At 41.9% G+C, this 60,171-nt stretch overlaps 4 protein-coding genes across 5 annotated transcripts; 2 read left to right on the top strand and 2 right to left on the bottom strand.

Moving 5' to 3' along the window:
• Window positions 1-9,844: 9,844 nt before the first annotated feature.
• Window positions 9,845-18,866, top strand: LOC121618166 (thrombospondin-1-like). 2 transcript variants are annotated; one of them, XM_041953500.1, is made up of 22 exons: window positions 9,845-10,000; window positions 10,102-10,185; window positions 10,500-11,059; window positions 11,184-11,262; window positions 11,401-11,490; window positions 11,599-11,708; window positions 12,045-12,170; window positions 12,606-12,702; window positions 12,822-12,995; window positions 13,083-13,259; window positions 13,354-13,527; window positions 13,616-13,896; window positions 13,982-14,200; window positions 14,309-14,416; window positions 14,840-14,999; window positions 15,106-15,224; window positions 15,607-15,841; window positions 15,998-16,225; window positions 16,314-16,585; window positions 16,681-16,778; window positions 16,882-17,021; window positions 17,118-18,866. In XM_041953500.1, exons 2-22 carry the CDS (start codon window positions 10,122-10,124, stop codon window positions 17,123-17,125), a joined length of 3,519 nt encoding a protein of 1,172 aa, XP_041809434.1. In that variant the 5' UTR covers window positions 9,845-10,000; window positions 10,102-10,121; the 3' UTR covers window positions 17,126-18,866. The 2 variants fall into 2 exon arrangements, with proteins under 2 accessions (XP_041809434.1, XP_041809433.1); XM_041953499.1 differs by having other exon boundaries at window positions 10,102-10,194.
• Window positions 18,867-20,989: 2,123 nt separating this feature from the next.
• fsip1 (fibrous sheath interacting protein 1) lies at window positions 20,990-48,251 on the bottom strand. Its single transcript, XM_041954057.1, has 10 exons — window positions 48,090-48,251; window positions 47,958-48,015; window positions 47,684-47,853; window positions 47,473-47,554; window positions 46,938-47,024; window positions 46,102-46,241; window positions 45,776-45,895; window positions 42,590-42,751; window positions 29,587-29,739; window positions 20,990-21,097 (listed from the first exon to the last, which is right to left on the bottom strand). The coding sequence occupies exons 1-10, from the start codon at window positions 48,249-48,251 to the stop codon at window positions 20,990-20,992; spliced, it is 1,242 nt and encodes a 413-aa protein (XP_041809991.1).
• A 240-nt stretch (window positions 48,252-48,491) lies between these two features.
• Window positions 48,492-56,534, top strand: LOC121618549 (sushi domain-containing protein 4-like). Its single transcript, XM_041954051.1, has 10 exons — window positions 48,492-48,677; window positions 49,310-49,451; window positions 50,949-51,140; window positions 51,379-51,570; window positions 51,736-51,927; window positions 52,223-52,414; window positions 53,444-53,638; window positions 53,726-53,858; window positions 54,708-55,096; window positions 55,179-56,534. The coding sequence occupies exons 2-10, from the start codon at window positions 49,334-49,336 to the stop codon at window positions 55,202-55,204; spliced, it is 1,629 nt and encodes a 542-aa protein (XP_041809985.1). The 5' UTR covers window positions 48,492-48,677; window positions 49,310-49,333; the 3' UTR covers window positions 55,205-56,534.
• Window positions 56,535-56,935: 401 nt separating this feature from the next.
• LOC121618553 (sodium/bile acid cotransporter-like) lies at window positions 56,936-59,240 on the bottom strand. The gene is made up of 5 exons (XM_041954056.1): window positions 58,840-59,240; window positions 58,472-58,676; window positions 57,945-58,123; window positions 57,194-57,393; window positions 56,936-57,048 (listed from the first exon to the last, which is right to left on the bottom strand). Exons 1-5 carry the CDS (start codon window positions 59,238-59,240, stop codon window positions 56,936-56,938), a joined length of 1,098 nt encoding a protein of 365 aa, XP_041809990.1.
• Window positions 59,241-60,171: the final 931 nt, after the last annotated feature.

Here is a 60,171-nt window from a genome sequence, read left to right as displayed (position 1 = left end):
CTGCATGCGCTGGCGTGTCCCAGATTACGAATGACTGGAAGTGATGCACACTCCCTCTGAGACCTGCAAAAACTGCTGGACTTTGGAACTAATCAGTTTTCACAACATGCTTGTTGCCCAGATTGCAGCAAAGTACACGAGTCATCTCTGTGGCTCGATGTAACAACTAGAACCTACAGCTCACAGACACAATGTACTTTTATGGAAATGAAGTTGAGATCAGAGCAATCCAATGAGATGCTTCACCGGGGAAAGTATTACGATGTCATGCTGCAGGTAGCGTCTGTTGTTTGGGCTGGAAATCTCAGACAACATATCCCCTGTTAAATGGATTTATTGTATCCCACGATCTCAAATAAAAGCCATGATATATATTTTGGCACTGAAGAAAACCTGTCAAACACCCTTAAAGAAATGCAATTTTATATCCTTTACACACATGTGAAACTTTTTAAAAAGTGAACACAAGATGTACGACATGCCACACCTCATTTTTCATTTTCACCTGACTGATTACCCAGTAGTCATGCTCAGCTCTATATTTATTGCACTGCTGTATTTTAAACACAGTGTGTTGGTTCACTGATTTTGAACCACAAGAAAAATAATCAGACGTGGTCCGCTTTAGTGCCCTCCTGAGCAACCAAGACAACACGAGGCTGAGCTCGTGCCCCAGGCTGCTGCTGGACAGGACTCATGCTCGGATGAGCTCTCGTACGTGAGCTGTTTAACAGTTACCTGGCATTAAGGCAAATCACCCTCACATTGACTTGGGCTTTGGTAACAACGCTGTCATGTGGATTGTAATAATGTGAGAGGTGTGAGGGCCATCATTTATTTCATCCATTTGGCTCAGCAGTCAATGAGATGTTTGAGTCGTGCCTGCAAAGTATTTCTCTCTCAGTCAGTGCTGTTAGGTAAAACAGTCTAAACCACACACCAAACTAAAATGACTAAAATGATAGCTTTCAAAGAGCGGTGATAACTCATCTTAATGTATATGTTGTGGCTGTGGGCGGGAACGTTCTGCTCTCAACAACCCCCTGCAGCTGCGGCGGCAGGAAGAACACTGAGGGAAGTGCAGTGATAGATTTTCAAGATGTAGGGGCTACAAACAGTAGTCAGCACTCCCTGTAAGTACTCTCCAAGCTGTTGGAGGCCCTCGCAGGCAAAATGCTTACAGATTAAATTGGGGAAAAAAGAAAAGACAATATGTGTGTTTGGGTACATTCCTAGGCAGCATTCCCAGACACCGACAGTGGCTTCAGTGAGGCTCAGAGGCTGAACTGGCTTTGCCAAGTTTGTTCAAAATGCAGAGACAATTGAAAGATTGTCCAAATAGGTGATTGGAAAGAGTGAATGATAAACAGATAAGAGAAGGTGAGAACATTTTGATCAAGGAATCATGTCACGCACAGCTCCAGTGAAGGTGCTGAGAGTAATCCTTGTGTGCATCATGGCAGAAGAGACCTTTTCAGTCAAGGTTGGTGTCTTTGATACTTTTCCCGTGAGACTTGGCAGAGGTCGTGCCACTGACTGGAAGAAGCAGCAATAAAAACGTCTTTATCAAACACAAAGAAGATAATAAAAGAATCTGTTGCCATTAATTAGCTCCTTCACTGTGACCCTGACAGTCTCTGTTGATTAGTTTCCAGGAGAAGAGCAGGGGAATGGCTTTAGATGGCACGCTCCCCAGAACACGGTGGACACTCACTCCACACGGCCGACTGTTTTGAATCAGCGGTAAATACTGCATGGTACATTTACTGACCTTAAAAGTGAAGCCAAATAGGAAAAAAAAAACTCTAAGTAAATACCACAGCATTGCAAGAGTGCATGTAATCAATCTTCACATGCAAATGTCTGGACAGGGATTACACGAAAATAAACAGAGAAAGTTGCATCATGTCTATATGTGATGGTAAAAAAAATTAAAAATAGTGCACCCAAATTCATATATTTTCAAAATGTTTTCAAGTTGCACATATTTCTTATCAGGCCATGCAGCAACTTGATCATGTGCCGTCTGAGCTGGGAATTCCAGGACCACTCGTGCAGAAGTGTATAACCTATAGCTTAAGGCAAATCTGTGCAATAAAGCTACTGGAAAACATTAAAACCCCACCTGGTTCTACTCAGCAAAAACATCTGAAAGAATGTAAGGAATTCCAAAGATAGGGCAGCTTTTGCCCGATCATAAAAAAGGTTTTAATCAGTGGCTAGTATACACAAGCGGTGTTTATCTGCAGCGTAACTCATGCAGAGCACCCCAGAAAGTGGCAGCCATGGGTTTTATTTATTTGGGTCAAAAGTGAAAATATATGCTGCAAAGTTTGTTTCTTTTTTCTTATCGCAAAAGTAGGTCAGTCACATGCCAGTGATCATGAAAGGAACATGAATGACACATTTACCTCCAAAGGTCCCCCAGTGCACTGAGGGGTCAAGGAGATTCACTTCCCAAACCTGCTTCTTATCTCAGATCTTCTCACCTAAATAGCAAAGAATGTTCATCTGATACATGGTGTTTTCCAAGCATGTTCTCAACTTAATTTTCACTGCCTGTCATGTCTGAGTACAAATGAGTAAGTCCTAACACCTGGGCTGAAAAGTGTCACTAGAGCCCAGGAATGTAGCATGTACAGCTACCATAAAGCTTTACACATCAGTCTGACTCATATATTGTATTATATTATATTATATTATATTATATTATATTATATTATATTATATTATATTATATTATATTATATTATATCATATTATATTATAACTATTCCAACTCTATATTCAAGCTGTCATGGTTACAATGAGTGACATCTTCCAACCAAAGACTTGTTATGGCTGCACCCTTGCAATGGAAACATCTAGATGTTGTCCATACTTTAATATACAGTGTTCCTTAATATTCTACCATATTTTGTATTTTCACTAGGATTTAAATTAAAGTTCTGGGTGTTTGAACACAGTTTGTCTGCACTGCATGACTTTGCTTACTTGCCATTGGCTGTATATATTCTTTTTTGTACAATACTTTTTATTACTACTGTTTGCTAGTTTTTGCTATTTTATTACTACATATAATTTTTTACTGCTCGCTATTGTGATATTTTATTATGTATAGTTTGTTTGTTCTTTGTAGTCCTATTTCACAAATGTTATCTATCTATCTATCTATCTATCTATCTATCTATCTATCTATCTATCTATCTATCTAAAAAGCACTGGACGTGTTTAAACACTACACTGCAGCAGCACTAAGCAGCATGGCTCCCTGCGGGCTTGTGTCCAACTCCATTAAGTTATTTTGACAGAATTAGACCATGTGCATCATCACAGACATGTGATGTCATGGGAAAGATGCAAAGTGGCATACTGTACCGACTGAGCGCTGTGTTTGAAATGATGTCTTAGTATGTGAAGAGGTGGCAGCATGGGGAAGTTCGGCCTTACCTGGCTGCCATTACTGAGGGTTGTTTCACTGTGGGTTTAATATCCTTCAGGGTCAACGTGGCAAGAGCACGCTTCCTAAAATCGGTGTGGAATTTTAATAAAAGGCCAAGAAAAGCAGGGTCGCATACTGAACTGTAAGTGTGTGCGTGGGAGGATGAAATAGTGCCATTAACTTTTCGTTAGCTCTGTACAGCCCAATGTACAATATCATCAGTGAACTTTTCTCTTTATAAGGCTGCTATTTTCCAGAGGAATTGTGGGAGAGACAGGCTCCGATGGTGCTCTGTTAGAAGGGTTTGCCTGAGATCTCCTCTCACTACCATCACCACAGTGGCAACAAACCCATTTCCATGTAGCAGGAGTGTTGAAATTACAGAACAAGTCTGCATGAACTGAAGTTCTCATGTGGTCCTTCCAAAAGAAGCACAAAAATGCAAGACACCACAATTTTCAGTAAAAGCTTTTGCAATATAACCGGATGTCCTCCAAAGAGCTGATGAATCTCAGCAGCCAAACTGCACATGCTGTCCTGAGCTCAGGAAAGTCACGTGATGACTTATGTGCATATTTCCATTTTTGCATCAGAATGTTTAATGTTTCACAGTAAATTTAATGTTACATCACCCGCTGGCCGTGGCTGATTGTTCATGTCTCTCCCTGATGATATAAGAAGCGAGGCACTGACATTTTTCAGAGATAAAACCTGGAGCTGCTAGTTGTTCTTGTGGATTTTGTGTTTCCATCCAAGATTTCTCATGTCTGTACATTATGCATGAATGTACAGCCAGGAGCGTGTTAGCTTAGTTTAGCATAAAGACTGGAAGCAGAGGCAAACAAAGACAAGACAAAGAGTTAGCCTCTTGGCTAAAAAAGACATTTATGGCAATGTTTGTCAGTGTGTTGCCCCTGTTTAATAAACCAACAACAAAAAAATTAAATATGTAATGTATGTAATGTAGATTTGTTTTAGACAGGCTAGCTTCTGTTTCTAGAGAAACAGCTATGATAAACCGGCACTATGGTAGATAATGTCAGCAATTATCTTGTGAAATTTTGTAACTGGCTAGCTAGTCTAATTTAGCAGTTAGCTAGAGAATACAGTGGAGCATTTTGCCACTTCTTGGGAGCTGGTGGAGACCAAAACAGAGGTTGAAGGACCGTGCATGTTGTACTTGCTAAATGATGCTACTGCTAATGTTGCTCCGTGTCTGTTGGATGTGTAAATGGGCAATGTTTGCTATGACATTAGCCATAACAACTTTATAAGGTGATAAACATCATCCTGACTAAGTCTTCTGAAAGAGGGTGCTGCAAGTTTTCACTCTTTCTGACATTCCTCTGTTTTTTTAAAGCTCTAATTTTAGCTGTCTGACTCAGTGTTGTCTTAGGACGGACCTTGATTAAGTGAGACGAGTACTTGTCGAACCATTTCAATACACTGTCCAAAAAAAGTCATTATCCACTTGTGTGGTCATCCGAGACCCCAGCGTGACGAGCCTCAGTTCTTACACAAACAAAATGCTCTCTCGTGCCTCTTTCAAAAAGACCTTTAACATTCCTGCGTACAGTTTTCTCCTTCGACTCGAGTGGCGTGTGGTCTCTCAGCTCGTTAGTCAAAGGTGCGCATTTCGCGGGAGAAAAGTCACAGGAAAGCGGCACGCATTTACCGCCATCACTCACCAGACCTAAAGCCCTCTGTGCTTGTACAACTGGCATGCGAAGAGCACCACGGTTGACTCGGTGTCAGTCTGTAAACAGTGAAGACAAGCTTTCAGAGCGTCCATCCAACATAATCAGACTCTGACATCACTTGCCGGAATCAAGCAGACTCACTGTAACCAATTAATCATTTTCTTCCATGCATACATCCAAGGAGGAGCAACCGCCGTCACAAGAAGAGCTAATGCTTCTGTGGGCGGGGTTTAACACAACAGATTGCCTGACACTGAAATCTACTTAATTTTTGAATATGCAGCTAAACCTCTAAACAGTGCAAAACGAATATGTTTACATACAGAAGATATTTAAAGATTGCACTTTACCACAGACGGAGCAGGTCTTTATAATGCTGTTTCACAGAACATCATTTTCACCGAGCTATGCCAGCCCCAAAGCCACCGGTAATATCCATATTTCCCCCTTTTATCCCTCCGAGGCCAAGCATGGATTACGATCAATGATTTACAATGGCCAAAGGGTCCAAGTCATTTTAGTGTTCTGGCATGTGCCGAAGACAAAACAGCTGAAAGAGTAAAAAAAATGAGTTTAGTTTTGGCAACGCGCCGCAGTCAGCTCCTTTCATAAGTGATATTGTTTGATTCCCATTCAGCCACTCCACATAAGGTGCTTAGTAACTGTCACTTAAATATGTTGTAGACAAACTTCTATATAAACCTGAGCAGACAGGATTTAAGGAATGTTGTGAGAACTTTAACATAAATCAACAGTTGTTCCCAAAAATAAAAGATGACCAGTGGTGACCTTTCTGGTGACCATACTCTCTGATAGTTTATCAGTGACTCATGTTGGTCTGTGTGTAGCCATATAGGCCTCTTACTCACTCTTTCCATTTTCATTCTCAAGCCGTTGTAATTTTTTTTCCCCCCGAAAACATTACTTAAACTCCCCACGGGCGTGTTTTGTGACAGATTAACTGCAGAATGATGCTTTCAAGCAAGGCCCACTTGCCAAATAGAAGTTGTTAATACACGCTAGTCTTTCACACACACCTTTCTTTGGAAAAAAACATTTATCTGCTGTTAAAAACTACAGCTGCAGGGGACAATGGAGCCTCTCCAAGTTAAAGGTGGCACAGGCTTCAAATGTTTGATGACTTAGTCAGTGTGTGTGTAAATTTCAGGAGAGAGTCTTAACCTGTCTGTGCGATAACACCGATTTGCTGCGTCATACCTTACCCAACATTTAATCCTAATAAAACTGCCCTCTCTCGGATGTTGTTCAGGTTCTGTGCTGTTTCCATGCTGTCATAAACACAAAACTGATCCAGCTTTAAGGATGGAAAAAACCTACATTGGCTTGATTTGCTCAAGGAATTTTTTTTTCAACAGACACTAAATAGCTCAGATTCATCTTTAGCATAAAGAAAACATAAAAATCCTGAGTATAATCCTCATTTTCTATAATTTCAGTGTAATACCTTTTTAAAATGGGATTTGCACTTGTCACCAAGATAATGCACCTCACAACTGTAATATGCTCGATAATTATATAAAAAAGCTGCAATTCTTACCACTAACAGTGATGGAACTTAGTTTTATTTCACTCCTTAAGCACTTAATTGCTTAATCACTGGGTCTCCTCCATCTGTCACACACACACACACACACACACAAAAGTGGCATAAACGTGTTGATAACCTTACCAGAATGCCCATGGCCTACACACAAACCTCTTCTGGTAGTGATAACCATGTTTTGGTGTATGCCTTTGGTGGATTGTCTCTCATGTAGCTTGTCCCGACAGCTGAAGCCTGAGGCAAAGTAAAGTAGTAATTTTAAATACAACGCAGTGATACCATTCAGTGTCATCTGATCCTCTCACCTGCCTGCTCAGACGCATGCCATTAGTCATCACTTTGACCGTCTGTGCTGCCGTAGAGTTCTTCCCTCATTGATATTCTGACTACCTGCGTCGTCACCTACCAGCTCCTCTAATTGACTATTTATAATAGATTTTAGAATAGAAATAGAATAGAAAAAAATAGAATTTATTATTATAATCATTTACTAATATATTTGTTGTTTCCACTCTTTCTGTTAATTAAGCTGCTAGCTGTGGCTTAATATTTCCCGTACAGATATGAGGGCTCTATCACTTTGATCATGTCATTTTAGACAATAAAGTGAATATGTGTATTTCCCAAAAAGTCAAATCATTAATTTAAGCACAGCCTATGTCAATTACATGTACCTAAATCCGTTTTCTGCAGGTAGTTTGTCTGCTTGGCCACGGTCGCCGTTGCTACGCACGCTAACCATCGGCTATTAAAAATCACCTGATACTCTAATAATATCATGTTACACCATGCGGCAAATCACAATTTGTATGGATATTACAAATCATTCGCTTAATGTTAAACTATTCTGGAGCTTGGCTTATCCAGTAAGGCACAGAAACAGACTAAACTATGCGAGCAATTATATTCTGTTAGTACCAGGTGTTTCATCCAGTGCTCACGGAGAAAACAGCAGAGAAATTCTGCAATTAAACACAAATGAACTCTCCCACCCACTGACGACTGAACATAAGCTCCCCCAGTTGGAAATACTCACTAATACACTCAGTGTAAACACTCGCTATCTATCTATGAGCTGTCTCCATCGTTCTGTCCTTTGGCACACTTCATCAGAGTTTGGCAAGTCTCTTTGCCTCCAACACCGCCTTGTCAGTTACAGCTCCAGCACTGTGCACTCACAGTCACGCCCACGGGGGTGTCCAGTCACACCTGCCTAAGATATCTCCAAAAATCTTTCCCACGAGACCAGACTCCTATCCCATCTTCACCCCATTTCACAGCCTAAAAGCCCTTTTCCGTTGACCAGCGAAGCACCATCACTGCCCTGTCACTTCCTGTAGGCTTATGTTTCACCAAGGTGAATATAGTAAAATCCTGTATGTCACAAAGGTCATACAAAATCAGAGGTCCTGTGGTATGCATACACTGGCTGAAGAACAGGTATCCAGATGTTGTATGTCATCTCAATCAGAGGTCCAAATATCTGAACTATTTTTAGACAGTCCCTCTGGTTCAGGGTGTAAGTCATCACAGCATGTAGGCGTCTCTGTGCGTCCCGGTTTTTCCAGAGGTCTTTCATCTCTGTCACACACGCCCTCTGTTTCCTCAGCTTTCCTCTGTATACGCAAATCTGTGCGCTGGTGTGATTCAAAGTGTTCGAAAACACTGATTTTCAATGAAAACAGCCAAATGCTTCTTTGGTCAGAGGTGAAGTGAAACAAATCTGTCATGAGGACTCCATCTTTACTTGGTGGTGGTCTGGGAAAGAAGAGAGAGAGAGAGAGGTCAAAGGTTAAATGCTCGGCCATAAACTTTAATATTTTCGGTGTGGTGATGTCATCATTTGGAATCTGTGCAGTTCATAATTTCAAAATGCTGTTAAATACAATTTTAATGATCATGGCAGGGTATGGACGGTGGTGGGAAACAACTACATTAACTCAAGTTTTCTTTCATACAAAAAGTAATACAATTTTTTGAAACAGAGCTTTTTTCCCCCTTCTACCCCATTCATCATCCCACAACCCCTCAGATTTATCCTTAGCTTTATATAAAGTAGTTAAAATATCTTCACTTTGACCTGCTTCAGCAGTAGAATGCTGCTTACACACTGATGCATCAATCAAATATTGTAAAATCAAATAATATATCAATTTTTCTGCAAGCACTTGGTCTTTAGTTATTTGAAGTACATTTTACAGAGAATACCTCTGTATTTTTCCTAAATGGGACGGTAAAGGCCATTCATTTTTCAGATCTTTGGCTTTTCTTAAACTAACATTAACAGATTTGGATGTGATGGATGTGAAATGCAAGTAATTTCTCTCCATTTTCCACAATAGTTTATTTTTAGTTTCAAACAAAACATTCTTTGTCACTCATTATTTGGTTTCACACAAGCTAATTGCCTTTAACATTTTATTACTTTTAATACTGAGGTCACAAATGTATTGTATCCATTCAGTACTTTTGCTCAAATAATATACTCTTCAAGCTTAAAAACATGCTGCTTTTTAGATACGTTAAGAAACAGAGACAATCATGCATCGCACCTCTCTGTCCTCCGGACCGCTTCACACTTCCATTCACTACTCAATGAGTCCCCTGGTGGCCAGACTCGGAACTGCAAAATGAGAAGCATACCACAAACCAGCGAGTCTGCCATAAATACGGGCTGGAAATAATACATGAGTGTAGCTTATGGGATATCATTTAATATTTAATATGACTTTTAAACCTACTCATAACTGGTTTTGTATTACCAGTCTACTCAATGGCCAACTTATTTTGGATCACGTTCATCATAAATCTGTATATCTTTAGAAAATGACAGTTTCATAAAATTAAGGCCATTTGACGAATAATTAAACTTTTTTTTTTCCTGACCGGAAACGTCCAGGTCTTGGCTCGGGTGCGTGTATGAAATATTTGTCCGGTGATGGAAACTGAGCTCAGGAATGCATTTTTCCCCCTCTGTGTGTGCGTCGCGGATATTACTCTGACTGGCTGTGAGGTAAGACAACAAGTCCGTCCCTCTCTCACCCCATTGGTTCAGACGGCACCTCAGGAATGTCCTTGAACTGTTTAAATAGCACTTGTGTTGGTGGGATAAGTCAGTAGAATAAGTCCAAGCACCGGAATAAATCCCGGAGAGGAGCTCATAGAGACTTTGCGACCATCTTCCCCAAAACTAACGAGCATCTAAAGGAAGAGAAACGGGATAAATAATCTTAGAAAGCAAGGACTTTTTTTCTTCTTTTTTATCTATTTACAGACGGACTTTTCATTTTAAAGGTTTGTAGACTGTTCTTGTTGTTTACCATCATTTATTAATGACATTATGCAGCCTAGACGTGTCCCCTTAACGGCTTGTCTGTCATTCTTGGTTGAAATAGGGATCACTTGAGATTTCGAGATGATGCTGTGTGGCATCTTTTTGCTCCTGTTGCTTTGGAGTTGTGAAGGCGCAAGACTGGCAGGTAAGAATGGTAAATATTTGTTAACACTCTTTTAGCTGTAAAACTGTTCCATATTTAAAGTCATATTTTCTATATAGACTTTAACTTTAACTGTGCCATTCAAGTTACTGTCTGCTCATTTATCTGTGTAATACAATGCAATACAGTTCTTGGAATATGTTCCTGCTGCAGGCTATTTTTTGCAGTCTTAGTGAATATATTGTAGTTCATTACTTTTGGGGTTTCTTTGTCTTTGTTGTTTTTATGCTTTTTCATGCACACTGTCATTATGAGGAAAAAAAACTGAACAATGCTCTTCTTTTCTTTGACCGCAGAGAGTCGGGATGATAACAGTGTGTATGACTTATTTGACCTTGCACGGGTAAACAAGAGAAACAATGGAGTGAGTCTGGTCAAAGGTGCAGATCCCTACAGCCCTGCATACAAGGTCCTGAATGCAGACCTGATCCCCCCAGTCCCCGACAGCTCCCTCAGGGACCTCCTCGACTCCATCCAGGCTGAGAGGGGCTTCCTCCTTCTGGTCAACCTGAAGCAGTTCAAGAAAACCAGGGGCAGCATTTTGACCATTGAGAAGACTGACGGCTCTGGACCTGTTTTCGAGATCGTTTCCAACGGGAAGGCGAACAGTCTGGATGTGGTCATCTACACCATGAACCAGCAGCAGATCGTGTCCATCGAGGATGCAGATTTGGCCACCGGACACTGGAAGAACATCACGCTGTTCATTCAGGATGACCGAGTGCAGCTTTTCGTCGGCTGTGAGGAGATCAATGTGTCAGAGATGGATTTGCCCATCCAGAAAGTGCTGTACCAGGAGGTGGCTGACATTGCCAGGCTCAGGATTGGAAAGGGTGCTGTGAGAGACCGATTCATGGTAAGCTCCATAGTAATTTAACTAAGATGTATCCCAATCACTGCCTGATGATGAAAAATGTTATTTAGTGCACCATATTTTCATAATACTAACTGTCTCTTAACTGGAATTTATTGTCCTTCAGGGAGTGCTGCAAAATGTGCGATTTGTCTTTGGGACCACGCTTGATGCCATATTGAGAAATAAAGGATGTCAGAGTGGAGGTAAGCCTAAAAAACAGATCAAATACATAAATTAGCCTGAACTTAGTGGATCTTGTGTTTGAAAGCACAAACTGACTACCACGCTGCACTCCAGTGAACAGAAATTCAATTGTCTTTCTCCTCTCACCCCCCCTGCAGCTACCTTAACTGATGTCATGACCTTGGACAACCCAGTCAATGGCTCCAGCCCTGCCATTAGGACTGATTACACCGGCCACAAAGCCAAAGGTGAGACCTCTCCTCCCCAAAGAGGCAAATATGTGTTTCTGTTCCACTGACTTGTTGTAAACTTTGAGAAGTGAACTAATTTACTGGATTCTTCTCTCCCGTGTTCAGATCTGCAGTCTGTCTGTGGCTTCTCTTGCGAGGAGATCGCCAGCATGTTTAAGGAGCTCAAGGGACTCGGTGTGGTTGTTAAACAGCTGTCAAATGAGCTCCGCAAAGTGGTAAGCTCCAAAGGCCATCAGGGTCTGCTCTTTGTCATCAGTCACTCTCTCTTTTCCTCTCCTCTCCGTCTTTCCCCCTGCTTCCAGTTAATGCATTCCCAGTGCGTAGCCACTTGTCGCTGTAATGGCGGTCCCTGGCCAAGTTCTTAATGAGACCCATGTGAATACACAAATATGTTTGGCTGTCTGTTGCATTTGCACTGCTTCGCTAGATTCAAGCAATGTCTTAATCACGGTGTCGGTCAGTGATTCATTTGTATTGGAACTTTGGCAAAGTGAAAGTTTTCCATCCTCCGTCCTGAGTAACCCCCTTCTCTCTGTCTCTCTTTTCCCCAGTCTGAGGACAGCACTCTGCTGAAAAATCAAATGAACATCCACAGCGGAATCTGCATCCACAACGGCATCGTGTACAAAGACAAAGAGGAATGGACCGTGGATGGCTGCACCGAGTGCACCTGCCAGGTAAGTGTCATCACACCTGCTGGAATGCAACCTTTGAACAAGTCAGGAATCAGCTGAGGACAGGCATCGCTGTGTTTCCTGTATCCCTGCTGTAATGAAGTGATAATAGTGTTTATGTTAGCGCCTCCCTTCACAATCACAGCGCTTCTGTCTGAAAGCCATCAACACTTCTCCTCAACTATCAACAGAGCAGCTTGGGGCCTTCCCCCCCCCTGGAGCAACATCTAGCAAAGGTTGTTCATGTGTTCTGTAGGCATTAGTCGGAGAGTGTTACTGAGGATTATGTTTTCTATCAACACAGCAGGAGTGTCATGTCCCTGATAAAGATCTCTCCATTGTGAAACATAGCAATTAGGCTTGGAACAGTACCAGTAGGCAGTCAACCAGTCAGCTCACTCATTATTCTTGTACTAATTCGACTGTTCCTCTATCCAGAACTCTGCTACTGTGTGTCGCAAAATCTCCTGCCCTCTGATCCCGTGTGCTAATGCCACCGTGCCCGACGGAGAGTGCTGCCCTCGCTGTGGAACACGTAAGCTTCTTTTTAAATCTGCTCCACCTTTCATAACTCTCATCTGATTTTGTTATTTCTTTCTTCATATCTCTGACCCAAGGTAATGTTCCCCATTCTGTGTGTCTCCCCCCCTACAGTGGTCAACTATGTAGAGGACGGTTGGTCCCCCTGGTCTGAATGGACACATTGTTCGGTGACTTGTGGTCGAGGCATCCAGCAGCGTGGACGCTCCTGTGACCGCATCAACAGCAACTGTGAGGGCACCTCTGTCCAGACCCGTGACTGCTACCCCCAGGAATGTGACAAACGCTGTAAGTCACTCAGCATGTTTAGCACAGCTATTGTGATAATAAAAATTTGAGAGCGTGGTGAATTAATTGTGTATGTGTTGCTCACAGTCAAACAGGACGGTGGTTGGAGCCACTGGTCTCCCTGGTCTTCGTGTTCTGTGACCTGTGGTGAGGGAGTCATCACCCGCATACGCCTCTGCAACTCCCCCACACCCCAGATGGGTGGTATGGACTGCCAGGGAGAAGGACGTCAAACCGAAATCTGCCAAAAGTCACCCTGTCCTAGTGAGTTGAATCTCAGCAGCAAAGTATATACAGTGTGTTGGAGTGTTTGTCTTCAGGGCAACATGCTGAATGTTGTTTTTATGATACTTTTCAGTCAATGGAGGTTGGGGACCTTGGTCACCATGGGACATCTGCACAGTAACCTGTGGTGGAGGATTCCAGAGCCGCAAACGTCTCTGCTCTGACCCTGTCCCCAAATATGGAGGAATGGACTGTGTTGGCGATGGCACCATGTCTCAAGAGTGCAACAAACAGGACTGCCCTATTGGTAAGCATTTAAAATTAAACAAATACTAAATAAACAAGTCATTTCTCACAACAGATTACGCTTTTAAAGTACCAATTCTTTTTTGCAGATGGCTGTCTCTCCAGTCCATGCTTCCCTGGCACAAAGTGCACTAGCTTCCCTGATGGCTCCTTCAGGTGTGGCAAGTGTCCACTCGGCTACACTGGGAACGGCATCACCTGCAAAGACATTGATGAGTGTAAAGTGGTCCCTGATGCTTGCCATACACATAACGGAGTCCATCGCTGTGAGAACACTGAACCTGGTTACAACTGTTTGCCCTGCCCTGCACGTTTCTCTGGTCCTCAGCCCTTTGGAAGAGGAGTGGAACAGGCTACTGCTAAAAAACAGGTTTGAGTTATTACTTGCTCGCTGGGTTTGTGGCTTGTAGTCTAGCTCCTTGCATTTTCTTTAATTCTCTGTAATTTTTCTTTAGGTTTGCAAACCCCGTAACCCTTGCCAGGATGGTAGCCACGACTGCCATAAAAATGCAAACTGCATATACTTGGGCGTCTTCTCCGAGTCCATGTTCCGCTGTGAGTGCAAGCCAGGATATGCAGGAAATGGCCGTATTTGCGGAGAGGACAGTGATCTGGATGGATGGCCCAACACTGACCTGCTCTGTGTGGAGAACGCCACCTATCACTGCAAAAAGGTACACAGACCCCACATGAACAGAAATTCAAAAGGTCATAATCCTAACCCATCTGCACTCTATTATTGTGATGATTGTCTCCTTAACCGCTCCTTTGTTCCTTTATAGGATAACTGCCCCAGCCTTCCCAACTCTGGCCAGGAAGATCATGACAAAGATGGTCTGGGTGATGAATGTGACCATGATGATGACAATGATGGGATCCCCGATGATAGGGTGAGTCATCACAGCAGCTTATTTTAGCCCCAAGCTGTGCTGTCCTCAGAGACCAGACGTAGCAATCAGCAGTAGCCGTCCTTCCTTTGGGCAGTAGGAATGTATAGTCTCAATGTTTGTGTGCTTTCACCAGAGAGTCAAAGTGGAAAGCAAGCAGCATAGGAATAGTGATATATATTTTCAGTATAAAGCCAGAGTTGAGGGTGAAGTGGCTTGTTGCCCATAATTCTTAGTGTGGATTTGGAAAGTTGGGCAAGAAAAATGCTGTGGTAAAAATTACCAGCTTGCTTGCAGTGGAATATCACATTCCAGCAAAAGTGAGAGAAAAAAGAAGCAGAGTTCTGTTCCTATAAATATAGCTTCTTTGACTAATGACACATTTTGAAATGTAATTGAGCTTCTGATGTTTCTCCATGAATTTAGGACAACTGCCCAAGAGTGTACAACCCTGCCCAGTATGATGCAGACAGAGATGATGTTGGCGACAGCTGTGACAACTGTGTGTTCGAGGCTAACACTGACCAAACCGACACCGACAACAATGGGGAGGGTGATGCCTGTGCTGTTGACATCGATGGTGATGGTAAGTGATTTCTCCAGATTCCATCCAAGTTATCTTTAATGCCCTTGCTTAGCCTTAGCATCTGTGCAGTCCTGAAGGCTAAGATAAGTCTGTTTGAACTCAATAGGCATTCTGAATGAGAACGACAATTGCCCATATGTTTACAACGTGGACCAGAGAGATACTGACAGGGACGGAGTGGGAGACCATTGTGACAACTGCCCTCTGGAGCACAATCCTGATCAGGTAACATCAGATCTTTCCATTACAAGCCATCCTGGTCACATAGCTTAATCTGTCATGTAACTATGTAGAGTTTCCCACAAATTGCACCTACTTTAATGAAAGAGAGGAATGTGACAGCTTTGAGAAATCATCCCTCCTTTGGAACAAATATGAATGGGCAATTTTGCTGAGGTACAAGGACACTGAACACTTGTCTGAAGGGACATTGCCTGCATGCCTGAAAACAAGGGGCTACATTTAATTCACATCCTGAGCACCACCTCTCATATTGAGGCTGGTGAAAAACAGCGAAGGGAATTATTTGAAGTGAGGACAAGAGTCTTATAGTGTGAGAGTCGGTCTTTGGGAAATCTCATCATAAAGGAATTCTGTTCTCCTACAGATTGACTCTGACTCAGATCGTGTAGGAGACAAGTGCGATAACAACCAGGACATTGACGAGGACGGTCACCAGAACAACTTGGACAACTGCCCCTACATACCCAACGCCAACCAGGCAGATCACGACAAGGATGGCAAGGGTGACGCCTGCGACCATGATGATGACAACGACGGCATTCCTGATGACAAAGACAACTGCAGGCTGGCTTTTAACCCTGATCAGCTGGACTCTGATGGTGAGTTGGCCTCTCAGCATTGTATCGTATGTGGTCTTCTGAAACATCGGTGCCTTATACCAGACAAATACAGAGAGAGCTTCAGTCAATTGGATATCCTTTTTTAGTTTTGTAGTTTCCATCTTTGTGATTTCCATGTCCATATTGTTCTCTCAGGGGATGGCCGTGGTGATGTGTGCAAAGATGATTTTGACCAAGACAATGTCCTGGACATCTATGATGTGTGCCCGGAGAACTTTGCCATCAGTGAAACAGACTTCCGCAGATTTCAAATGGTTCCTCTGGACCCCAAGGGCACCTCCCAGATTGACCCCAACTGGGTGGTCCGGCATCAGGGCAAGGAGTTGGTGCAAACTGTCAACTGTGATCCTGGAATTGCTGTTGGTACGTAATAAACAGACAAACATCTCGCTGCAAGTACTTGGACACAAAGTAGTAGCGACGATTCTAACCCATCTCTTATCTTCATCAGGTTACGATGAGTTCAGCGCAGTGGATTTCAGTGGAACGTTCTTCATCAACACGGACAGAGATGATGACTACGCTGGCTTTGTATTTGGCTACCAGTCCAGCTCACGCTTCTACACAGTGATGTGGAAACAGATCACACAGACCTACTGGTCACACACACCCACAAGAGCTCAAGGCTACTCCGGCCTGTCAATCAAAGTGGTCAACTCTACCACCGGGCCTGGTGAGCACCTGAGGAATGCCCTGTGGCACACCGGAGACACCCCAGGACAGGTGAGAGTAGCTTCATTGACTCAGTGCTTGAGATGGAATTTAATACAATGTTTGGCACTTTCCTCATTTTAACCATTGCAAATTATCCTTTTCAGGTGCGCACTCTGTGGCACGACCCCAAGAACATTGGCTGGAAGGACTTCACTGCCTACAGATGGCATCTGACCCACAGACCCAAGACTGGACTTATTAGGTGAGTTAAAAACCTCAGAAGCATGCCATTTCATTCGATTACATATCTGCATAATTAATATTAAAATGCCAATGAGCTCATGAAATTACATTTTCTTTTATAGAGTGGTCATGTATGAAGGCAAGAGAATCATGGCTGATTCTGGAAACATCTATGACAAGACGTATGCTGGTGGGCGACTAGGCTTGTATGTCTTCTCTCAGGAGATGGTTTACTTCTCAGACCTCAAATACGAATGCAGAGGTACGCACATAAGTGATGGCTTGATATTTTAAAAAGCATAGTTTCATCACCTCAGACTTTATTTGTAACATGTTTTCTTTCTGTACTTTCCTTCAGATTCATAATTGGACCACGGAGCCTTCCAGACAGAATCAGTCTGCAGTACGACTATATGATACGAGACCTGGATCGATATCTCTTTAACTCTTTCTTTTGAGAAATGCATATTGGAGGAATGACGAGCAAGTGAGCAAGTGTGAGGTAAACTGACCTCAGGACTTTAAGCCAAATGAAAGTTCAATGATGATTCTGCACCACTGCACCAAACTCAAATTGTGAGCGCAGCTCTGCTTGGAAGAAATTGGCCCTCTCACTTTGTTGCTCTGATCTGCATTGAAGGGGCGGGGGGGAGGCACATTTTATTGCTTTGCACACCTGAACTGTTGTTGGTTGGCGGTATTCCTCTGTGGATGAGGGACCAAAGGGACGTGTGTTCCATATTTTTAATTATTATTTTAATTATTTTTTAGCATAATGTACATCTGCTGTGGACTCAAAGATCGTTGTGTCGGTATGAAGAAAGCAGTGGGAGAACTTACTTAGGCCAGGGTAAATATACCCCTTGAAGGAACTGTTGAGGGACCATGGACAGTATGGACTGACTGTTACTATCAAAGAGAGTGAATGTTGTTTGTATGTTTGCGCATGTGTGCCACCCACCAAGCATAGTTATGAAGACAACCGCGTCAATTTTTTACATTGATTTCTCACCCCACTTTTATGCAGATCCGTATATACGAGGTCTTGTATTTAGCCCAGGCTTAGGGCTGGCCCAAAACATTTGTCTTCTCAGGAAAGAGCACTAGAAGAAACAAGGAGTGCACAAAATTCAGGACAGCACAGGGCCCCAAAGCAAGCGCACTGAACACTGCTTTGGAACAGTAATTATTAGCAAATGTTACCGCTAATATCTCTAATCTTTACTGACAGTGTCAAGGGACGTAAACAGCAAGGGCCAGTCTATTTCCTGTCATGAGTAAACCATTGTAGGTATAGCTGTTTGTATTCACTTATTCATCATAGAGGTTTTAATTCTTTCTCATCTCTGCATCTTGCCATCTTAAAATGTCGTCTGCAACCTATATCAATTCACCTAAATCGATATCTGCTAATGGCAAGATCTAGCATTACATTTGACCAAAACAGTCAAAAAATAAGAAATAGGCATCACTTTTAGTATCTTTAAACATTCTGCTTCTGCACAGTGTGCATGACTGGTGTGCCTGAGCTTGTGTGTACATTTCTGACAAGGGAAAATCAAAGGAAACCCTTTATGTACAAATATTACCTCATTAATTCTTTTTGTATTGAGGCCAGCAATACACGAGAATCACCTGTCTTAGCAACAGAGTATAAATTGGTTGGCTTTTTTTCTTTTTTTTTTTTTTTGGCAAGACTTCAGTATCATTTATATGCTGTATATAAGATATTTTTGTAGCAAAAGAAGCCCAAACAGGAACGTAAAGGATTAAAGAAATGTTGTCTTGACTATGTTGTGCTATATGTATTTCCTGTGCATTTTTGATAAATTATTATGTTTGTTCTATGTTGAGGTTATTTCATTGTGTAGATATATGCTATTTAAATAATTTATCTAGAAGCGTAGCCTCATATGGAAGCGTTTCTGTCTGTATAAACTTATTTGCACACTGACATGAGGATGTCTTTGATATTTTGATATTTTGTATGTGTCTTTTTTAATTATTAGTGAAGCTTTTCTATAAACTTTGTACTATAGTTTTTACCCAAAGTGCTGTTTATACTCCTACCTGGTATTTTGTAATGTCGAGTGAACAATAAACACTTAAGGAAAAAAGTACTTGGTCGGTTGGTGTCTTTTTTGGCAAACAGTTACCTAGACAGCTGAACAGCTCAAGACCTAATCTTCTTTCTCAATGAGTTCTGGAAGTCATATCTCCTTAAATTGAGATCTTCTTCCAAGAAAAGCAAAGGGAGTCGAGCCATGCTGTGTCAAGTGACTGGAATCTATTAGTTGAGTCTAGTGAAGCCTTGGAGAAAGGGAGTATCCTTTGCAGTCAACATCAGGAAAACTCAGCATGAAGTATAACCCACTTAAATAGCACATCCGTACAGATCTGATTACACATTACACAGGCATCTCTTTACACCTTCAAATGACAACACTCTCTGTGAGAGGCAGACATAGTAAGGAATTTTGCACTCGATTAGGGAAGTGAACTGAAGTTATGGCTGCGGCCCACTCTTGCCAGAGAATGTGCATTGAAATGCCGCAGTTTTCATAAAAATGTCTCAATAAAACTTGTCAAAGTAGATGAAGTATCCATACACTCGGCCTGCAGCTCACTGACTGCGATGCAGTAAGACCCTGCACCAGTATATCACCAGCGAACAGTTCGGACTGCTAATTGAGATCTTTCACAGGGCCGCAAAGAGCTGTAATCTAAGGCACCAGTGAGGGTCGTGCCAGAAATCCCAGACAGTCTCAGTGTGCTGCAGGTCTCTTTACATTAGAGGTGACCTCATTCTTACCATACTGAGCTCACTGTGTTTCCATTACCCCACATAAGCAATATACTGAATCTTCCTGACTGAAAATATATTGTGTCAACTACAGATGGTAATCGTAAAATGGACAGAAATGCTCATATGGTGCATATGTATCTATGTAACCATTAGAAATGAATGGAATTAGTAAAAAAAAAGAAAAGAAAAAAGAGCAGTCTAGTCTAGTGTGGTCAGTCCGAGAAGTGATGCATGTGCTGAGGTGTCTGTTAAGATTCCCTGACAGATGGTGCTGCAGGTTTCACTGATAGCAGGGCTCTCGTTGGGATTTGACCTTGGAGGCTCACCTGGCCGATGTGCTTTCAGACCAGAGGAATGTGAGATAATTCCTGCCGTTTAGACAGGGTCAGAGTGTGTGGCTGAGGTGAAGAGTGAGACAAACAGGCCCGTAGGTGTCCAGCAGCAGGAGAGAGGAATAGGCAGGACCTCTGGGCTGAGGTCAGCCAGGTGCAGACGAGTTAACTCACCCTGCGCAAGCAGCAGCAAATGGGAAACGTGTCAGCAGCTCAACAAATCTCCCAAACAAACCAAAAAGCCCAATTCTCAAAGCTGGCCATCTTTTGTAAGGGGAGGACCAGCTCTTTAAATGAAAACTAAGCTGGAAAGAGGTCACACAGGGTCCAATTTCAGAAGATCCAACTAATCTGAACCACTCTGAAGCAGATCACCTATAGAGGCAGGAATGACAGGAATGCTGGGAGCTGAAGTGGATCTGACCGTCACTCCTGTGGAGCACACATCATCCCTCTGTCCTCATTAACAGCCACACTGGATGCTTGGCCACACATTAATAACAGAGACAGACTATATTTCATAGGAGAGGCCTTAAAGTTCAAACAACGTAGTGTTGAAACTTCACCCCACAGAGCCACTGCTATCTGCCGAGCGTTTATATGTGCAGTAGAACATTCTGCGGCCACCGTACCCGGTTATTAGGTTTAATGACAGCAATTTTCTGTTCTCATCTATGATACTTAGGTTAATACAAAGGGTGGCCCTGCTGCTCTGTTTCCTCATGCAGAGCAATAAACACAAATAAAAACAATGAGACACAATCCAGCTGCATATTGAAAACCTGGAGACCATAGAATAAAAGCAGCTCCAAAAGTTAGAACTACCAGGGATCAGTTTATGTTACTGTATATAAGACAGGTTAGTTATTTCCACATAAATCGGAAGGCTGTACAATGCCCAAAATCCACCGAGGGAATTCTGTTCATAATGTCTTTAGTGGTAATGAATTATTGTGGTATTAAATATGTTAAGATCCAGTCATTTTTCTCTTACAGCCTCCTTACAGCCTGATAGTGACATCCCAGTAAGGATGCACCGTTTGATTGCAGGGCCTCAGATGGATCAGGCCCAGCTGAGTCTGTCTTGGGGTCTCATGGTGTTGTGTCGAGCGTCTCAAGATCCTGAGTGCAGCTCGCTGTCAGCTCACAGTCATCCAGTAGACCAAGCAACTGCTCCTCAGTGAGGTCTGGTGACTCATTCTGTGGGAAGACACAAACATAAAATGATTTAAAACATATCTAGGACTTTAGACTGTGGGGTTAAATACATATAAAAAAACAAAGTCAGGGAGATGTGCAGATGTGCGTGCACACAGAAACCAACTCATTTGCAACCAATCAGACACGTAGCTCCAGTGGACCTCTGGCAGTATCAAAGGTCACATGTCTTTATTACTGCATAAGTGACGACGGCATATTTTTTTCAGCTTTCGGATATCTTCCTAATATGCTCCCTAAATTTGCTCCCTTTACGAGCATCCTTTACTGGTCTTAAAACCCGGTTCTTGACAAATCCAGACAGTGTGTTGTATTAATGCATGACCTTTGATAACAGTGGCAGTTCTTAATAATATACTTGACTGCTGCGATCATCCCCTGGCAAACTGTTGGAAGCTGCCCGGGAAAAAAACCTTTCAGTTGGATATGGCTGTTGTTTTTCTCCTGATAAGTTTGACTCTTCACAGGCAGCCCTCTGGGAGTGCATGTAAGTTCAAGGAGAGAAGCCAGCCTTCTTAAAGTAGGTTATGAGGACAAGGGTTCAGAATTCAAATAAATGCCAATATCTATCCATGGGAGTGATGTGCTATCTGGAGACTGTGATTTCTGGTTTCAAATGATTTGGCTATCATGTGAACTTTTAATTCCTTCAACGTAATAAGGTGAGACGTGATTCATTTACCTCTGCATGAGCGCTCAGACACCTGTTGTGTTGGTGTGGGAATTCTGTACTTTGTTTAGACAGCTGCTACTCAATAGTCAATTTGTATCTTTAATATCAACCCCATTACCGTTCATGACATGAGCATTGTGCCAATAACGTGTCCAGGACAGCCAGATCTTAAATCTCCGGGCCGAGTCGTAGTCATTGTCATCATTCTCTCAGCATGTGTATTCATGTTTCTAGCTGCCATCCCACACTGAACAGAATGTCCCTGGCCTGATGCAAGTCAAGCAAGATGCTTGCTGATTTTTGGCCATTTGGGGCAAAGTGAAGAAGCTGTAAACACAACACTGCCATATTAGCATGTTATAAAGTTAATGTAGCCGTCCAGCAGACGTGGAGCCACATTATCATTCATTTGACGTCATGTTTGAGGCCACCTGGCGAATGTGGGTCAGATATTCATTCTCCTTTTAGTTCTGTCTTGGTCTTCACTCACTCCTGAGGGAAATATCTGGCTCTTTAGCTGATAAATGCTCCACTATGTTCACTAGCTAGTCGCTGGCTTTGTGTGTTGGCTGTTTGGGGCCAGGCTAAGCCAGTTAGCTTAGCTTTGTACAAGGATGGAAGCCGGGGGGGAAACAGCTAGCTGGGTTTGTCTTGTTTTTGCACAGATTAAACAAACAAGAGATGAAGTGTTAATTGGTGAGCTTTAGAGGTGCTGGCAGGTGGATTCTACATTTGGACAGAGCCAGGCTAGCTGTTTCCCTATGTTTCCAGTCTTCTTGCAAAGCTAAGCTAACTAGCTGCTGGCTGTAGCTTCGTATTTAGGGTACAGACCTGAGAGTGGTATTGATCTTCGCATCATATTGTCGGCAAGAGAGTAAACTTGTATTTAACAAAATAATTAGTTTAATATGAACATTATTCATTCGTGCCGCTATGAGATCCAAAGATACAAAACCCAGTGCAGGATCAAAATAAATCTTTTTTTCTATACTGCAGCCACATGCAAAGCTAATAAGAGCCTGTAAAATTTGGGTGTCGGAAAAAATCCAGCCTGCACCACAGTGTGACCCATCCCAGGCACTCTGTCCTGAGACAGAGAGAATAAAATGCCCATGCAGTTGTTTTCACCTTTTGCCCACATCCCGCTGATACACCCAAGACAAAATCACATTCCTGTGTCTCATCTATCCACACAAGCTGAAGCTTATACTGTTCATCGATCATCTGTATTCCTACTCTGACCAGACCGCCCTCTCTCTCCCCTTGCCAGGACCGGGTTCCTGACATACATCTCTACCAGACAGTCTTGTCCATGTTCAAAGTCCAGACTGTAATAACCCCCCCTTTGGTCATGGTGGGTTGACCCACATTACTCAATTACCAAGGCGCTGCATCTCCTACCACTGGACAGGAGATGAGACCAAAGGCACCATGGACACATTCCAGCCGTGATGCCCCCTGCAGCACTGCATGTTTTTGCCCTTTGACATGCATGTAGCAGGACATGGCCCTTGGCCTGTGGACCATGTGTATGCTCTGTGTTTATTTTTCTGCATGCATCTAATTCTATGGATAAGCTAGTGATGCTCTCAGTAGGTATTATGGATATAATTAGCCCTTCTTCTATGTTAGTACAGTGAGTTTTAAGAGGTATAATCGACACCCCACTTACAGTGAAAAAGAAAAAAAAGATTTGCTTGGAATGGCAACTGTAACATAAATTTGCACAAACACAAGTGAGCCGTTACTGCAACTTGAGATGTATGGCACAAAAAAATTCACTGGTCAATTACAGGCACGTCAGTGTTTGACTGCTCATGAATGGGGCAATAAAAAAGTGCCCCACTGGCTGGAGCATTAATGACCAGATTTGCCTTTAACCAGCACCAGCCGTCTTGGACATGGCAACTACAAGTTAGACTTTCCTACAGAGAGGAAAGAAAAAGTCAGAAAGAGTATTTTTTTTACAGCTGTGACCAAATTCTGCGACTCTTTAAAAGCGGTTGACCTCAGGTGCCCTTAACACTAGGGAGGCCGAGGGTGTCTGTGGGTGACTGATATGTGCTTTCCTGTCCGTCTACTCTCTCCAGAGCCAGTTAAACAAAAGCGTTACAGCCACTTCAGTGCTCTACAGTCCAGGGCTTCCCAGCAGACACCACATTTATTTCAGTTTCAACTGCAGAGGAAAGAGCTGCGAATACACGAAAGCTGTCCAAAGAAAATACACAATATGCTTTACTGAGTTGGTTCTGGAGAGTACCCTTCTTCAAGTGGGTTATCACTGAAACAGGAACAACAAGCTTGAGCCTGGTGGGAAGTTTGTAAACACAGCCTTACTATCAGACTGATTGCACAAAGAAACGGATGGAGTAGATAAAACTTTTGTCAGAACTGGACAAACTTCTGTTTTTAAGCTGCCATGAGTGGCTTTTGCGCAATCGTCCATTGAACACACTGCAAGAGAAGATCTAAACCTATAAATTACCATGTTTTCAATGACCGCTTCTCAGTCAAAGGAAGTGTGCAGCTGGACGAGCTGTTACACTTAAGGCTGCTTTTGGAGTTATTCCCAGATATAAGTTCTCGGGCATAAACATGTGAAATACAAGCTGGAGACTGACACTATCACCTACGTTATACTAACGCTGACTTACTGAGCACCACTAAGAAATCCCAATGGAAGAATGAAATGAACAAAAAAGCATACAGTATTAATCAGGATAGTTCTTTTGTGGGACTTTTGGCTGCAGTTTCAAAGTTTCTCTCTCACTGACTGCCTGCTTTACTGCAGCTCAGAGAGTTACTGTTGATTGATCTGAGTCGGAACAACAACACCTCTACAAGGAAACGGCTTTGAGGTGGCTGCTCGGGAACCCAACGCATTATTAGATAATTACCTATTATTCCAGGAATCAGCGATGCCACAAATGATAAGAGGAGCTTTTGCCCTGAGGACGTCAGTTCCCTGATTTTCTTAACAAAGTGCAAGATTTGCATTGTTGCACGGCTGACTCATCACTAACCTCAGTGAGTCTTGGGAAAGACAAAGTTAGAGTCAAATGACTCCTCAAGCCTTATAGGTCTTGTGGTTAATGTCAGAGCGCCAGCATTACTGCTCCAGACATCTCATACTGCTCCCAGCGCTCTTGCTCTCCCACCTGCTATCCAGACCCAGCAGGCTTATTGTATCTGTCTCAGTCTGGCCTGGAGCCACATAAAGCCATGTGCAGAGAAAGCAAGTGTAAGGGAAAACAACCGTCACTCCCCTGTTTAGCAACTCTTTGCAGTGCACTCACTTACATTTGTCACTTTTGATGGTGGGTGCAGTGTGTTGTTTGCCCTGCAGGCAGTTGAGTTCAGTTCCTCTCCCAACAAACAATGGCAGGGTGGGTGAACCCCCAACCTTTGGTAAAAGATCCAGCTTCTTGGTGACTGTCCTGTATCAGTTTCCCACCTGGAGACGAATCTAACAAAGCCAGAAGTGTTCAGCCCTCCAGATATCTGCCCTGTAATGGACCACCACCTCTGTGCAGCTCACTGTTGGCTCCTGTACACACAGGACGCAGCACCAGTTTACCACAAGCGTGGGCTGCTCAGCTTTCAAGGTCACTGACTTCACTCACATACCTCAGCTTTATCAGCCTTAGACTCAGGGGCCAGTTCTCCGTGAATATCGGGAGGAATTCTATTCATTATACTCTATGTGCTCCCATTCAGATGTCCAGACCAGCTCACTACAATCTGCTATAGTACACTATGACATCACTGTCTATTGCATCAAGGTTAGAAGTTTGCCAAATGTCAGATAATGTGGATAATATAGATAATTTGTACCGGGGACTCTCTGAGGAACCTCATTAGAGTCCGTTTATAGAAGGGCTTCCTGGCTGAATCCCAATATCCTAATTTTACCCCGTCATTTCACACGTGAATAAAATATCATGCTCCTGAACACATCCTGATGTTCTGCACATGACTCACACTTTGCTCTGGTTGTTGTGACTGAGGCATGAAATGAAGCCTGGCGAGAAACAAAGTCGTCTATTTTTAGGTGATTTACAGCTTTAGCTCAGGTGATATAACATGACTACAACGTCTACTGTCTAGCTTGCTAACTTAAGTCAACTTGTTTAGGTTAGCAAGCTAGGCTAATAAATTCAAATTTCCAAGAGGAAGCTAGTTGGCCTAGCTTGCTAACATCAATTTTTGGGTGGAAAATTAATAGCAGATTCTGTAAAGGGGCAGATGTCTTCATTTGCTAACAGCTAATACTTTTTGAAGAAAGTGAGAATTAAAATTTCCATTCAGCTTTAATTATTTGAGCTTGATCTAAACTTTTTAAGAACAGTTTTTGGTTCCGCAGTAAAGACATCAGCACATATACAGTTGTTTACAATGACCAATGGACTCAAATACTTTTATAACAAAACCCATCTATGGCCATGAGTGCACACATGTCCTATTCTCTGCCACTCATTAGAAGCAGTGACACAGGAAAGGCAGACACTATTGTGGAGACTTTTTAGTCAAACTGTCTCTATTTCAGGAGATCATAAAGTGGCAAACAAGAGCAGACAGTGTGACAGCCAGTAGCCACCATGATGCTGGAACCGAGCGGAGAAGAGGGTGAGACGAGCTGAGAGTGAGAGAATGCCTTTTCTCCATGGCTCCTCTTTCCTGGCAAACCTGACTGTGGAAAAAGAGTTGTGAAACTGCAGAGCTGGCACACCAATGTGGCTCAACAATGCCTGAACAGTGACCCAAACAGACTCGAGCCAACCTCGCTGACTCACGAGCGGTTACCCTGTTTGCATGGCGTGGACTGTAGGTGTGTGCTCACATAACACTCTGTCGCCGTCAGGTGATGTGATCTCTCAAAATCTGGTCGGATCAAATCAATTTGTCACGTGTGGACAGTCCAGCACACATGAAAGTGGTGTTTGTCTGGCATAACAGACAAAAATGAAAGCATATCCCTGTGATTAGTTCTCATGAGATCAAGGATTTCCCCACTGGATCCTGTGTTACTGTAAATGGTGGGATTGCCCTTCCTTTTGCAGTTGATCTAGGAATGCAGCCAAACAAGGTTGCAGGAAAACTAGCACCAGATCAGCAGTTGAGAATCCCAGATTTAGCTCTACGAGTTGAAAGCAACCCTGTTGAACTTGTGTTACTGCCACTTTCTGGAAATGTTTATTGTTTTTTACTGTAGTTGTGCACATCATTAACAGAGAACAATGACAGTCATACAAGTAATACCTTTCTTTATAGAGGAAAGGCCGAGGCTTTGCTGCACAGGCAACTGTTATTAACGGCGGAAAAAAACAAAAACTGGAAAATCAAAGGTGAGAGGAGAGATTCTATGGCACAGAGATTAACTTCACTGGAACAGGGGATTGTTTGGATTGAGAGAGAGGAGAGGCAGAGATGACGCACAGAATTACAGGTCTCAGATCTGATTCCAACACAACACAGCCTTTGTTTGAATAAATCACTGCAAAAAGGTAAATCAGGTAGGCCTCTAGACAAGCACTTTGTTAACACACTGGAATCAATCAAACTGAGGTTGAGCAGAGAATCTGTCGCCACTGCTGCAACGTATGAGACTAACCTTTTGAACATTTTCCACCTTTACAATAGGTGCTACACTTGTGCAGCAGGCCAGACTAAACACAGAGCGCCTTATTTCTCATTTCAAATAAAAACATCTAATATCCGATCACTCCTGGTAGTTTTTCTTAGGGATACTGCACTTCAGTAAAACATTTTTATTTCAAACATATTCCTAAAACAAATATATTAGCGGTCAACCTCTTATGTTAGCTCCCTTCTCTGGAACTCTGGGTTTATTTTTGAATCACTAACTATAAGTGATCAGTCTCTACTACTTAAGAAAACTGACACACAAAGACACAGATAGCATCATCTGGGCCGCAGCATCACAGCTGATAAACACGTTTTTGGACTAGACTCTCAAAATCATTCCAAGTGCGTGATATCACTTCATATACGGCAGCATTACTGGTTTACTGCTCATGATCTGGAGCTATGCATGCTAAAGTGCTAAAGGGGGATAATGTGGCAATAATGTTTGAAATGGACAATGCTTGTATTTAAGCATAACGTACAAATACCATTAACCTAGCTTAGCTTAAAGAGTGAAAGCAAGGAAAAACAATTGACCTGGAGCTCTTTCCAAAGGTTGAAAAATAAGCCTACCAGCACTTCTAAAAGTCACTTAATCACACTGTATCTCGTTTAATCCACACACATATAGAAATGTAAAAACAGTCTTAATGCTAAGCTAAGCTAACCACCTATAGTATAGTGTTAGTATTGGTAGCATTTGGAGGAAAACTAGCTTCAAAAGGATGATGGCCTTTCCTGATTTCTATTCACAAACCAATGTGTTCTTAGTTATTATGCCCTCATAGTACACCAGAGAACCATGCACAAATCCTGCAGAGCTGTCTCACAATCCAGGTGAAAAAGGGGGGAGAGGACATTTGAGTTACGGATGTTATACAAATCAACTTTATGACTATACTGGAGCTGTGTGAAACAGTTTGAGAATGCCCTCCAAGACAAATTCCATACAAATAAATCTTTTCTCACCACAAAACAAGCCCAGTGGCACTAAGAATATACACAGTGAGTGTGCTTCTACCTTGGCAGTCGCTCGCTGGGTTCAATCATATAGTTGACAGTATATAAAATGCAGTGACACAGAGCTAAATGCAAAGAGCGTCTAGTTACAGCAGTAGTTAAGAGACTGGCGGTTTTGATGTTTTGTGATCATAATGAGAGAATGGTTTCCTCAAACGGGCGCTTGGCTTAATTAGCAAAAAATTCCAATTGTGTCTCCTTAATTAGGCCAGGAATAGGCTTGGGTCGCACGGCATGGTGCCTCGTTTGATGTCAGGGTGTGGCTGCCACTTAATGTTTTTATGACCTCACTGAGCAAGAGGGGCATCTTTTATGTTTAAATTAGGCATATATACATCATGTTGTGGTTCATCAGTGTGAGAACTGATGTGTTGGTAAAGTTTAGGAAAACACATTCGAATTTGTATTCCATCGACAGCCGCGCTGGGAAGAAGCCAACGGGTAGTCTGCCCATTTGAACGTCAAAGTCAAACCACTAAATTTACCTGAAATGTTTTTCTGTCCTTTTGCACAAAATTTAAACTCATAAATGTCAGAGGAAGCAGAAATCAGCCACCTTTGTTCTTGGAACATTCTTGTGTTGTGCCTTTAGCTACAGGGTTTGGAGAAAGAGCGACAGTTCTGGTGGTTGTAACTCTGCAGAGGCGCCTAAAACCAGACAGAGCTCAATGGTTTCTAGGGAACGCTGTGGAGCTTAGAGCTCGAATCTCAGCGAAGAATGCTGGAAAGCAATGAAACACTGTGGAGGACAAAAGGCCATCAGCGGAGTAAGCGTCCATCTTCGCCCTCAGATCAGATTCGTGCAAAAGCAGGGAAAAATATTTAAATTCTCACTGAAAACAAATGTAAATCAAAATATACATTTTATACAAAGGTGTGAGCTGTGAAGTGTGTTAGTGATACGAAGGGAGAGAAGGAAAATGAAGAGGAGAAGAGGAAAGGTGATATCATTGGCCCTTTGTGAGAATGACAGAATGAACTGTGCGTTAATAATTTCACACACGTGTCTACGGATAAAAGCGCTGAGGGGTGTTATAGCGCACAGCCCAGGCACTGTGTAGATGTACGCACTTGTGTGAATTTTAGCATGTGTTTTGTTGTGTGTGAACGGACGTAGCTGCTTTGAACTCACAGTCATCTCTTGGCCTCGGCCCAGGATCTCCAGCTGCTGTTCGATCTCTCGGAGCCGCCTCTCCTGCCCTCTCCTCTCCTTGACATCCTGAAGGACCCTCTCTCCTGGCTGCGGGTCCCCATCGCACTTCCAGCCAACCTCTGAGCCACGGCCCTGATACGCAAAAGACACGACTGGTTCTCACAGGGAGCAAACAAGTCATCTCACATGTGGACGTCCTCGGGTGCTCCCCTGGAGCTGCACTCAAAGCTTATGGCTGTCACTCAGAAACTTTTAAATAGGGATCAAACCCACATAACAGTTTAGCACAATTCTTTTATGTGAAAGTTTTTCCATTCATCCAAGTCTCTTGAGTTGCAATACGAGTATCACTGTTAAAATGTCATCATGGCGGTGTGTCCTACAGATGTAGAGATGAGCGCAAATGGTTCTTTCCTGCTTTTTACACACAGCCCTAAGCTCCAGTTCACATGGGGTCCAGCATAAATCACACATTTATGGCATCCACGTGCACCGGCTTGACACAATGAATTGCAAGCTGCATCCAAAGCAAACTTTGAAAATGGGTCAGGAGGAAATAGTCGTGCCTGGAGGACCAACCCACGCACGGCTGATTAGTGAGAAGGTTGTCTTCCTGACCACAGGATGGATCTTTTCCGTAGAGAGAACGATCCAAAGCAAAGCCATCAGATCCAAATGACACATTTCGGTGTCAGGTATATCACAGACGGCAAAGATACTAAAATGCTATGCGCCAATGAAAGAATAGCTGCAGCAGACACCAATCTCAAAGGGTGGGTCAAACTGTTAATATCCGTCCCCACCCCACCCACAAGTTATTTCTTTATGAGTAAGGATGGAAAAACATGGCAAAATGAACAATACTGTGCAGACTGACCAGCGAGTGACCTGTGGTACGGTTATATTGTGACCTCTAAAAATACACAGCCACTATATAAAAGCAGCAGCTACATCGAAAAAATTGTTGGGTCTGAGAGGATGTTGCCAACCGCAGGGCTGTTTTGGAGTGTGAGTCCAGCGCCGTGTGGTTGAAATCTCCATCTCTCTCGGTTAGTCTGGATGGCAGGCAGGCGTACGTATGATCTAATCATGTTGAAATTGATGGATATTTCATAAAATGTCGACATCTCAATGGGGACTTGCATAGAGCGAAATGGTAGGTTGCTGGAGACAGCGGGATCCAGCAGAAATTGTGAACTTAAACACCTTGTTGCTAAATCTAATATGACACATTTATGATAGGATGTAGTCTTAGTTAAGGGTAGGGGGGAGTTCAGTTCAGTTGAATGCTTTTGCCTTTGTTAATAAGAACAACAGACGTGCAGACTTGACTAATAACACGTATTACATTTACACAAATTTTAGGCAACAGAATTCTACCAGTGTGACTTAATGTTAATATTTAAATCTTGGCAAAAACAAGATTTCTCTTGAATGATTTTCCCCAAGCGTGTGGCCTCACCTACCGGTGCCCTCTGTCTCCCTACAGGGAAATAATGACAGCTTCTATCTGAAGCCTCTTTTAAGTGGTCGTTACTAAAGCCCTTCAGTTAAGACTCCCTCATCCAGACTACAAAAGCCAGGACCACGACGGCATCAGACTCCTGTCATGCACCAGAGTGAGAAATACAGCATTCCAACCAGGAAAAATAAGAATTAAAGTCTAGATTTACCACCATCCTCACACCACTAAATGCATGTTTCTAAAAAAGGCCAAATCTTTGGGAGAAACAGTTTATTTAATTTGGAAACGACATCTGCCCTACTTTTCAAGAACTCTATGCTGCAAACCTTTAAAATTGTCTGCAGGGCTTAGCGATGATCTATCTATCACTGACCAAAGTTTGAATGAATTTGGCATGTAAATAACACATTTAACTCAACCGGTTCTCTGTGGCTAAATTAACAACCTATTAATTTTGGTGAGTGGAAGGAGAAAGCCCACAGTCTCTCTGTATAAACGCTAATTACAGCAAATATAGATGGTCCCATCATCTTTCCTGGCTTTCACTTCCTCATTACTGATTTCTGTTTGGTATCAGTGTTGTTAATACAAAAGAAAATCAAGCGAACTTGGGAGGTTAAGTCAGTCAGTCCTCCCTTCTTGAAGTCCTATGGTTTTTCTTTCTCCCACTGACAACAGCAGCGAGAAGTATTCCTAACGCAGACTGTTTATGGGGTCCGAATCATCAATCAACTCCTCTCTTATGGTGTGTTTACACAGGATGTGTTTCAGCTGTGTTTTTTCAATCGTCCGGCTCACGTGGATCTGAAGGAACAGATATACTTCTATTGTTATCAATCCGGCTGTTTACACTGGCTGTGCAACATCTCACGTTTTACCCGCTCAATTGCATAAACGTGACCCAAAGTGTATTTTTAAGCTTTAAGTCTATAATTTTTCCATGTTATGCACATAGCTACAGTGAATGTTGTACACAAAACACTGGTGATCAACAATGAATACTGTGCCTGAATGCATCCTGTGTATACACAGTGTTACACTACAAGAGAGTTTCACTGTTAAGTCTCAGTGCACACCTCTTCAATATGCCAATTATACTGTTCATATTCAACCAAATAAAGTAAGATTATACTTTATTCCAGTGGCCTGAAACAGGCATGTGTGAGGCTGTACGTAGAAGCAGCGGTGCTTTCAGCTAGCTGTTAACATCATGCTCACAAAGACAATGCTAACATGCTGATGTTTAGAAGGTACAGTGTTTACTATTTTCTAGCTTAGCTTGTAAGCATGCTAACATGAGCTAATTAGGGTGAAATGAATGTCACTACCAAATTCTAATAGCTGAGATATCTCATTCAAAACCATACATTTAAAGCTCATAGTGGCGTTAGAGGAAAAAGTCATGCCATCACCAAAGACGCCACCTTCTAGAAACCATGAATATCTCTACAAAATTCAGTTGGAGATATTTTCCAGGAAAAGTCAGAGATCACCTTAGGATTTATCCTCTAGGGACCATGAATGTCTGTGCAAAATTTCATAACAATCCATTGAATAGTTGTTGAGATATATCAGTTTGGACCAAAGTGATGGAATGACTGACACTGCCTTCCTACAGCCACACCAGGCTAACTGTATTAGATCAGCGTCATGCAGGATTCATCAGCACACATTAGTTCGACTGCTTGAAACTTAAAGCCAAGATGAAACAGACTTGATATTGTTGGACATAAAGTATGTGAATATATACAGTATGTGCTTTGACAAGTGAAAACTGAAGCTGCATGAGATCATAAGTGTTAAACTGAGACAGGGTTCATTTTCTGTTTCATAAAAGACTCAGTAGCCTGCAACTTATTTGCAGTACTTTGTCCACAATGTTTCTAAATATATAATTGAATAAGCAGTAATAAAAGAGAGCAACAAATTTAGATCCATTTCCAAAGCATTGGCAAGGTTAAACAGCAGAATTAGTCTAGACCTTAATAAACTCCAGCGATTGTTCTAATACATTACAGTATTTGTGCTCCTTCTCCTGGAATGTCCGATAGCTTTAACTCAATATGAGGTTAGACTGAGTGACTTCCAAACAGAGCAGAGGAGAGCGAGACCAGGGTTCAGCATATCTGAACATCAGCAAAACGCTGTAATTGGCTCTCCTCGGAGTAGCCACTTGACATGCTGTTGAAGATCTCCAACAATCACATTACCTATCTGGGTCACAAGACCGCTGGGAGGCCACAAAGATCCAGTCTTCGTTTTCTTTCAGTATGAAAAACATGTCAAACGTAATTATCTTTTAACAGAAGAGATTGACAGCCTATTAATGACGATCAAATGAATGCCTCGGAATTTGATGTTGCATTACTGCCACGGGTTGATATGAAGTGCTGCATTGTAAATACAGTATTACACTGACTGCCAAGTGCACCATGAACCCAGAATGAATGTTAATAAAACAGAGAAAAAGCTCATTCGTGCATGATGTGACAAAGCTGTCCTTGTTTTACCTCGCGGTTGGGAGTTTGCTTTCACACAACATGAAAAAAAATGTACAATTTGCCAATTGCCATGAGCAAAATCATTATTAGTACATTACTTGTATGATTTTCTGCTAACTTTAGCCAAGCATGACTTTCCCATTCATTAAGTGATTATTGATATCCTGTGATCAATTTTATGATTTCAAATAGAAGCAACACATTCCATCCTGAGGTTGTCATGGTGTTTTAGTGTGAAACAGCTGCAGCGGTTGATGGATGATCCACTGTTGTCCAAAGTGATGAAACAGGGAAAATAGCAGGGATTATTTTATGTTTATAATTCAAAACAAACCCTGGATGCCTGACACTAAGCAATATTGAGTGTGCTCTATCTTGATGTTCCCATTAAAAGGAACATATAATTATATCACATCAATCATACCAGTTTTGTTAGACAGTGGAGGGAGTCATTGAGATTGGTAGCCTGGAGCTTCTTCTCTGCTCAAATATGCGTTACATCTGTGGTGAGATTTGCCAAATAGAACAGCTGGATCCTCTCATGCAGACGCATTCTCAGATACATCTCCTAAACAACAAGAAAACAAGGCTAATGACCAGGTCACTCTTATGTATGAGTGGTCTCTTGCATCCTGGTGCAATGTGTGTGCTATAGTACACGGCAAAAAGGTGTACCAGCTCATGATTTGTTTCAGGCCCGTTCTCACATTGGGACTGTGTGAAGCCGGACCGAGCACTGCTGAGAGAGCTTGACAACCTTGTTCACACGCTTAAGACAAGCTAAATGGGCTGCATGCTCCGAGGCAGCTTATCCAAGGAAGTGTCAGCTGTAAAAGCCTAAACACTACTGCGCACTCCAAACAAACTAATTTGTACAACGTGCTGTCTTTTCAACCAAGTTCGTCATACCTTTTTCGAACAAGCTAAAGTCAAAATTAGATCGAGGAGATGCACGTCATAGAAAGGAAAACACAGACTTTCAGGCTTTTTTTTTGCAAACGTGCAAAGAGTTTTGCAAATCAAACAAAGGAGCGATGACTCAATGGATTTTTCCTTGAAAAACACTTATGTGATGTGGATGCTAGCCAGAATTTCAAACAACAGTTTGCTTTAGCATGCAGTAGCCACAAAACGGCTCATTGGCCTTCACTCTAGGGGCCTTTGTTATATCAAAAATGTCTGTCGGTCACATTATGATACTCAGTCATTCAAAAACAAGCCACACAAATAATGAAAACCGCATGTTTTTGTCATATACCATTTTATTTGGTAATCTGATGCAATCCATATACAACGGCCCACTCTTCAATAACTCCTATCTTTTTAAAGACTATAACTGAGGTATTGATTTAATGTAGTATGTATATATTTTGTAGTAAGTAATAGTGCAGCGTTGTACTGGACTGCATTACTTTGAAAATCCTCTCCATGTACATCAGAGAACAGAGGGCAAGTGACACTTTTCAGTCTAATGAAATACAGTACAATATAGATCTGGCTGCAGCTCACAAAATACTATAAAAACTGAACATGAAAAAAATCACAAATGTGGATTTAATTAGATTATAAAGATGCACCTGACTGTTGGTAAATCAGTATGACAGTCTACTTCTCTAGAGACTGATTCCTGTTCACTAGAAAGTGAATACTCCCCTGTGCTGACGGACAATACATCTTGTTAACGACCTTTGGCTATATTCGAAGGGACAGTGCTGTTATGATGAAAGGGAGCCAGCCATGCTGACTCACCCAGAGATGGCTGATGTTGTTCACAACAGCTCGCTCCTCTCTTTGTGCGCCTCTCTGCTTCTCTCCCTCTGCCTCTCCTCAGATTGAAGTGTAGTAGAAGCTCTGGCTGTGCCACGTGGACCCAGGCTACCTGCCAAGGCCTGTCCACATGCCTTGCCACGAGCACTCCCTGTGAGAGCTCGGGAGTAAGCTGTTCGGAAGCTAAGGCTGACAATTTCTTAACCTCTCTCTCTCTCTCTCTTTGTGTAATCATTGTGATTTTGTCCAGCTATCACCTGTGGTCCTCTGCCAAGTTTGGAGGCAGAGGTAACACAGCTGTCCACCTTACAGGTCATATACGTGCCTGCATGCTCACACTTGGGTGACCAAGGTAATGCAGACAAATATTTCTGATCCTGCACAACTTGCCTTACACATAGTCTAACTCTCAACACCATAATTCCTCCATCCTCTGTAAAGCTTGACCACAAATCGATCTGATGCTGCACTATCAGAAATAATGTGAGGGTTTGTATATCACCATCTTAAAAAATGTCCCAAATATTGAATTTGTTTGAATCCAATTTGTCTCTTTCCCCTATAGAGGTCATGTTTTTACATCAACATTTTGGATCTGTGGTAGATGACTTGGTGATTGCTGAACATTCCTAAAGTATTAGAAGATTCACTTGTGGGTCATCTGGACTTTATACTTGCTTTTTTTCCCCCTCAGAACTGAGGGTGGTCTGGAGCAATCACTGTTACACAGATCAAAACCTCCTGGTGCATCTTACAATCAGAAAAGCATGCTGAATGTGATACTGGATTAAAATATCCACACCACGTGTGTGTGCCTCAGTATTTAAGCATCATCCAAAGAGCAAATCAAATGTCCCAAAATATTTGATCTGATTGAAGGTTTCACCTCGCAGTTGTGATCCCTCCAACAATAGTAAATACTTCACAGGTTATGGCTTTTGCTGTTGTTAAAGGGAGACTCATAGGATCATCTCCACCCAGCATCACTTCGCTAATATAAGCGATAATTTTGGTGTTTGCCAAATAATGACACAGACAAAATAAATGTGAGCAAAGAGCTTAAGAAGTAGACCATGTTAAATATCTATCAAAAGCATCTGGGGGAAAAAAATGTCCAAGCATCTTTTTGCACTTGTCTGCCAGTGACACATGCTGCATATTCTCAGGAACGATATCTGACCTAGATTTCAGATGCTGAAAGTCTTGGTTTTCATTATGATAGATGAAATATAGGACTGTTAACATCGTCAGTATGATGCTTAAAAGTAGAGTTGGCCAGCTAACAGCAAGCCCGGCTGCGTCCGAAACCGCAGCGTAACGTTTTTCAGTGTTTGTGCGAATTAAACTAATGAGAAATAATGAGGTAACGAGGTTAACAGTGTGTTGCAACAGAAGGTGCTGCAAGTTTAGCTTTGGATCTTTCTCACAAATTTGACTGCTGGACTGTTTGTGAAGTCAAAGCCAAACAACGTACAGTGTCCAGACGTCGGCTGTAGGCTAGCTAGAAACAGATGCACTGACAGTATCTGTGGGTCTGTTCACGTGTTTGTCTTCAGCCTCTGACTCAACTCAGAGTTCACCAGGAGCTCCAGTTCTTTTTGTCATCTCCCTCTGGTCTCTCTCCTCAGCCGCTTGTCAGTAGGTTTGTGAAGCAGATTCATAAATCCCTGGGGTAAGCCAACACTGTCAGCGCAGTCCATGAAATAATCACAAAATTTAATCTAAAGGATTAGTGTACATGCCTGTGAATTTGCAATTTTTCCGTGACACTCAGCATGATCTTCAAACTGGTGTATTTCAATTGGAAGTAACTTTCATGTCTGCACGAGGTCCACCGTTGTTCTCATTCCACGGTTAGTTTTCAAGTTTCAGGTGATGGTGGCTGTTCAGTTAGGTTAAGGCACCAAAACTAGTTGGTTAGGTTTCGGAAAAGATCATGGTTTTGGTTAAGATCGCTATTTGCTTGAAATAAAAATAATGGTAAGAAAATAATGAAAACTGATAACTGGGTAACACAGGAATTGAAGCCCAGTCTCAGGTGTGAATGTCCTGTGTTTGACTCATCCATCCATGCCGACCACCACCCAATGTGGACTTCCTCGCTCTTTATACAATGTATGAACACCACGCTGAGTGCCACAAAAACAAATGCACATGAATGACTGAATTTTGAGACTATTTCACAAACTGCCCTGATCCTGGGCTACATAAGCGTGAAAATTTCCCTCGAGTTGAAACATGTTCACCTTCAGATGTGTTTTTTTCATGTCACTTTGCAGCATGCTTTGTATCAACTATACAGAAAGGAGATTGGTACTGATCTCCTCATCTAAGTCTTGCCAAGAGAACTAAGTCCTTTAAAGTATGGTGAGCTCTGCCATGCCTTAAAATACAAAAAAACAGTGGGTTGTGATAATATTCCAAAATGCTTTAATGTTATTTAATGTGGATCATAGAGACAGGAGATTAGCGAATATTTTAAGCGTCGTTTATTGTCAGCAGATGATTTTGTGAGTGAATAATCCTCTATGGAGTGTCATAATGAGTGGAACAGTCAAAAGTTAAATCTCAACCGTGGCAGGGAAAAATCTCTGTAAACCACTTAACACAACGGCTGCTGTGGGTAACACCAGTGGGAGAGGCGTTTATAAGAAGACAATAAACTGGGTCTCATACGAATTATAGGGTGGGGAAGGGTGTGGAGTCTATTCTTTTTAGCCAAGTCAACCCTGTGAAAAACACTAAGCATGCCACATGTCAGACCTGACATCTCAGTTCTCACCATGCAGCTGTAAAGAGACACTCCTGCAGAATATGTAAGCGAAGCCTGCAAAGCTGATATAAGGCTTTTTGTGTTAGCATTCACTTTGATTGTAAAAAAAAAATGGGGAAATTAATACTAAAACACCCCAAAAAACACATCTATTCATTGGTAAATAGGTTACCAGTGTGATAAGTACTGAGTATTGGATTCAGCCAAACTTCAGTCACTGGCATGAAACACAATATAGTCAAATCCTTTTCTGTTGCAAATTAACATGTTTTCAATATTTCAGTAGGGACATGGACACTGTATTCCAAAGAGGACAGTTTCTCCCTTCGCATTAGATGTCTTTTCCTGCTGTCATCACTATTAAAGAGAAACATATTGTTCTATTCAAAATTACACTGCCTTTTTTTTGCTCCTTTACTTTGTTCTTCTGGTTTTATTTGATGCCAAGACATATGCATACAGTATTACAAGAACGATACTATCTAGGTCACATTTTTGATTAGGAATATGTGAAGGGCTGCCAGCGTCCTGACTTTCTATCATGAATTCTAATGCAGCTTACACTTGGTGATATAAAATAAGAACTAACCAACATTTTAGTTGGATATAACATGACCAGAGCTTTTCCACAGCAGTTTAATTATATGACGGGACCAAATAAGATAAATTTGCGAACTATATGCTGACCACATTGTGTTGGTCAAATGGGCGTTTTCTGCCCAAAGCTCTGCTCTCTCACTTAACATTCGCTGTAGTTAAAATGATGGGTGCTCATCAGCAACCACACAATGTGACTAAGTGACCTCATGGTCTTACATCAAAATATAACCAGCCAGCACACAACAAAAACACAGCTGGAGTTACTATGCAAACACAGGAGTGGAAGCCCTGCTGATTAGGGCAGGGATCTGTTGCAATCAAATACAAAGGGACAGTGACTGAAAACCATACCGTATAATACCATTCATTAATTTTCATTGCAACCACACTTTCAAAAAGAAAACCCCACATTTGAGAGAATAGCATGTGTAATTCTGATCTGTGAAACACACAGGAACACACACCAACACCCATGTTGTCAAACACCAGCTAATTCTAATGACAGAATCCCCCTCTTCTGGCTTCAAACTGTGGGTGGTGCAAGCATTACCAAGCAGTGGTACAGTAGGAGGGGTGCACTGTACATTCATGCTGTGTGCCAACAGATGTTTTTAATGACAGAAAGGCTATTTCAGCTGAAGCCAGAGAAAAGGGGAGAAAACGAAGAATGCAAAAGGAGCAATGCTGTCATAAGCACAATACTGACGTCGTCCAAGGAAAACATTTTTCACTGTCGTGTTTTGATTCCATTCAATCCAGATCATGAAATTAGGGTTTGCAGCAACCTGACCTTTTTCTGAACATCAGAAATCATCCGGAAAAGAGCAAGAGGCAAAGAAAACAAGTCGTTTTCCTCATCAAGACTTTCACTGTGACTCACCATGTGGCCATATAATGAGTGTTTCATAAACACTGATCCTGAGCTTTATGGAAGTACGACATGCCTTATGACCTTATCATTCAGTCAGTTCAGTGTAATATGCACCTGCTGCGGCATTGCCTTATAGACATGGGGGTTGCAATGAAAATTTCATTGACATGCGCAATGACAATAAAGACTCTTGAAATAGCTGGTCCCAGTGCACTGTTATGTGCTTTACTGGAAAACATGCACACAGGTGACCACCTCCATCCAAGACATTTTCACCTGTACAAAAGTGTTTTGCTACAAGTAGATGACTGGCTGGAATATGGGCTATTCCTACCTTGTATACAGTAGTCTTTACTGTATATGCAGTAAGCCTCCGTGCATGTGTTAATATCTCCAAATGAAAGGGTAAACCTTGTTCCTTTTCTGGAGCTGGCACTCCGCTACCTCAACCAGCTCTGTAATTAGGTTCTGATGGGGGGCTGACTCTCCTCTGTGGCAGTATCCCGGCTGGTGCCAGGCCTAACAGACTGTATCCACCCTTAGGGGCTCAAGCGAAGGCCCCGCTTAGCCAGAGAGGCTACTCCTCAGGCGACTGCACAGGAATGCAAGAGCTGCTTTTTCCTCAATATCAATCACGACTTATTGGGAGAGGGCCACGCCAAGTTCTGAGGTCACAGATTCAAGCCCCAACTGATCCTTCGTGAGCGAGTGCTCACTCGGGAGAGGAGAACAACTCCCGCTTTCATGTAAAATGTGACAGATGATCGATCTGACACAGCCAGAGAAGAAGAGACAACAGCAGACGAGGACATCAAGGCCATGATTTAATATGATGGGAAAAAAAGCTCCAGCGGTGTTGAAACAGGGATGTGATGATCTCGTTTGTGTACGTTAGAGACCGCTCTGGAATGAGCAGGCAAACAAGCAGGTTCCTGCACTGCTGTCCAAATGGTTTTAGTTAGGAACTCTGACTGGTGCGAGCTATCGCAGAGAAGAAAGCTAACCGCAAAACAAAAGCATATTTACTTTTATGACCACCTATAGGATTTACGGGGCTGATGGGGATAAATGACTGGCTCTGAGAGAGATTTATCGTCAGTGCAGTCTATCTTTTAAGATATGCCACAAGAGTGAGACGGGATTAAGGCAGGGTAAGGAAACGGCTACTTTTTAAGCCCCGCAGGTGCAGTGTTCAGCACCCCCTCACTTTTTATTTTATACACTGCATGAAAACACTAAAATACAGCAAATTCTTATTTTGTTTGTCAAGTTAGCAATCTGAATCATCTGCAAACGTTTACATGAGAGAAAGAGGTTTTGTGTCATTGTTTAATTCATATTTTACATCATTTCAAAAGGAATGCCTCCATTAGCCATTTCAGCACTAATAGAGAGCAGATGATGGATGGATGATGTGGAATTTTACTTTCCCAAAAACTCTTTTAAACAGGCAAGATGATTAAAGTGTGGGAAGGGAGGGGAAGAAGGTTACACAAAGTAACACATCCAGCTGCCCAGTAATATCAGAGTTTTATACTATTGGCCCAAAACCCACTGCACATCATGCAGGGAGAGCACAAGGGAGGATGAGAGTGCTATACTCATTCACGCTGAACACCATCACAACTGGTTTATATATTAGTTCATGAAATCTGGGAGTTTCAAGAAGCAGTAAGTCTTTGCCTGTTTTGTCTGACCCATAGTCCAAAACCAATAGACATTCAGTGTACTATCATAGAAGTGTAAGAAAACCAGCAAATAATCACATTGGCTCGATTAATCGATTAATTGTTTCAGCTCCTAATGTCGTCCACGAGTCATCACTTCATATATCCCACTCAAGGCAGCTGAGAATCTTGATCATCTAAACAGACACATAGAGGGCAAAACATAAATGACCTCAGTGCCTCAACCTCAAATGCTTTGTTTTATTGGCATCTCATTTTAACATCAGATGAATGACTGAGTAAATTTACGGTGAAATAACTACAACAGCAGCCTAGATATTCCAGACATAATGACACAGATCATGTGGTATTCCAGTACTTGGACTCAAGTACTGCAGTTTTTCCTTGTCGACATCCAGTAGTGATAGTAGAAAATGGCACCCTAGGTTCGCAGAAGTGCTTTGTAAAGTTTTTATGACTACAAAAACATAATTTTCCTCTGAAAGGCTACGCAAGTGATGAGCATGCCATCTGGGCTTTAAAATGTAGTGAGATAAAGTCCTGAGATAACTCACTGAGCGCACGTCTAGGAGCGGGGCCCAAACCCAGGAACAAGGGCTGGAAAACTTTTTAGAGTTATAAATATCTGTTAAGTCGGTTCTCCACTGTCTGATGTGGTGGTGATGTACAGATCATACTCCAAACTCAGTATTTCAAACCAGTATTTAAAGGGTGAGCATTACGAGTTGGTACAAACTTGATTCAGAATCTGAATATATACATGCAACTTAGGGAATGGACTAAACATGAGGAGCCACAAGAAACTACAATCTAAGAAAAAAAATTATTTGCATTTATGAAAATGGTGGACACACAAACCAACCACAACCCACTGCAACATGTTATAAAATATAAAAATGCCAAACTATCAAATTTACCATTGCTCATATGGAAATAAGAATCATTTTAACAATAAAACAATAATAGTTTGGTATAAAATTTACGAGCAGCAAATCATGCACAAGAGGGTTTATAGTATGGCCTTCATATGGAAACATGGAAAAGTGGATGGAAAAGTGAGGCAACCCTCAGTTGCAAATTACTGCATCTTACACTATAGCGTTTTCCCCCACTTACGAAAAGGGGTGTGACTCCCTGAGGGTCAGTAACAAAAGATTTTACAAGATGTTGCCATCGATGCCCTACTGAGCTGACCTTGTAATAAGACTTAATGACTTTGCCTCGGAGAAGTCCTGGGTGGTGTCTGGAGGAGTTAATGGCACTCTGTATAAACCCGTTGTTGTTAGAATGTAGAATGTAGTGCTGTTGAACACATACCTGTGACAAGCTGAGGTTTGTGTATGAGCTTTGCACTGAGAGACACTCCTCGACAGGAAGGAGGAGGCGAATTTTGGAGTCGATGTCGATCAGCCGCTCCAGGTCAGAGGGCTCTGGGGTGTAACCCTGGCCTGTCAGGACTGACACAGCCCACATGTCCTCCTGGAAGGGAAGCATCGCTGAAATAAGTCATGGCCCACAGGGTATAAGCCTGCTTTATTTTGTGGCAACCCAAATAGGGGACTGAAAAACACTTTCTATCTATTGCTTATTCAGCAACTTGATGACAGTGGTGTCTGAAACAAGGAAGAGTCTGACTTGGTATTCACTTCTGGATGGTGAACAGGGTGCTAATAAGGCTGATGCCTCGCCCTCACAGTGACTTCTATCCCAGTGAGACTTCCCCTTTAGCCTATGAGAAACAGTGGGTAGGTGGTGAGCTCATCACAGGCCAGTGGTGAGATAAGATCTTGCAGTAATGCTTTCATGCCAAAGAAGATCGCAACTCTGTAAAGAGCACAGCTGTGACCTCTGAACACTGTGAGGGGGGGTGAGAGGAAACCTGGCAGAGGACAACAGCAAACATAGGGGTCTATCAACTAGGTGGAGCAGCATGCAAAGCCAAAATTTAACAGATGACACCCACAAATTCCTATGACACTGATTTATTCTGATGGAGCTACTCCAGTTTTTTAACCATTGCATGGTTTACTTGGATGTGGGAGAATACCTCAATCCCAGACTTCAATTTGTCCTTTTGGTTCACATGCACATCTTTAGAACAAGCCGAATACATCTTCAGTTCATAGATGTAGAATTTATTTAGGTCACAGGTAAAGTAAGGCAGCACTGGGCTCAGGGTGACAGAGCTCTATGCACCGAGCACCGATTTCTGGGTGTGGTTCACAGTTATCTTCTTGGGCTGGGACTGCCCCGTACAGAGGCTGGACCTGCATGGACTGAGTCTCATTGGCCAGTTATCTCTGACATGAACAGGCCAGCCACTGTTCACGTGAACTTATTGAAAAGTGATATAAAAGATGAGTGAATGTTGTCATTGAGGCGTGTATCTATTGCAACAAACCTAACATGACGGATTAGAGAGGCCTGCTTATCAAACTAAACTGTGACATTGTTGATTAAATGAGAACATCCAGTAAATATCATGAGTTCAGTGAAAAAGTGCAAGTGAACAAAGGTCAATTATAACAGAACACAAAGGATGAGAAACCAAAAAAACGGGCTAGTTACAATAGTTGAAACAAATCAAATTAAGTTTGACATTCAGGGACATACGCTGATTGGCTTCTGGATGAGAATTAGTTGATACGATGATTAATACATGTCCTGTGTAAGGTAAATATGAACTTACAGGTAGAAGCTTGTTAGCTTAGCTTAGCTTTTTGTACACATTCAATAAACCAGACTTACTCTGGTCATTACCGACCTTCACAGGTGATATATTAGTGGAACTTCAATATATATTAGAGGCGATCCAGTTCCAGTCTTTATGCTAAACTAGAGTAAGCTAATCATCCCCTGGCTCTAGCTTCATATTTAGCACAGGGAATGATATTGACAGTATTATTCTGTCAAACTCTCTAGTCTTTGTGCTAAGCTAAGCTAACTGGCTGTTGGATGTAGCTTTACTGTTTTTTACACAAGAGTGGTATCAATCTTGTCATCAGCTCTTGACGTGTATGTGTATTACCCATATCTAACTTCTCCTTTGACAAAGCAACTTTTTTTTTTACAGCTGAAAAATCATTTTGGCAAATCAGACAACTGCTCTTTAATCGCTATAATAACAACTAACGTTGTTCCCATTATATAGTATCGAGACCATAGATAGAAGGTGAATGTCAAGTAGAAGAGATTCCTGCACCAAAATGTTCTACAATTACTGACTGCTACTGAGTTACTGCCTCTGTTTACTAGAAGTGCACCAAACTGTGGATCTTGTTAGGACAAGAGTCAGTAATATCAAAAAATGTGTGTGTGGCCAACAGCGAGCAGCAGCTTCTGACTGATGTGTCCTGGGGGATTCTGCCAAGAACTGGGTGAAGTCTTCAAAACTAAAGGCGCATCACTGCCAAAGTCCTGGTGACATAAATGATGTGCTTTGCTCCGTTATGGCCATTCATAATAGCATGTCTCGCAATAACAGGAAGTCTTCTTCCAGCCAATAAAAAAAACCCAGAGCATCTGCACTCCCCTCAGTTTGGTATCTGCCACCACAATTACTGCAGTATTGTAGTAAAAGTAAAGGCAAACATCATAAATAGAGCAGCAAGACATTAAAAAAACCCTGGCAGGCTGTCCCACGGATGCAGAGCTGTCGGGGTCAAGCTAAATGGAACCGTATGTGAAAGGTAAGTATGTTCCCTCTCCTTTCCCAACAGGCTTCATCCCATCTGACTTCACACTGGCCTCACAGCTGCCAAAAGGCCTGTTAGAGCAAATTAAAACTGAAAATAAAAACATTTGAAGTTTGGATGGTTTAGGTAGGATCATAGTGACATAGTCTCCTGCTCCAGGTGGCACGTGGTCTCAGATGAATCTTCAAACAAAAGGCCTCAGTCTCTCAGCACACCCTCACTGTGAGTGCAACTGTAGCTTATGGAAGGGCTATATGAAAGATCCTGGCTTCTGGATTTTCGCAGAAACACAGCAGAGGGAATTGTTCCGAAAACTTGATAATAAAATGAATCCATAACATGCAGCATTCCACGGGAACTGCATGCGGCACTTGACATCTGGTTTATAATCTGAACTCCTTTGTGGAGTCAGAATCTTCTGCCCAGAGGCTGTCGCTGCTGCCAAGCAGTCATCAAAACATGGATGTCTGACCAGTGTTACTCTATGTGCTGTTCCAAGGTGACTTCATGTGTTTAATGGCTCTCTAATATTAAGGCCAAATAAATAATAACACAGATTCCAACAAAATAAGATCACGAAAGAAACATTTTAGAAATACAGAGATTGTGTTAAAAGGCTGTGATTAAACACTGGAAACAATATTTGCTTTCTATAATGACTTAACATGATGCACTTGGTGTTGGTAGCAGGAGCAGTAGATGGATCATCTGCTACTACTGGACATGAAGGGGGATGTATTAAGGAACTTGAAAAAGCAAGACTCAGCCTTCAGCATATGTTGTCTGTTAGGTCTTCATGTCAGCCTACCTCGCTGTCGACGCCTCTGGCACTGTCCTCTTCCTCTTTGTCTACTTCTTGGAGGAGCTCGGCAAGCCGCTCTTTCTCTGCTTGGGTCAAAAGCACTCCGCCCCCCTCACCACTTACTAGCTGTTGCATTAAACCACATTCGGAAAAAGAAAAGAGAATCATTATTTGCATAGAATTTCAGTTGTGCCCTTGGCTTAAAATATGTCCTTCTCCTGAACTAGAGACAAATATTTTCCTCGCTGGAAAAACAAACAGTCCAGACACTTGCTCCAAGTCATGCGATATATCCCTGCACTGCATTTGGCCCGATGTGAACTTTGACATACCTCAATGTTTCTCTTGACAAAGTCCTTCTGGTTTTTTTTGCCTTTAGAAGCTCCACAGTGACTGCCTTCAAATTGCTCTTCCCCACTCTCCTCGTGGCCTACTTCAAATGATTCTGTCGAGCTGTCTGGCTTCTTTTCACCTGTCAGGCAAGCCATACTTCAGATTCCAGAAGGTAAATATTGAAAAAGTAAGTCAAAGCTTTAATAATAACCATTAGCCAAAACTGATAAAAATCACAGAAATTCTGTGGTCATTTTTCAACCACAAGTTCTTATTCTATCACCCGATCCACAAGATTAAAGAGTTTGCAGCTGCCCAAACAATCTTAAAAAAGGGTGAATTATCAACAATTTGTAAAAATGAGACTACCATAACACTAGCCATGCAATGTGGTATAGTGGGTGAGAAGACCATGCTTCAACTAAATTGCAAGAAGTTCAAGACCCCATGATAAGAAGCAGCCAACCTGCCTAAGTGTCTATGAACAGCAACACAATGAATTCCTGGGCTGCTCTTTCTGGGGAAAGAATGAGATTTTTTTTCCTTGGGGGATCAATATCATAAAAAGCCACAAGACCTTGATCAGGAAATTGTTCATGACTTGCATAGTTGGTGAACTGTCGTGCATTCACTTCTGGAAAACTGCTGTAATATCTAAGTAAGTGCATTGCTGTGTGCACCAGACTGCCTTATGGGGAAAAACAACAGCAATAAATTCCCTGAGCTCATGGCGCCATCAAGTGCACAATCTCGGCACTACAACTGAGAACATATGACCAGCGCATGTAAATATGTGTGCTGCATTTTCTGTCATGTTCGATTTTCACTAACTCACTTTGCTCCAAGGGTTGGTCTCCATCGTGCTCACAGTCTGGAACCTGAGTTTCAAACACAGGTACAAAGCTGTCCTTCTCTTCTGTCACTTTAAGATAAAAAACATGTTTAAGATGCCTTACAATGACTGCTTGCCATAAATGTTCAGCACAATTGCTCATCTATATACTGTTGCTTTCTCTTACTAGTAGAGCTGCAACATTGAGTCAGTTAATCGATTAGTTGATTGAAAGATAATAAAGTGTCAGTCATTTTTGAAGCAAAAGAAAAGTCATCGATTTGCTGGTTCCAGCTTCTTAAACGCCAGGATTTTCTGCTTTGCTTTGAACTTAATGACAGTAAATGAGAAGTAGTTGGGTTATGGACTGTCCATTGGACAAATGAAGCAATATGAAGGTGTCACTTTAAGCTCTGGGAAATTGGGATGAGCATTTTTCATATTGACATTTTATAGACTTGAAAAATGTATAGAATAATAGATAGAATAGATAGAATAATCAACAGTGAATATAATCGTTAGCTGCTGTCCTACTTACCAGGGGGTGCTTCCAGAGCCAAAAACAACCTTGTGTTCAAAGCTTCCTGGGCACATTCAGAGTGACTTTCAGGCCTGTTCTGCTGTAGAAAAAAAAACAAATTGTATCAACACACCACAAGGGATGATAGTGACACAATTTTTTAGTCAAAAACAGTACAGTTCTAGTGAAGTGGTAGTTTAAGTAGAATAAATACAAAGACTGTTTCCACCAGAAGCTCTTGCCAGAGTTTTGCTTGAAGTTCTTTCCTTTGACGCTTGATTTCCCTTTCATTGCAGATCTTTTCAGACAGTATCTCATCAAGTCGTCGCATTTCCTCAATGGCTCTCTGTAGTTTGAAATCTTCCTTCTCCTCATCAGTCACATCAGTGTGGCACTGACCTAAAAGACGCACAAATATGATATACATGTGGGTAACTCACTTAAAACTGGACCATCCTAACATTGAGTGTACTAACGGTAACTCCATTGTACAGAACACTTACCTTTGTTAAGATCTCTAGCTGCCGAGTTGATTATAGCTTCTTCAGAGTTGCTCTGAATCTACAGGACATTATTTTCTAAAGTTACTTCAATAATTATGACTGTTCTAATGTCAGTGTTTCGTCCTTACTTACCTGATTATCAGCAGCATCGTTGGTCAAAACAACAAGGGCAAATGGAGTAGTATTACAAATCCTGTCACTATGAGGCAATGACACGCTCGACACACGGCTACCGATTTGCTCACTCGACGCAGGTCGGGAAATGTCATCTAAACTACCTCTGGTAATTTCCATAGTGAGATTTTCTTAAGATGTATTTCAAGAAGAACGTCAAAGTATTTGCAATTATTAAATAGCCATTGGCTTAGTTTAACCACTTGTCACAACACAAACGTTTTTCGGCACATTTTTGGTAACTATGGACGCAAACAGTCCCGGATGTTGTAACTATGGAAATATGCATTTGTTGCTATGGCTACCGGACGAAATCGAGGCAGCTCAGCTGATGGTTAAATCGAAGCTAGCTAGCGTAGCGGGTATCAAGCTAGCCGTTAGGGAGCTAGTTAGCGGTTAGCTGTAGTAGTACCCCTCGGCTCGTTAAATCATATTTGTGTTGCTGCCGTGGTATCGTCAAATGTCTTCGGTGTAGCTGAGCTATAGGCAATAAATGTGTACAGCGTGAGAACGCGAGGGTGGAGGTTTCGAGGCCGTGTCTTTGTGGTAGGTAACGTTAACCAAGAAGCCATTGTTGTAATGTCTAGCTAACGTAAGCAAGCTAAAATGGCTAATATTGATCATATCAGGTAAATTAGCCAACCCAACAATGAAAATCAATTATGATTTTCTTTGTTGGATATTAGTTTCATGTAGGTGGTAGCACAGTTGCTAGCTAGTTAGCATAAATATGACATACTCTATGTAATACCTTTTGTTTTGGCCTTGTTCTCTGTAACGTTGTTGAACTTAGCTCTGAACCTAGAACTGAAGGTGGGTGTGTAGCCAGTAAAAGAGAACCATTCAGAACCACAGTTACATTTTAGATATGTTTTATGTAATTAGTGATTTCTTTAACACTGATAACTAGTGGCGTTGTAAGGAAGAATTGTCGTTGGTTTCTAATTACCGCTAGCTTGCTAAATGCTTATACCATTATTGCTAGTGTTTTTTTTTTCTCTCAGTCTTGTCATTGTTCTACAATCACACCCATTTCGCTGGCAGCTGTCCAAGCTCTGCAGAGTACCTGCGCCAGGCAGGTGTCAGCATATGGTCAAGGCTATGGGGTATTGCTTTTTCGTCATGATATACTTTTGATTTTATATCTTTGTAATGACATGATTTTCTGATCATACTAGGTTGAGTTGACTCTGCAGGGGAAGATGTGCAATGGAATGATAGAGTCAATATCAAAAGCCTTCTTGGCCCACACCTCAGCCACTAAACGGTCCCTGTTGTTGCTGCTGGTACTGACTGTAGTGTCCACTGGGCAAGGGTCAGGTAAGGGGCAGAATTTATGTTTGCACACTCATACAGTACAAAGTGTTATGAATTATGTCTGTATTTTATTAACCTTTCTTTTCTCTGCTGACGAAACATTGTCCAATCAGCTTTGTCATGACACAGACCAAATAAGTAAATGTCCAAGAGTCCTGACAATGAAAGGATGTATTGCTCATAATCAACTGCCTCTTCACATTGATTTCAATATATGCCAGTTCATCCCAGCAGATTTATCATCAGTAATAGTACAGCCCAAAGAAAACAGCCCTATAGCTTTTTTTTCAGTATACTTTACTAATGAACTATATGATTTAACTATATATTGAACTGCACTTAATACACGAGTTCAGCTGTTCCATATTTATGTTTGCTTGCACAAACTAAAGTGCTGTGGGGTGAATTAAAAGCTTTAATACACTTTCGTTTTTGAATCAGTGGGGCTAATATATATCCATTTTCAGAAAAGGAAAAAAGATGCTATTCTGGACAAAATATCACAGTACAGTAGACAAAACAAACAATTCCTCTGACTAATGTGTAACCACACCATGTAGGTGTTGCAGACCATCAGACAAAAGAAATTAACTTTTAGTAAAGATATGTATCAGATTTAAACTAGAGCCTCACAAACATCACAGTTCAGTCCTTTGGTTACAGTTCCAATAGGAAAGTAAACACCAGGGCTGCACAGGTGCTGATATCAACCTGATTAAGTTTGTTGGTTGCTCTTGTCACCCATTAACACATTGTTCCATGGCAATGTATCTAGAGACCTAATTCTGTAAAATGTCTTACAGATATGCCTGGTCTTTCGAAAGATTAATCCCACTGATTGTGGTGACCCTTTGACCTTAACTCTTCCATCACTTCTAAACCAAATTTTCCACTTCCAAAAGATACTGCTATATTAGTAAAATAGAAGGACTGCCCTGACATTTTCTGGGCACATTAGTTCCCTCCAGATCCTTATGTTTCTTGATCAAGCAGATTTTCCTCCTGCATTTTAAGTTGGTTTTTGAGTTGTAGTCATTAGTTTGAGTGGTTAGGGCCAAAAACTTTTCTGAAATATGGTCAAACAGCTAAATACAGTTGTTCATATTATTTTGCCCCATACCAGGGTATGGGGAGAAGGAACACATCAATCTGAACATCTTACAACATAATGTGATGTAATACAACACCACAAATTACAGGCGCAAAAATGTTATTGTGCTGAATCCGTACCTGTCTGACTGTCTGACGATTGTCACGCTTGGAGTCAAGCTATTGAATTGGAGTACGGTATATGGTACAAGTGTTCATGTTATTATGTCCGCCCCTTGTATGTGGTGTCACTGCAAAGAGGGTTACCGTAGGTCATTCTGTGTCTATTACTGATGGCTTCACTGGGTAACAGATCTCAAACAAGGCTCAAAATATTTGTTGTATAATTAATTCTGATGAAAAGTTGAGCAATTTCACAGAATTTCTTCTTCTTTGGACCTCTCTTCCTAGGATGTGTGAGGCCATATATGGTCCAGAACAGCTGGGTAAACCTCACAGAAACCAACAGGGGCTCGTTCCCTGTGGGCACAGTACTGCAGTACAGCTGCGACCCTGGTTACCTGCCGGATGGCCCCAGCATCCTCACCTGCACCACACTGGGACGCTGGTCCTCTGAACCTCCTCGCTGTATACGCAGTGGTGGTAAGATATTTTTTTCTTTTCTGATCTGTAAAGAAGTGAGGAGTCACTGGATTGTGAAAAATAACCTAATTCAATATCCTTCTCTCATAAGTAACAAAAAAAACTTCTTTACTTTCAATCATTTGCACGTTTAAATTATGTGGTACTTAAGTCTGAAATGATTACAACGAATTTTTCTAATGTTTAAACTTAGCACTTTTAAAGTTTGGCAGGCTGTTTTGTTTTTTTCTCCCATCAGCATGTCTACCCCTCTCCAAACCTGAGAATGGGGGCTTCACCTGCCACCCATCCCCCTGTCGAATGTTTTCCCATGGAACTGTGATCGAGTTTTTCTGTGATGAGGGATTCGTTCTTAGTGGAGACTATAATTACCTGACCTGTCAGGATGGACAGTGGGATGGCCCCATGCAGATCAATTGTGTGAGCCAAGGTTGGTCAGTCCTTAAACTCAGATCTATCAGTACGTTAATGTGCTGGTCTTAAACATCCACCTGAAATAAAGACAGAAAATTTTTAACTGTCTTTTTTTCTCTGCCTTTCTATATTTATTATACAGACAGATTACAGATTTTAACTGTATTGTAACCTTTTTTAGGTTGTACAAGACCCTCTACAGTACAGCACAGCTCAACTAATCTGACAGACACCAACAGGAGCTTGTTCCCTGTGGGCACAGTGCTGCAGTACAGCTGTGACCCTGGTTACCTGCCCGCCGGACCCAGCATCCTCACCTGCACTACCCTGGGATACTGGTCCTCTGAACCCCCTCGCTGTATACGCAGTGATGGTAATGACAAATCTCCTTATAGTACTATCTGCAATTTCTGCAAACAGTTTAAAAAAAAAAATTGAGTCAGCAACACAACTGATTACATAGTTCTGTTCAGATAACTAAGTGTCTCAGACTACTACTATGTTTTTTCTTATTTATTTAAATTATTGTGACTTTTTTGTTCTCTTTTGTTCTACCGTTTTCTCTTGCAAAACACTTTGCCATATAAAGTGTGATTTAAACAAAGTCTGAATTTGTTATTAAAATTAACTGCTATTAATCGTATATTTGACTTATTGCTTTTTTAAAGGTTGTATAAGACCCTCTACAGTGCGGCACGGCTCAACTAATCTGACAGAAACCAACAGGAGCTCGTTCCCTGTGGGCACAGTGCTGGAGTACCACTGTGACCCTGGTTACCTTCCAGATGGACCTAACATCCTCACCTGCTCCGCACTTGGACACTGGTCCTCTGAACCTCCTCGCTGTATACGCAGTGACGGTAAAAACCATCTCCTCATCGTACCGTCTGCATTTTTGAGTGCCTATAGAAAACCTCTTATATATATAAACACCTGGTATCAACATGTACTGTAACCTGAACTGATAGATAGTATCTGCATTAGGTGTATTATAGTAGCATGGATTTGGATTGAGGAAATACAAGTTTAACTGTTCTATAAATGGGTCTCGGATCATACAAGCAAACACCACAAGAGGTCATGAGCACCTCAGCATCTTGTTTCTTAAATCATCATACATCAACCGTGATAATAAAAGTAGACCTATTGTGACCAACATGCCCAGATTGTAGCATACTCAGAATATTAAAAAAGAAAGTAAGATACAGTAGAAGATAGATGTTAATACCAGATGCAATAAAGGACGTAGTGGCAGTGCAACTTTATTTGTGTACCACTTTTCAACAAGGAATACTGAAGATAAACGCATGCAGAGTTTTTTCTAAATCCTGCTGAGACACAAGTCTTTTAGTTCTTGAGATATTCTTAAAGTGATAGTAGGCTGATTTTGTAATTGTCTCAATGTGGCTTTTAAAGTTTAGATCTGAGTCCACAACTATGTAAAAATTTCCAGCCTGGTTTGGTCTTTAACGTTAAAGATTGAAGCTGAGCTCTAACTTTTAATCATTTCATTTTAACAATCATTTCTGTTTCTATCTTTGTTTAACCGAGGGAACAATTTTGGGCACATCCAGTCATTTATAGGTTCAGTGCACTTCCTCTGTGCTTGTATGGGACCATTGTCAACTGGTGATAATCATTATATAAATCTGTGTCATCTGTAAAATTGTGTTAAGATTTTTTTTCTGTTTTCCATTATGTGAGCTAGTGGGAGATATTGAACGGAAGAGGCCCAAGAATGGAACCTTGGGGAACTCCACAGGCCATCTTTGTATGCTCAGATGTCTCATTACAGATCAACGCAACGTAGTCCCTGTCCTTCTCATGGGATTCAAACCAATTTAGTCTTGATATGTTACAACATCGTTTGCCTCTTTTTCCATGAACAGTGTGCCAGCCTCCATATCAGCCAGAGAACGGTGGCTACACCTGCCACCCCTCCACATGCGGAAGACTCTCTCATGGCACTGTAATCGAATATTTCTGTGATGAAGGCTATATCCTGAAGGGAGATTATAAATACCTGACCTGTCAGTATGGAGAATGGGACAGCCAAGTGAAGCTCAGCTGCCTCATGGAGCAAGGTAAAAAAAAAAATTATGTCTTCTTAGATAAATGATTACAGTCAGTTCTGTACATATAACTGTGTCAACTGTTGATCTGTCTCACAGACCGCGATCCAACTTTACCATTGGGAATGCCTGCCTTGTCCATAGTGGCATCAACAGCCAGCTCAGTGGCTCTAATCCTGCTCCTGGTGGTGCTGTTTGTTCTACTGCAGCCAAAACTCAAGTCCCTCCATCGGTGAGTCCGTCCTCAAAATCATACTTTTATATACAGTTTACCCTTGTTTTTCGCGGGGGTTACGTTCCAAAAAGAACCCGTGATAGGCAAAATCTGTGAAGTAGAAACCTTTATTTTTTTTATACAATTATTATACAATTAAATACTCTATTATACATTGAAAAGAAAGAACAAACCATTTTACAGGCTCACAAATAGAAGTACTTTAGAACCGTTTTTTTCAAAAAATAACTTCTGTACTGTACTGTCAAATAATAATTTTAATCATCAATGTGAACAGAAGGCTTCAAATTGCGGAGATTAGCACCGCGACCCGAATAATTGGATTAAACGGGAGAAAATTAAAAATGATTATGAAAAAAATACAAAGTACAGTCGGACAAATAGTGACTCCGGTGTATTTCACTGCTCTTCAGACTGAGCCGCTGCATCCTGACTCCGCTCTGCAGTGTTTTCTTCTTTTGAAGCCCGCGGTGCAGGTGTGTTTGTTCGGGAGAAGAACACAGTGATAGGCAAAACTCGAAATTGCAAGAGAATTTGCACGTCCGTAATGTAAATTTGGCAAGCTGTTTTACGTACGTGTACATATTAAACTGCAACGTTATTGACGCACAGGTAGAGAAGAAGCGGAGTGACTTTTTAGCCAATCAGAATGCAGAACACAATGCACGATGCAAATCCGTGAAGTAGCGAAACCGTGAAAAGTAAACCGCATTATAGCGAGGAATCACTGTACCACTATCTTGCACTTGATGCCAGGGACCATGTTGGGAATTTCACACTGAGCAAACTAGTCGTAGAAGTAGCAAGCTGACAGATTTTAACTTACCCCTGGTTCTCCATGCCTAGACGTGATCAGGGGGTGTCCGGCCAGCCCGTGTCTATCATGGTGGAAGGAGTCCAGGTTACTCTGCCCTCTTATGAAGAGGCTGTGAGTGGTAGTGGAGCCCCAGCCTCAACTGAGTCTCGAGTCCAGATAGTGCTGTCTGAGGGTCAGCATGCCACAGCACCAGAGGCTGGCCCCTCTAGGCCTTCTTCTCTCAAACAGCAGCAGTCAGAAATGGCTGTGGTCCACCCTGTACCATCGTCCTCATCCTCCTCGTCACCCTCACCCTCATCCTCTACCTGGGTTCTGGAGCACGCAGGTGCTGCAGCTCCTTCATCGTCACAAAGAAGGCCGTCTGCAGGCAGCGACCAACACAGCCTGTCTCTGGACTCTGAGATGGACTACTCTGATGGTAAAGCCCTCCTCACACATCCTTTTTACTTATTTAAAATCCCCATTTTGTACTGATGCAAATGTTTGTATCCTGTCTGCAGACATGCCATTGCTGAAGGAGGCCTGAAAAATGCTGCAGCCTTTGGACTTACCCAAGACAACCAGCATGGCTACTGACCTGTACTGGTGAGCGGGATGCCTCATGAGAGTTTGTCAACACAAACAAGCCCAACTATAGAGGCTCCGAGTGAAACTGTGGGTCACTCAGAATAGTTCCTCTGACCATCCCAAAGGAGAACAGAGAAGGGGTGCACATGTACATACATGCTTACATTTTTATAGGAATTCCTACACTGTGTGTGTACGTCTAATGTCCGAAGCTCAGTTTGAAAATGTAGAACAAAAAACGAAATGAACAGGCAGCTCTGAAGGAGTGTGTCTTAAAGGCTGTTGAAAAAAAATGACTGATGTATTTCAGTTGAGTGGACAAAGCTGCAAACTCACTTTGAGAGCTAATAATCTCATCAGTGTCTTGTTTACTGTTCCTTTTCTTTAACCACATATCACCCCATTTAATACGCACATTGGCAAAGATGCATGAAGGCCAAGTAATCTAGATTGTTGTCCAAGTCATGCTCATTTTCATCACTGTCTTGAAAGATTTTTGTGATTCTAAATCATTACTTAAGTTGTTATTTTTCACGTCTCACATCATTCCATGTGTCACTGTACAGTTTAAGGCTGCTTTTCCACCCAAGAGTTCACTCTGCTGCATTTTTCATTGGATTGTTGCCCAACATTTTCCGAGACTTGTTGTTTCACATTTCATCCTTACAAAGACTTCAGATGTATTCTCTTCATACCCTTGCCCCCAATGGCCTTAGCTTTCCACTTCTATGCACAGGTATCTATATGTAAAATAAGGAAGTTTAAAAATGAATGTCAGTTAAATGCCTCCACTGCTTAGTGATATTATGTGTGGCTTTGTCAGACACATCACTTGTACACCAGAAAATGTTATTCTCTTAATTTATGCAGGCTGCCTGAAAAAATCCAGTTTTCCATTAAGTCTTAACAGGAAACTAAAATGTGTATTTAATTTATTTGTGTCCAGAACGCTGTTGATCAGCCATGGCTTCTGTTGATGCTTCCACAGCTCTTTGAAACTTGTGAAAAAAAAGTAGGTCTTCTCACTTTGCTGCTTTAGTTTTAATTTTACTGCAGGCACGTTATATGTGACACTGTAAATGTGGTTGGGAAGGTCCAACACAAAAATGAGTAAGTGTACAGATTAGTGTCATGTCAGTGTTCACTTTGTTTGACTGTCCATTGATTTTACTTTTTGACTGAGGAATGCATTATTTTTCTTTTTATGTGGAGATGGTATTTTAATGTATGTAAAAAGTTTTAAGTTAAGTTTACTCTGTATATACCATATGATCATTTTAATTAAATATTATTTGAGGTGTTCAAACTGCCTGTATCCTTCTTTTTCTTTAGTCTGCTTTGAGACATATCGGACTGAGCTTGCTCTCAGCTCTGACATAATTAAAGTATTTTATAACAAACAGCACAACTGCAGCCTCAAATGAACAAAGGACACATCAGTCCTAGTGATTTTATACACTCAGTCATAAAGTTAGCAAATCATACCAGACACTTTGAATACAAAAATACAAATACAAAATACATCATTTTAATCATTGACTTCCTACTTCAACTTTACTCATCTCTAACATTGCACAGGCTTGATTAAGTAAAAGTATTAGTGGTTGCACATGTTCTAACAATCAGTGTGTCAGTATCACAGGCCTGAGTGAAGAATGTTTGATGGTGAGGCAGCTGAATAGCTACATCCTCAGTAGGTCAGAGTCAGCTCTCCTTTGTTTTCCCTCTCCGGCACATGTGATGCCGTCGTGGCGCCTTCCACCTCCTCATGTTTAACGTTAACACTGCCTGATATCCTCGCATCTGTGGAAGAGAAGGGTGATATTAGACTTTCTTTGATCTGAAGTCAAAAGACCAACGGCTACAAATGGTTGGAGAGGAGCGCATGTGCTCATGTGACCCCTCCTCCCAGCCTCCCTCTGAAAACACAGGCAGCTGTGACATTTACCCTCAGCTGGTGGCTTGAATGCTTGGTAACATCTGAAGCACAGGGCCAGAAGAAGGGCCTCAGTACACTGGAATGTGAAGTATAACAGAGGGAAGAGAGACATGGGTCCAATGACCTTCGGGGTAAAGGCCACCCTTAGGATGACAACGCACAGCTGGATGTTTTGACACCCTGTTTCCATGGAGATGGTCCTGCTGCATCTAAAACGAGGCGAATCACTTGTCATTAGTTTTGATATTACTTGAATTTGATACTCATAAGAACCAAATTCATTAAAGAAATAACGCTATTTCATATAATGGCCCCTGTGATTTTACTCTTGTCTTATATTATCAGATTGTGATACACTAATGTGTAAGTAGCATTTTACTGTTATAGTTGGTCAAGATGGAGCTAATCTGAACTATTTACTGCTGTCTGTACTAGTGCATCATCTTTTATAAACTCAAATAGCAGTTAGTATAATAACTACAAGCTTTCAGATAAGTGTGGTGGGGTAAAAAGCATAATATTTCCCCCTGAAATGTGATGCAGTAGAAGTAGTATGGAATGGAAATTGTCAAGTAAGCACCACGGGTTCCCAACCTTGGAGTTGTTTTCCTAGGAGGTCCTAAAATTATACTGATGGGTCACAAGAGGATTTAATTAACAATGGAAACAACTGGCAGCCATACTGTGAGAAATAGTACGGGGCACAGCTATAGACTGGTTTGTTTACAAAGATAGGTGCATGTAGTGTATTTTCACTTACTGTGGACTGAGTTTGCATATGGCTGACATGACATATCCCAGAATAAAGCCAGTCAGTGGCATCAGTGCAGACACGCACAGAACATCAGGTGTGAGGACCATCCATAGTATGTCTCCGTAGACCACACCAAACAGGATGGCCAGTATGATGCAGGAGACGATCAGGATCCTGAGACCAACCTGTCAAGGAAGTGAAAACACTATCCTGAAAATGTCGCTTGAATTTCAGCATCAGGGCATGAAACTTCTCTCTTCTTTTCTATTTTCAAACATCATCTGGAAGCATAAAGGTCTGCTCTTAGTCAGCATTAAAGGACTGTGGCTTCCCGTTGCCTTCATGTTCCTGCTTAAAGTGAATGATGACTGAATTCCATTTAATTGCCTCGGTGCTGCCTCACAGTCACACTACCATGGCTCATGGGGACACGCCCTTTGTTTTTCCTCCTATGACAAGTCAAAATGGCTGCTGTGAAAAAGGCCTGCCTACACCACATTATGTCTGTGTGAGCCACATTTCACGAGTCTCACTTTTTTCACAACTGGTGAGTAGTTTGGCTTGTGGTGATTGATGGCAATGCCGATGCTACAGGGCACCAGGGTGAGCACGAGAGCGGTGATGATGCTGATGAAGGGTACAGCCTTTTCCAGGCCGGTGAAGCCTTGGGAGAAGATGTAGAGCAACAAAGGCATCAGACCCAGGGCCGCGATACCGGAGCAAGTGGTCATTGTGATGCTGGGATGGTATCAGAGAGAAGAAGCATGATTACTGTTACAACACTCCTGGACATTCCTGTTTATGTACATTCTGTGGTATAACGGCTGACTGTGCTGACATAGCTTAAGTAGCAAATCATTATCCAACCAGACAGGAATGAAAACACCAATGAGGGGTTCACCTGAGGTTCATGTCGCCCTTCATGGCCAGAGACAAAACGTTTGACAAGCTTCCCCCTGGACAGCAGCCACAGATGAGCACAGTCACAGCCTTGACGGGACCCATCTGGAGGATTTTGGCCATACAGAAAGCAGTCAGGGGCATGACGCCGAACTGGGCCAGCAGTGCAATGGCCACTCCTTTTGGCTTGAGGAAATGGGCCTTGATTTTGGAAATCTCCATTGTACAGCCAACGGATATCATACTGATGAAGAGGTTGATCATGCTGAGGATATTGATGGTTTTGTTTACGGCGTGGGAGGGGTTCAGGAATGCCATACTTCCATTGTCAGAGATTTTCCCCTCATTGTAGATGCCAGCTATTCCTATGTAGACTTCTGTCGCATTGATTGTGGTGCTCATCTCAGCAGCTGCTGCGTTTCCTGTTCTGCGTCTTTCACCTGTCACACAAAGAAAATGTGAATCTTTAACAGCAAAGGAATTACAGTTTGAGACTGTTTGATTTCTTCACCATTGGTGAGAGTTTTTTTCATTTTATTATGTGTTCTTGAATGTTTTTTTTTTTTTAATGGAAAGCTGCTCATAACCAGCTTATAACTCACTCGCACATTTGTTAACCTATTTGGCAGGTAGCAGGTGAACTTTGTGATCATGCTCAGAGAGCTCTACAATCCTAATCGGTGTCTCCTGTAGCAACTATATCAGTATATCATTTGCGCTGCAGATGCAGATGTCAATCTCCAGGCAAAGGAAGCAACAGCTGCTGTAATGTTAACATTTCAGCACATGATTGTTGCAGTTAAAACCAATTGATTCCAAAAATGTAAGATCATTGATCTTCCAGTGGACTTTGGAAGAGATATTGTGTAGTTTTCTTTTTGTCAATAAATCCCATGAAAAGACCAAAACCACCAACGTGCTGGTCCACCTCTTAATACTTTCTGACTTCTCCAGCCTGTTTTTGCCACTTAGTCCCAAGCTTCTTCGTTCCTACTGCAGGCACAAAGCTTTAAAAACAGATCACACGTATATTTTCTAACTTCCTGAATGATTTTCTCAAAATACCTGGGCACTAGTTATTCGCAAATGTTAGTCAAAAAAAGGTAAACGGTGCATTTAACTATTTTCAGAGGCAGATCGGGTATGCGACCGAATATTTATGGCAGCAGGATGATAACAGGTCTATGGCACACAGGAATAACTTAGATCAGGGTCGCTGTTTACAATAACAAAATATAGACTACCACCAGACTTTAAACTTTAGATACATTAACAGAAACACACATCTTCTGGATGGAGTGCACCAAATGTTATCGCTTTTTGACTGGGTGCC

Source organism: Chelmon rostratus, chromosome 15 (genome assembly GCF_017976325.1).
Source record: "Chelmon rostratus isolate fCheRos1 chromosome 15, fCheRos1.pri, whole genome shotgun sequence".
NCBI classification, from domain to species: domain Eukaryota; kingdom Metazoa; phylum Chordata; class Actinopteri; order Chaetodontiformes; family Chaetodontidae; genus Chelmon; species Chelmon rostratus.
The sequence above is the reverse complement of the archived record's forward strand: the minus strand, read 5'-3'. Positions and strand labels throughout refer to the sequence as shown.

Bases quoted from the DNA above. Each gene is read 5' to 3' on its own strand.
- LOC121618166 (XM_041953499.1), top strand. From the start codon at position 10,122: ATGATGCTGTGTGGCATCTTTTTGCTCCTGTTGCTTTGGAGTTGTGAA. The intron at 12,703-12,821 runs GTAAGCTTCTTT...CCCCCCCTACAG, and splicing joins CTGCCCTCGCTGTGGAACAC to TGGTCAACTATGTAGAGGAC. The intron at 15,000-15,105 runs GTAAGTGATTTC...TGAACTCAATAG, and splicing joins TGTTGACATCGATGGTGATG to GCATTCTGAATGAGAACGAC.
- LOC121618549 (XM_041954051.1), top strand. From the start codon at position 49,334: ATGTGCAATGGAATGATAGAGTCAATATCAAAAGCCTTCTTGGCCCAC. The intron at 52,415-53,443 runs GTAAAAACCATC...TTCCATGAACAG, and splicing joins TCGCTGTATACGCAGTGACG to TGTGCCAGCCTCCATATCAG. The intron at 53,639-53,725 runs GTAAAAAAAAAA...TCTGTCTCACAG, and splicing joins CAGCTGCCTCATGGAGCAAG to ACCGCGATCCAACTTTACCA.
- fsip1 (XM_041954057.1), bottom strand. From the start codon at position 48,251: ATGGAAATTACCAGAGGTAGTTTAGATGACATTTCCCGACCTGCGTCG. The intron at 46,242-46,937 runs GTGAGTTAGTGA...CTTGCCTGACAG, and splicing joins AGACCAACCCTTGGAGCAAA to GTGAAAAGAAGCCAGACAGC. The intron at 29,740-42,589 runs GTATGTGTTCAA...TTTGCGTATCAG, and splicing joins CAAACCTCAGCTTGTCACAG to GGCCGTGGCTCAGAGGTTGG.
- LOC121618553 (XM_041954056.1), bottom strand. From the start codon at position 59,240: ATGAGCACCACAATCAATGCGACAGAAGTCTACATAGGAATAGCTGGC. The intron at 58,124-58,471 runs GTGAGACTCGTG...CTTCCTTGACAG, and splicing joins ACTCACCAGTTGTGAAAAAA to GTTGGTCTCAGGATCCTGAT. The intron at 57,394-57,944 runs GTAAGTGAAAAT...GCCTCGTTTTAG, and splicing joins ATATGCAAACTCAGTCCACA to ATGCAGCAGGACCATCTCCA.